The 68,842-nt window shown below is 48.2% G+C and overlaps 5 protein-coding genes across 7 annotated transcripts; 4 read left to right on the top strand and 1 right to left on the bottom strand.

Annotated features, from left to right (window-relative positions):
- The first annotated feature begins 32,385 nt into the window (after nt 1-32,385).
- Nucleotides 32,386-35,344, top strand: pim1 (Pim-1 proto-oncogene, serine/threonine kinase). Its single transcript, XM_053849297.1, has 6 exons — nt 32,386-32,694; nt 32,816-32,922; nt 32,998-33,048; nt 33,134-33,500; nt 33,771-33,947; nt 34,018-35,344. The coding sequence occupies exons 1-6, from the start codon at nt 32,619-32,621 to the stop codon at nt 34,230-34,232; spliced, it is 993 nt and encodes a 330-aa protein (XP_053705272.1). The 5' UTR covers nt 32,386-32,618; the 3' UTR covers nt 34,233-35,344.
- A 2,948-nt stretch (nt 35,345-38,292) lies between these two features.
- LOC128749786 (glutathione synthetase-like) lies at nt 38,293-43,281 on the top strand. The gene is made up of 12 exons (XM_053849703.1): nt 38,293-38,424; nt 39,020-39,165; nt 39,236-39,311; nt 39,538-39,677; nt 39,788-39,904; nt 40,383-40,463; nt 40,561-40,638; nt 40,720-40,789; nt 41,264-41,458; nt 41,518-41,599; nt 41,836-42,016; nt 43,158-43,281. Exons 1-12 carry the CDS (start codon nt 38,293-38,295, stop codon nt 43,279-43,281), a joined length of 1,422 nt encoding a protein of 473 aa, XP_053705678.1.
- A 10,543-nt stretch (nt 43,282-53,824) lies between these two features.
- Nucleotides 53,825-61,181, bottom strand: LOC128750099 (glutathione synthetase-like). 2 transcript variants are annotated; one of them, XM_053850295.1, is made up of 14 exons: nt 60,756-61,181; nt 60,429-60,634; nt 59,842-59,990; nt 59,250-59,395; nt 59,104-59,179; nt 58,650-58,789; nt 57,777-57,893; nt 56,862-56,942; nt 56,594-56,671; nt 56,448-56,517; nt 55,723-55,917; nt 55,513-55,594; nt 54,923-55,103; nt 53,825-54,549 (listed from the first exon to the last, which is right to left on the bottom strand). In XM_053850295.1, the coding sequence occupies exons 3-14, from the start codon at nt 59,971-59,973 to the stop codon at nt 54,426-54,428; spliced, it is 1,422 nt and encodes a 473-aa protein (XP_053706270.1). In that variant the 5' UTR covers nt 59,974-59,990; nt 60,429-60,634; nt 60,756-61,181; the 3' UTR covers nt 53,825-54,425. The 2 variants fall into 2 exon arrangements, with proteins under 2 accessions (XP_053706270.1, XP_053706271.1); XM_053850296.1 differs by lacking the exon at nt 60,756-61,181 and having other exon boundaries at nt 60,321-60,688.
- On the top strand, nt 60,924-64,152 carry LOC128750100 (homeodomain-interacting protein kinase 2-like). Of its 2 annotated transcripts, XM_053850297.1 has the most exons (10): nt 60,924-61,290; nt 61,462-61,643; nt 61,728-61,919; nt 61,982-62,160; nt 62,431-62,554; nt 62,618-62,737; nt 62,815-62,910; nt 63,235-63,407; nt 63,501-63,644; nt 63,778-64,152. In XM_053850297.1, exons 1-9 carry the CDS (start codon nt 61,137-61,139, stop codon nt 63,634-63,636), a joined length of 1,356 nt encoding a protein of 451 aa, XP_053706272.1. In that variant the 5' UTR covers nt 60,924-61,136; the 3' UTR covers nt 63,637-63,644; nt 63,778-64,152. The 2 variants fall into 2 exon arrangements, with proteins under 2 accessions (XP_053706272.1, XP_053706273.1); XM_053850298.1 differs by lacking the exon at nt 63,778-64,152 and having other exon boundaries at nt 63,235-63,417; nt 63,501-63,637.
- Nucleotides 64,153-64,814: 662 nt separating this feature from the next.
- On the top strand, nt 64,815-67,095 carry zgc:103759 (U8 snoRNA-decapping enzyme). The gene is made up of 5 exons (XM_053849223.1): nt 64,815-65,063; nt 65,143-65,183; nt 65,889-66,120; nt 66,384-66,608; nt 66,932-67,095. The coding sequence occupies exons 1-5, from the start codon at nt 64,932-64,934 to the stop codon at nt 66,956-66,958; spliced, it is 657 nt and encodes a 218-aa protein (XP_053705198.1). The 5' UTR covers nt 64,815-64,931; the 3' UTR covers nt 66,959-67,095.
- The last annotated feature ends 1,747 nt before the right edge of the window (nt 67,096-68,842 follow it).

Below are 68,842 nucleotides of genomic sequence, written 5' to 3'. Positions count from 1 at the left end.
AAATAAAGCCGACGCACAGCGCGGCTCAAGTTAACACAGTCACCTGACTCACAAAAGCTGGTGCTAGATGTGAGAGGATGAAGCGATGGTCATGTAATAATATCATCATCATGTGTATCTATCTATATAGATATATATATATATTTATTTATAAATCTTTTAATTATTATTAACTTAACTTTATCAAGGCTTTAGGTTAGATTGTATGTATTTTTTGTATTTTTTCTGGCAGTTTATTTTTCCTTCCAGGAGAAGCTCACCTGACAAAAACAAGGATTTCAGGGACAAAAACATCTTTTCCCACCTCAGTTCTTTCATTGCCCTTCTCAGATCAGACCAGCAAGATTACTGGGCTTGAAATCCAGATGCTTCAGAGTCAATAAGCCGTTTGTTTTTGGTGTGACACTTCTCTCACACAGTCGACCAAATCTTCGCATGTTCTCCCCCGTGTTTCCTTTTTCAGGGGATTTGGCTATTTTAATGCCTCACCTCCTCCTCCTCCTCCTCCTCCTCCTCCTTCCATCAAAACAAGTTTATCCCCTCAGGACTATTTTGGTGCTCGCTGAGACTGACGGAGGATTTTGATAGGTTATAAGCAGATTAAAAAACACGCCTGGTCATTTCAGTATCTTCACAAATTCCTTCTTACACAAACAGCGGCCGGGGCATTTTGAAAACAGCAGCTCTGTCTGGCTTTCTTTCTTGGAGTGGAGCGTCCGACGCACCGAGCCCAGGATGCTGAGTGGACTGATCTTCTGTGACCACGTCACGTCTCCCCCACATGAAATGACATGTCACGGGTGACACGTCATTCACGTCACACGTCAGATATATGATCATGCATTTATACTTCTATAACACATCAGATGATATGACTGTAACTCTTTAACTTAAAGAGTTACAGGACAGAGTTACTGTGATGGAAGCAGTGCGCGGCATCTGTGCTTGAAGTAGGTGCTGCCTTCCAGGACAGTGAGGGGTTTTCAGGTGGATGATGGCGCTCACTCACTTTCCCCATTCGCTCTCTCGCTCACTCAATGTCCTGCGCCTTGTGTTCGCTCGTAACAAACGCGTTTCCACACGGACCAATGCTGCAGGAGATGATCTTTTTCCATCACATCACACACAGCCAACTGTGTCGCCACATCGGGCGCAGGAACGCCTCCCTTTGCCTTTGTTGGACAAGATTCAATTTGGGTCTTTCGCCTTCATGTTGAGCCTCAAACCTGTCACTCTTCGTGGCTCTGCAGTTAGTGATATCTGTGAGTGGCTCAGCAGGGTTTGTGGGTGAATACAGAAGACCGAGAAGCAGCTGCTGACCTCAGCGTGATGTGCTTCCACCAGTCCACTCAGAGAAAATGTGAGTCAGCTTCGCTCCGCTGTTTCCAGGTCATGAACAGTCTGAATCATGCCTGTGCCGAGGACCAGGAAAACAACAGTTATATCACAGCGCAGAGAAAAAAGAAAAAACCTTCCACTGATAACTCATACGGCATGACTTTGTAAATAGATCCAATACACTGTTTCACGCAAATCTAATCCTACTGAAATAGGATTATCCAAGGCACGTATACAAAGGTCAACATTAGTAAGCAGGGGTCAGCAAATAATCCAAATAATTCATGTTATGTACTGTTTTTTTTTTTCGGGGATACAAGCCCCACCCACTAAATTTAAGAAGGAAAGCCGCCGTAAAACCGTAGAAAGGCTTAAAAATGCATGAGGATCCCTTGTAAACTAGTTTGGAAAACAAGCTCCAGCATGGAGACGGACTCATGACACAATGTTGGCCAATGTTCTGAAGTGGAATCACCAACTCCTCGCAGCTGTTATTGACATCAAAGAGCCCAGTTGAGAACATCATATTGACAGCCCATGTTTAACATGAGCATCCCTCCTGAGAGGCGTGTTCACGGCCTTCGTCCCGGCATCAGAGCGCCAGTGCTGCAGCCTGAGACAGGGGACAGCAGGAGCGGTGGCCTGTCGATACGCTGAGCTCAAATGAACTGCCTCTTCAGATGACAAACATGGGGCAGTTGTCTTTCACCCCACCACGGGGCGAGCGTGTGAGTGTATCGATTGTGGAGGAAGCATTAGTTCCCTGGTTATTAATAGCCAGAGCAGGAGGCCTAATGGGAGTTTGACTTCCTCTAACTGGTTTATTCATAGCCCTATCATTACTGCTGTAACCCACCCTCTCCCTGCTCCTGTGTCGGACTGAGAACCGTGTGTCCTGGGACTATACACCCGTCTCCCTCTGGCACACGCCTGGCTCACATGAAGATGTTTGGATTTCTCACTGTTCTTCAGCCTCCTAATGTCCTACATGAGACGGCTGCTGCTCCATCCATGAGCAGTGCCTTTGTGCACGAGTCCCTGAGGGCAAGAAATGATTCATAACCTATATCCTATCCCCACAGTTATGCTTTCAAAAGGCCTTCCATTGTACGCCATTTAAGCAGAACTGCGGCTGAGCAGAAGAGGCTGGTGTCATAAGTGAGGATGTGGAGAACATCAGCTGGTGGGGAGATGTTCAGTACAGTCGTAGCCTCCAGCTTCTCCATCATCCTCTGGCTCGCGCCGTGAAGGAGAAACTGCTTTTCTGTCGTGACCTCTTCTTTTTTCGCAAATGATTTTTCACTTCTGCGTGACCCCTGCTCTCCAGTCGTGAAGCTTCCGGCCCACAGGAGGCTCCATCGCTAGGTTTGTCTTAGTTGTCCTGCATCAAACAATGAGTAAAAGGCAACATTCAGCACAAAATACATGAAAAAATAGCAGTACTTTTAAAGGCAGAGTCACGACCTTGTGTCTTTACAGTGGCAGGTTTCAGATCTGGGGCCATTGTGGATCAGTGATATTTGTCGTGGACCGCCTGTCAAGTGGGTTTGCACTGTAGCCATTAGCCATTCCTTTCACCCTCTGCCTTTGTTTGGCAGGTCAGTTGTGTGTGCACCAAAATCCTGAACCAAAAGTTTGTGTTGTGGATGTGCACCTGCAGGATGCTCTGCAGCTTCCTTTTCCATCCTTATGTAACGGATACTTGCACACACACTCACACACACAGAGCGGCGGAGAAAAATAGGAAAGAGAAATTGTTTTTACTCCGGTTCCAGGCCCGGGATTCCCACTGGACTTCCTCCTGACTGAGGTAAAAGCACACGTATATGTGACAAACACATTGGTGAGCACAAACACACACACACACACAGATGGTCTCCCTCAAACAAACGCGCTGTAATACACACATCTCTTCCTTCCTATTGAGTCAACAAGTTGTTGATGGCTTTTGAGTTGATGAGAAAACACACAGCGGTGAGTTCCTGCGTGGTTTCCACTCCAGGATGTGACAGCGATGAACCGCCTTCCTCAGGAAGACGATGTCAGCAGAAGCAGCCATTAACCTCCGCATCCCATTCATGTAACGCAGCAGCTCCACTTCCACGATCTGTTTGTCTAACACAGGTTAGCGGATGGATTTTCCCGGCAAACACAAGCCGGACCTTCTGCGCCGCTTCCTGTCCGAGCATTGTTTGACAGCGCGATACGGAGGGGTGACTGGGTTTCACTTACGTGGCACTGCAACTCCATGACCTCTGGATGAACGGATATTTCACACAGACGCCGCAAATTTCCTTTTTTATTCTGGGCAAATCTCACTTTCTCTCATCTGAATACACATTGATCTTTGTACATTGAATTAATAACCACAATAAGCCGCCGTAGACCAGCTAATACATCAAGGATCTCCTGGGACTTTGAGCTACAACCCAAGCCGCTGAGATTGGCGTTCACCCTGGATGTGCCACTCCAGTGCTGTGCAGCCCCTCAGTCTCCGTGTTTCACTGCAGAGCCTAAAGCGGAGCGCGGCTCGCTCTTGGCTGCAGGCTTGTGAATTTCTTGTGACAAGTTCACATGACTGCGACCATTCCTTCGATCCTCCATCGTGCTCAGGAGACTCTCTCAAAGTTACATTTAGTGGAGGCTTAGCGTCACCAGCAGAGAGGACAACTTGCTTTGCTTTCCAATAATGGCTCACAATTCCACAATATATATTAACATAGCATTGACGTACAGAAAATAAAAGATCATTCTGGAGTCAACTATTAAAACACAGTAAACTGGGCTTAGCTAAGACACAGAACTAAACAGAAGTTTTATGAAGTCCCACCTATAAAAAAATAAATAAAACAGTATCAGAATATATAGAAGTATTTCTAAACACAACTTTTTTACTGGCAGAAAAGCAAACAGCAGGAAAAAAAATGTAAAGAAAAGCAGCATCCTTTGAGCGTCAGTGTGAGCATTAACCTCTGCTGTGCAGCTCATGGTTATTTTATGATTATTATTCAACCTGAAGGACCATGTGTGCAGAGATCCCAAGTGCGAGTGGTAAGAAGACAGAAAAACTGAGGGTGTCACTGACCCGGGCGCTAACATGATCAGAAACACACCGTCATGAGACTCTCACTCGGTTATGGTGACAGTCCATAAAATACAACACAAAGAAACAACACCTAAACGGACAAAAAAGAAGCTTGCACACAGGCAAAACAAGGGAGAGGAGAGAGAACAGAAGTGACTGAGGGGTAAATCGAACTATTAAAACTCAAGGACAAAGGAAAGGAACACGGAGACAAACGGGCCGAGAAAAGAGCCGAGTTATCAGCATGGGAGCAACGTGGATCTGGCTCGCAGCAGCAGAGCACAAGAGCAGGTGCTGGTGATGGCGGGATGGGTCCCAGGTGTGGGCTATTAGCAGGTCAAGCTCAGGCGCACACAGGAAGTGGAGCCACAAAATCAAACCACGATGCAACACAATCCTGTCGCCCTCTTCTGAGAACATCCGTGACATTTTATCAGCATTTGAAATACCATTAACTGACTGAACACCAGTTGGCGGTGGAGTTAGGATGACTGTTTTTAATAGGGCTGATTTATTTAGATCTGAGCAAAAGGCTGGTGCTCTGACGGCCAGAATGTGGGTCATGAACATTCAGATCCAGCCAGAGTGTAAACAAACAAAAGCATGAGTCTCTCCGTCCTGTTCACACCTGTTGCACCTGAATCTGCGAGCTCAGCTGGCAGCAGGACGGGGGGTGGGCATCCACAGCTAGCAGAGAAAAGTGATGGACAGGCGACAGAGGTGGTGTGAGAGTAGTGAGCGTGGTGAGGCTATTTTTAACTCAGGCAGCCTGATAGGGCAGCTCTATATGTAGACCAGCACGGCGGCTTGGATGACCGTGTTGGTGTGTGGGACACATTAAGGGTCACTGTGTCTTTTCAGGTGGAACTTCCAGAACAAAACATGGCACACTGCTGATGTTTGAGGCCCGGTAATCCCCCTGCTCGCTCCATCGCTGCTCTGCGTAGACTGTCTCGAGTTTGCAGTGACCCGGGAAGGTGACTTGGTGTTTTGATACATGCTACGGACAGATATCACAGCCTCTTTGATCTCTAGAATTGAAGTGGTTTAGGTGCCAGTCACCCGATCACATGGTTGTGTTGTGTGTGTGCACAGTACACAGCGCAGTACTGAGAAAACAAACTTCTTCACTCACACTTTCATGGAGTTCCAGCTAACTGAACGTAGTAAACCCACTCAAGTGGCCACAAGTCAAGAGTGCTTTCATCTCACACATAACAGGTGCGTGTGAGAGAGACGCCGGCCCTCGCGCCAACAGCAGCCGGAGGTTAACCACGGGGCAGCTGCTGCTGCTGTGGTCATTTGTTGTTTCAGGTGTTTACAGCAGACGATGAGAGCAGCTCCGCTCTTACTGTATTAGCTCAGCTGCAAATGCAGCCGTTCACTATTGTGGAAGCAGCAAGCCAAGGCCTGTGTCTGTCGTAGTGATGTGAGGGTGAGAAGCATCGCCGTTTCACTTCTCTCCTCGCACACATTGGTGAGGGAAACACACAAAACAAGGACAAGGTTAGAGACGGCTCCATGTCCAGCTCACTTGTTTTAGGAGACACACTGGAGATGATGAATCTTTCAGCAGATGGCCACTGGGTTTGTGTGTCCTGCGGAGGAAATGCCACGGCTGAATATCAAATATCAGCCCTCCTGACCCTGGCCTTTTACAGCAGCTCCAAAGGTCTCATCCCGGTGCATTAGCAGACTTCATTAGTTATTCATGACATGAGGCTGTGACTGGGCATCGAGGTTTTCAGGAGACACCAGCTAGGTGGAGGCACCATGTTGACCTTCCGCTCTTTTTGAACATGTTGGACAGTCGCTCTGCACGCCTTTCAAACGTGATGCTTCAGCAGCATTCACTCGACATCATGGATGGCACGTTCTCTCACCAGGTGGAGAGTCCATGCTCTTCAGGCGCCGGATTCAGCGCCACGGGCAGCCGCTCCGTTTGTGCCGAGCATGTGATAGGGGCCTTGCAGCTGAGTGGCCAGGGAGATAAGCGCTGCTCCGTCTCTCCTGCACACACAGCAGAGTAACACGTGTGCAAGGTAGATAAGAGTGAGGGAACAGGAGCCCCCCCCCTCTATCTTTTCCCTCTAAAGGCGCATTTACCGCCTGGTCAATCCCCGCACAGATGAACGCCACTCCCACTCCGCCTCCTGCTGGTTCTCCCCTCAAAGCTTTCGCTGGTCTGAAGGAGAGCAGCGGCGTCTCAAATGTTTACATCCACCGACTGATGTTGAGGCTAGTGTCGATTTTCCTGTTGTCAGATTCTCACCCTGTTTCTGCCACGCCCTCGTGGCGCGGGGATCTGTGCGTGGGTGCGGCGAGCCACTGGGCCTGGAGAGCCACTTCGGCGTGCAAGCAAGCAAGTTCCTCACATGAAGAGTTTGGCACGCGTTTGCTCACGCATCAAACTGCGCATGCAAGGACTGGGACATCAGCCAAGGAGATGAAAACCTTCAGTTAACACTGAATTCAAGCAGCCAACGCTTCCGTTTTTTTTTTTCCTTTTCTCAAAGGATTTGTCACTTCATTTGTGGCTTCCAGTGGAGCGTTGCTTACCCACTCGTACGAAGATCACAATCAGTGAAGAGGCACATAAATCACGGAAGTGTGATGACGGAGCTTGTTACAAGCTGGATGATGGAGGAGCGCATTAGTGTTGCTGCAAACATAAATGGCCAATGAAACACTGAAGTCAAACTCCGCTCCAGATTCTGCCCGGTGCAGGCTTCGTCTCCTATGTAGAGGACACATGCTGGAGAGGAGGAGGACATTTAAAAAGGATCCGTAATATGTTTCAGCGACTCCTAAAGACCCGCTATTCAGTCAAAAAAAAAAAAAAAAAATTCAAATATATTCAATAAGAAAGCCAAAACATTTTTTTTGTTGTTTAAAATGCAGAAAATGTCGGCTTTTCATTTCATCTGACATGAATAAATCTGATAAAGAACAGTTTAATTTTGCATCTAAAATGAATTTTAATTTGAATAGATCAATTTGAGACGAGGTTAAAAGTCTGAGCTGGGCTTTTATTTTGCCATGTCGTCCTGGGTTTCCTCCTGCTCTCTCTCTGTGAGCTTCGCAGCTAATAGTACACACCTGGAACTAGTCAGAAATCAAGCTGGCGTCACATGAATTGAAGTCCAGTCTTGTCTTTTTGCTGTTTTGTGAGCTGGATCTGTTGTCTTCATCTTTCTTTTTTGGTTATTTCTGTGCACAGGATTCTTTATTTTTTGTGTAGTGCGAGTGTTCTGACCTCCACGTAAATCTTTTGTTCTGTTCCTATATTCTTGCTCTTTGTGTTCAATTGCTTGTGTGTTTTGGATCATTGTTGTCAAGCGTGTTGTGGTTTTATTTCTTACTTGTTCTTATATCTCCTGTTTGTCTGTTCTGTGACTCGATCTGCTTCTTCTACACACTGTCTGCCTGTTGTTGGTGTGTTTCTCTTGGTTCAACTGCTTCACTTTAATTTACACCGTTCCTCACACAAGCGATCCAAACCAAAGGTCCTGGCTGAGTCATCGCCTCAGAGAACATGTCCGAACTGTAGCCAGTGGAGCAGAGACAGCGTTAGAAAACGTCCCAGACAACATCACAAACTCGCACCTGACTCCCTCCAGATTGATCGAGCACTGCCACCTCGACAACTTTCATCCAATGGCCGACTCATGCGCACCAGTATCACCAGCCCCTCAGGGAGCCGTGCCTCACCCAGTCACCACACCTTCCACCTCAGGAAAGATGAGTCGAAGCTTTGACTTGTGTCTGTGTGGAAACCTCAGAACATCACGGGCCACGACAGGAAAAACCTGAAGTGCAGTCGTGCTGATGAAGCACAGATTTGAAGGTCCAGTTCTGCTCTCGACGGACGCGTCTGGAACCCCCCGAAATCCTCATCTACCATGCATCATCTGTCCATCCATCCATCACCAGACAGACCTGCCAAGGTGTGAATGAAGCTGAAGAATTGGGTGAAGTTAAGTCGATGGTGACGTTTGATTCAGCATGGAGGTGGGGGGAGGGGAAGGAGAGCATGATGACGTTTGAAAGAGTGGGGGTGGTGGAGAGTGTCGGAGAGAGGGAGGCGCCATGGTGGGGGGGTGGAGTGGTACAACAGCTGGTGCTAAGTTCTAATTGCCTCAAGTAGCTGATAGGGCAGCCATGGTAACTGTTTAAGTCTGTTGCCATGGAGACGGGGGCTCAGCATCTTCCCCCCCGAGGTGGCGGAATGAGGGGAGCTGTTTTAGATGGGAGAAAGTGAAGTGCTGTAGGAGGAGATGGGTGAAGGAGGCGAGGAAATCGGGAGATGGAGAGACTCAAAGTAGGAAGTGGATGAAGAGATGGAATGAGAGAGGAGAGGTGAGGGCCATAAGAGAGGGAGATGAAGGAGAGTGGAAGGAAAGTTCGATATGAAAGCAGATTGATTTGGGGATGGAGTGATGGCGTAAAGGAAGGGTGTGAGTGGGTGAGAGTGTGGAGGCAGGAAACTGACATAAGTGAAGTGTGAGGAGGCAACAATGAGGAGAACGTCATGAGTATGAGGCGTCTATTGTGCGGAACAACAGCTTCTCTCCTCAGACTCACAATAGACTTTTCACTGTCGAGTGGCTCCCAGTGTTCCATATTGTTTGTTGAACACTCATGAATATGGACGTTTGCTGTTGCTGAAGGAGAAGATGTGGAGGGAGCAGCAGAACTGGAGACTGAAACACAAGCTGAAGTCCAATATCACTCTGAGGAGAGGACTTGGGTGGAGGTCCAGCTGCCTGCAAGATGGATGGCTCCGTCCAGACAGCAGCTGCCGCCCAGCTCCGGCTCCGTTGTTGGACGTGTTGCAGATGTGCAGCCTCCGCCCACATCTTCCCAGCCTGGTGCATGATGTGGACCTGCTCATCCACAGCACAATAGCGCCGACATCACTCTTCGAACGTGTCAAAGAGCGGATAATGCCGACTCCGCGGAGACACCTCTCATACACGATGGATTCGAGGAAGACACTGGTGGGTGTCGCCTCATTTCTTCAACACGTCCAGCTCCTATTGGCTCCTCCAGACAGTTCCTCTCCTTCACCTGCCCAATATCAGATCACCGTTTCAACAAGGCCAGGATGGCTCGGGCGCCACCATTTGTGCTTCACCATCACATTGAGAATGATGTCATTCACCGCTTCATCTGCTCCCGTCTTCTAGTTATGATCATCCATAACTCCACCGTGCCCCCCCTGCTACACACCCTTCCATCCCCCACCACACAGACATGCATGCTCCTCATGCAAACCTCCTCTTCCCCTGCCCCCTCCATTCTCCATCATCCCGCTCACATTTCTTCTCCCCATCCTCCACGGCTCCTTCCTCCCTCCTCCAGCATCTTCTCCATGAAGGAAGAGACGTGAGGATCTCTGTCATGCAAAGCGCTGACAGAAGATGAACAACCATGAGCCACCTTCAAACACACCTGACGCACTTCCCGACCTGGGAAGTCCACCCTCCAACGTGAACTCGCTGGTAACTCTGCGCTCCAGGTTCCCTACGTTGTCAGTCGATGGAGCCAAACATGCAGAGATGAAATGCCTCAGATGCATTAGAGGAATTGCTTGGTGAGGGAGAATAAATAACATTCAGGGGTTTTCAGCACCGATTGAATGGATGAGCAGAAGGCTTTGCTTCGTCCAGCCAGTTCCTCTCGATCAGCCAGCAGTGCAATAAAACATGAGGCCGTGAATCAATCGGTCTTTTGCTGAGAGATCGCTGTCATGTTTTAAAGCCGTTTGTCCGCGAAAAAAAAACAAAGTGGTCAGCCATTTCCTTCCATCACTGTCTCGTGGGGGAAAAAAAAATCTGTCCCTTTTGAATGTTGCCAAATGAAAGCATTACATTGGATGCTTGGAATGGATTCAAGATGAAGATGATGATGGTCGACTTCTTGGAAACAATGAAGCACATTGCACATTTTATCACAGCGACTTGTCATCAGCCAGTGGGGACCGAGCGTGTGAACCTGGAGGCTGCCTTCTGTCTTTATCTCCATTCTATCGTTCTGCTCTTCATCTGCTTCCCTGGTTCCCCTGTTGCCCCAGTCCACACTCACACACACACACACACATCCATTGCAGCGCCAGTCTTCTGCTGGTGTCCTGAAGTCAGGCCTGCATCCAGCGTGAACACGTCCCCTTTATTTGTCTCCCCTGCAGGATGCGGAGCTCCAAGATGATCACAGCGGGGAAAGGTGAGGAGGCAAAGAGCGAATTCAAGATAGTCTCTTGTAGCTTCTCCCAACCTTTTTAAGCAGCTGGTGGAAGCCCTTTAAGGCCTGTTCAAGTTCAACGTTACGTATGGTTTCGGATCCGGACGTAGCCTTCTGTCTTTGCCATGCGTTCATGCCGTCCATAGTTCTGCACGTTTCCACAAACCAGTAAGTACATCTCTATAAATGTAACGGCCTCCACCTCCTACAGCGCTGCCCCCATTTTCGCCATCAACTTTTCACTCTGCGCTGCGCCCCCTGGTGGATATATTGGTCAAGACCAATGCCGATGCATTGTAGTATAAATGGGCTGTTAAATCACATGGTAATTCAAATACTCAGCCAATCCTCCCATCACCACTCCGTGAAAAGACAAAATATCAGTGTTTTAGTGAGATGATATTGTATATTAGTGGTTAAAAAACAACAGAGAACGTTCCCGTTCTTCACCTCATAAAAATCCCAATGAGCATAAATGCTAAGGAAACGTTGAGAAGGAGTTGCTCTGCGCTCCAGTGCTCCCAGGGATGTTTTATTGATGAATCCCAACAAGGGCAGCACCACGGAGTAATGCGATGTGTACGTCTTCATCCTCCTCCTCCTCCTCCTCTGCAGGTGGAGTGTAGCGCTTCCAGCTATTAACCCTGCGGCGAGTCAAGCCATTTGCATGGCTGTCGAAGGAATTGCCATCTCCTGCGCAGGCGGCACGGACTGTATTCCTTCCAATTCTTCTTATTTCAACCTCCGCTGCAAGCCCCAGTGATCTCAGAGGGAGCTCCTTCAGATCAGTCCTAACTCGAGGGGAGGTTCTCAACGCTAATCACTTCCTGCCGAATCCCTTCGCAATGAAGAAGACGACTCATACGATGCTCAACTTTGTGAGGATTTTACCCGACAGTCGAATCTCAATGGTTAGTTTCCCCCCTGGTTTTCTTCGTGTAAGCAACCCTGGTTTTGTTGTTGGTGTACACAAGGCACTGTCCTGAAGTAGTGAAGAAGAGAGTCTCACAACAACCGATTCTCCAGCCGCACCTTGTACTCCCACAGCCTTTCCCACCCATCCAGGTCCACAGAGCCCAATATATTTGAATAAAAAGAGGAAAAATGAGCAGCCCCTCGAGTTCCCACTTGGTGCTGGGTCTGTAAGAGATGAAACAGCTCTGAATTCATGGTTTCATGCTACAGCGAAAGGGCGCCATGCCATTGTTATCGAATTTATTTTCATTTACTGGCTGAGATTCTCCTTATTTCAAAGGTGAGTTTCTTCTTCTCTTTCTACCGAGTGTTGGTCAGGAACTTGGCACACGGCTGTTTCCGGTGGTCTGGTCTGTGAAGCACAGGGTGTCCTGGCTTCCAGTGTTTTCCCTTTTGCTTTTTCATTGCGATTCCCTCGACCAACCCAGTGACTTGTCCCTTTGGTCCAGGCAGGGTGAGCAGCAGAGGAATGCCACATCTAATGGACCACATCATGGAGTGAGAACTCGAGGTGCAGTTCTCACGTCGGAGAGAGAGAAACAAGACACGTGGCAGCTAGGATGAGAACAACAACAACAAACATGGAGGAATCCCAGAACAAAAGCAAACAAAAGCATCTGTTTGCTTTTGTTCAGGGATGTTTTTTGCTACATAATGGCCAGGGTTTCCACTACTCTGAATGGACTTGAAATTCATATAAAATTGAAATTCTGACACAAATATTTTCAAGACATAAAAAGAGCTTTAGTTTAAATAAGGTGATATAAAAACTTGAATATAACCGCCATCCTGATTTATTGCGCTATTGTCTAACTGATGTAAAATGAACAATATGTTGTTGTTTAAATGTATGTATGGCAAGGAGTCAAACGTTGAAAAGTGTCATGCAGCTTCTGAAGACTCCTCACTGGTGACTGTGTTTGATCTTGATCAGACCTCGAGCACCGTTACGTAACAGCATGTGCGTGCGTCTCTCCACACCTCAGAGCAGTGCAGGCCGGGGAGCGGGGTCTTGGCGAGCCGGCCACTCGCTCAGGAAGTGGTCACATGGTCGAGGAAGCATCCTCCTCTGCATCTGCCCCAGAGGAGCAAACGCATCACGACCCACCAAACTTGTTCTGTGTAACTCGAAACTCAACCACGAGCTCTTCAGGCTCCGCTAGAGACGCATGACAGGACAGAAGGAGGCAGGTGTCAGGCCAGGGATTTCCCAGGTCGTCTTCACCTCACACTATGAAAGTAACAACTGACCTTTCAATTGTTCCTCTCAAAAGTCATGCAATTCTCCATCTGAGTCACTTTAGACGCAGGTAATATATCAAAGTGAGGAGTAATTTAAACTTGAGCCTGCATCATACTGTTCCGTGTCGACTGTACACACTACAAAATACATTTGTCAAGACGGAATCATTTCATGTAAACATTGTTTCTGATGCATTATTCATGCTCCTGGGACTTGGTACAGGAAAGCACTTGCTCCGAGGATGAGCTGTCCTCACTTCACCCTGAAGACTGTTCGCTGTCACTGTACACCGACGTGCAGGACTCAAGGAGTGTCACACACACACAAGAAGCACACAGTCTGTGTGATGCAGACCTTCTTTGCATATTTCAGTTGTTGTAAATATAGATTTAGAAATATAACTTGGTTTCTTTGGACATTTGCGGCTTACAGGATGCTGTTCTGTGGGCCACCACTGGGTGTGAGTTTGTTCTAAAACAGTCAGTTCCTCCTACATTTATGTAGATGCTGATACATTTACATTTTTCTATTTATATTTCTTTTCTCTTCATGCTTGTCAACCAGCTCCTCCCGAGGACAGGCCACTTGTGACCCAGAAAGCAAGCGCTTTTATTCACAACCTCTGACTCACTCAAATGTCAAAACCAAACATGACCCAATGCGATGCTGAACACTCCGAGCAGCTTTTCATAACTGGATTACAAGTCAACTGTCAATAAAATGAAGGAAAGTTGGCTTCAAGTAGGAAAATATTTGTCGTTATTTGAGTCTTCCAAACTGGTTGTGTTGATGTGGATGATTCTAACCAGCGAGGAGCAAGAATTTAGACACGGCACGGTTTCAAATCCAGAGTGCTGCCTGCAATAAACATCTCCCTGGACCCTTGTTTGTCATGGCTCGATCGCTATTCTTTCAAAACAAAAATGGATGGCCTCCAACTTGGTTCGAAGAGGGAGTCCAAACTTGTAGGATTTTTAGAAAAGGCTTGGAGGCAGAAGGGAAGGTGAAAGATATGGATATGGAGGGATGATGCGCCACAGAAGTCGCTCCAGGAAATGTGTTTCAAAATGTTCATTTTATGATCATATGACCATGGGTGCCCTTGCCAAATCTGGTGGGGGGTGGGGAGGAGTGGTGCGTTGACGGAGAACTCCAGAGAAAAGGGCTCTTCAGTGGGGCCTATTTCCCCTGAAGCAAAACAAGAGATTAAGCGTGGAATTAATCCGAGAACCAGTATATCAGCACATTTATTGATGTGTTTTTCCAGTGTAAATATTTGCGGGGAGGGAATCCTAATGAGAGCGCCGGGCGGAGGAGGCTCTCCGGCTCCGCACCGAGGCCTCGGCACGTATGGGGGAAACAAACGCGCACGCACAAGCCTATACATTCCCGCTGCTACAAGAGAGATTCCATTATACACGCTGCGCTCTGGCTCTGAAGGGAAAGCAATTACGGCCGAGCTCTTGATGTTGGAAAAGCTTTCTTGAAGCTGACGGAGAACAGCCGTGATGGTGCGCGATGGGGGAGGTGTGTCTCCACAAATTACACCGCTCAATTGTGATTTGGCCGCGTGCGTACGCGAGCGCGAGGAGCCCATCGCGGCCAGCTGTTAAAGATGTAAATTCACTCGCTGCCTCCACGTTCCCCCGCCGCTGCCTCTCATTACCTGTGCATAGTAAATCCGCAGGCAGATGAATTCTATATGTTTGCTGCAGACATTGCGCGCGTGTGAGGCAGGGTGGAGAGGCCTGTGGAACCAGGGGCCGACACGGACACCGGCCTGAAATATTCATCCAAGGTCCGCGGCGGAGTGGAAGGTGGTGCCGCTGCGTTGCCGATGCAGCTCTGTTTGAAAAGACGTCCAGGTTTGCTTGATCTCAACAGGTGTCAGGATTATGAGGAGCATGGATTCCACTGTTCCTGACCCTGACCATGTTGCACGCTACTTTCTGAGCACAGGGAATGGGATCGTGTACAGAACAGCTGAATATGAATCAGTAGCTACCACACACGGCTCTGTTCTTACAGAGCACTTCAGATCTCCATGTGGGCGTTGGCTTGACTGGAGCACTGGTGACCTGGAGCAGCGAGAGCAACTGTGTCAAGTGAAGCATCCTGCAGAGAAGCCCACTGCCTGCCCTCTTCATCGCCCCCCTCTTCACCGCACCTAATCCATTCGTTCATGTTGACAGTGTTTCTGGTTCTGCTTTCGGAGTATTCTCAAATCCAGGTCGGTGTGAAGAGCAGCTGGAAGCCAGGTCTCCCTGATACGTGCGGAGCAACAAGTGGCCCAGCTGCTTCCAGCCCCACCCGCTCCATATTTATCAGACAAAGTCTCAGTCGTCCTGTTTGTGCCAGCTTTCTTCGGAGGAATGTTTGCGGTCAAGACACCCAGTTGAAACACATGGTTTCCACCGCGGATTTGAAGTCTGTCTGGAAAACTCTTGTCTGTTCTGCAACTGACCTGAATCTCTCCATCGTTCCTTCCACGTGGTCTGTTTTCCTTCTGGTTATGATTTCACTCTCCAACCACGAGACGATACCTCACCCTTCCTCTGAATCACAGGCTGAGAGAAGATGAAAAACATCTCCTTCTGCAGCTGAAATGAACCGGCTCCTTCTTATCACCCCCAAAGAGGAGGTTACATCTTTCATCTGCCTGACTGCCAGGAAAATAACCTGAAATGTACGGAACAGATTTCAATGAAATGGGTGAACAACTCGGCAAATACTTGTGTTTTTACAGTTTGAAAACTTGAGACCGCAATCTGAGACCTACTTTAGTTTGGTATTTTGTTAGTACAGAAGTAGAACACCCCTCAATATTTCTATTTTTTCCTATTTATGTTGTCGGTTATGTGTCCTGGCTCGCGGCTTCCATTTTTGGTGTTGTCAATTTCCACAAAATAAAAAAACCTTTTACATGTTAGATTTTCCCAAATCGAATAAGAAGCTCCGGAAGAGCCTGAGGAAACGTTCCTGACACTTCATCTTCAACTTATCAGTGATGGAAATCCCCTGAAAAGATTCCGTTTCCAAGAGGGAGCCTGAAGAGGTGCATGCAATCCAGAATATCGGTGGAATATCTGGAATATTGTGTTGCACGTGCAGGCGCCAGGCGTGGAGCACACAGGGTTTATGAGTCCACACATGATCCCCTTCGTGATATACAACATATAACTATAATAAACTATAAAATATACTGGGATTTGAAGGAGTATTGTTCAGGAGACTTAGTCTTAGAAATAATCCAAGAGAATGGCCTTCCATTTGTTGAGTGACATGTTTGCTGGCTTCCGTGTTCAGTGACATTCAGGGTCAATTTTGAAGTCCTTGCTGCCTTTCTGGACGATTTTCAAGTGGACACAGATTGATTCCTGTTAAGAAATAGGTCCAGCACGTCACGTCAAAGAGCGATGTCGGTTGGTATCATTGGAACAGACTCGGTTCCTTCTGGATTCAGCTCGCTCTCAGCCTTGGTCTCGGCTCAGTCTCGACTACAACATGACAACATATCCATCGCCTCTTGACACGGCAGAGTTTGTTTGACTATTTATTTCTATATTTGCCATCATACTGAGAACATGCGGAGTCTCAGTAAACATTTACACAACTTTATTGACAAACTATACACTCCAATGTGGCTTCAGAGTCGCTGTTGAAAAGGCCCCGTCCACTTTTTCCCCCCCTTTTTTAACCAGAAAGAAGCACACTGAGCTTCTGCATACTATTTATATACTCACTGTTCCTGTGTTTGTGGGGGGTTCAGCACCGATTAATTTCAATATTTGCTGCGCGCATATTGTTTATTAAGAGCTCAGTTTCAGATGAATTATTTATGTGTTTATTTGTTTTCACAATTGTGTGTAAACTCTCTTCACCTTCTTCACGACGGAAATACGGGGTAACACTATTCTTGTTGTGGGATGAGAAACAGATGCTCCAGGGACGGAACAAAAGAAACCCCACATGGGTAAGGTTTGTTCTGACCTCATGACCGAAGAGCCTGACCTGAGCAGGCGCAACATGCTGCAGGTGTGTCGGCCTGAACAGGGTCACGTGGGCTGCTGGTGGGTAGTGTGGTGCATCAGGGTCGTCCTGAAGTCTTTGCACAGGAGTCTGGCTAGTATTCCAGAAGGGAATTGGCCATGTTTCTACGGCGGCGGTGTCGGACAAGCGGATGCTGCTCGCCATTAAACCGCCAGATGATTTACAGGTGTCCTGGCCTGGTGCTCAGTATGACTGAGAATGCATCCACCTTGGACCAAAGAGGAGTTTCCTCCACAGCTGGCTTTGACTCTAGAGACTCAAGAGCTTCCGTCACCTCCTAGTGACTGAATGTATGCTGTTGCTGGAGTTCAGGTGCCACTAGGATCCAGTGGTCTTCCAGGAAGGAAGCATCATGTGCCCTGTTTCCTCAACAATTCCATGCTGCTTGAATTGCTTCCTCAGCTGTTTTCATATTTCGGAATGTTGTGCAAACATCAACACAAACACACACCTCTCAGTTGTAGGTCCCTACTGTTAACCTTGTTTAAACCCAGCAGCCTGGAGCAGACGCACTTGTTGGTCCGTGAGAACATCAATGTAATCCAAGCTCATCTGAAAGTGACAGCTGGACATGAAAGTCGACTGCTCTCGCGCAGCTCCACAAACTCTCCGCTGCAAAAAGCCAGACAGGTGGGAGAGCAAAAAAAAAAAAAAAAAAAAAAAAAAGACAGATGGTGACGGCATAGCAAGAGAGGAGAAGGAGACCGAGTCATTCAGGGACAAGACAGAGGAGCAGGAGGGGAAAAGCAAGCAGATGAGTGAGGTAAAAAGCAGCAGTGCTTTCGACAGCCTGGGAAAATAGAGCACAGAAACCCTGGCTGAGGTTCATCCCAGGTGACGGCAGCGCCAGTGATGCTGCGGAGACACACAATTTGTCGGTCCATCACGACATGAATAGAAGAAAAGTGTTTTAAAGAAGAGAGACAAGTCTGGTGGCGACTGATCTGTACCTGAACTGAAGCTCTAACTCCCAGCCCAGTTCCATCCACCTGGGCTCAGTGAAGCCAAGGCACACTCATGACTCACCGCTAGCAAAAAACAATCTCTTTTCTCAGGAAGCTTGGATGTGACCCCAGTTCAGCAGGGGATTCTAAACACTTCTGGTCAGCAGTGAGTGATGATGGAGTGTGGGAAATGAGCTGCGGAGGGTCAGCGAGTGTGTGCCAGAGAGAGAGGGAGGACATCAGCTGTGCTCTAATAAAAGGAGGACCCTGAGTCGGTGGAAAGATGAGCGGCCCACCAGAATGTGAGGCCATCTGAGGGTGAGAGACATCATCGGTCCTCTGAGATTCTGGGTTTGTTCCCGGATAGGATGAGCAACACGCCTCAGACAATTTGATGCTTCGTGTCTGGGTCACTTCACATCACTGTTCCACAACTGCACAACTGAGGTTTGTTGGTCCCTAGTGGTTTAGAGCGGAGGTTCCGTGGTTTGCTGCAAGTGACGCCCTGCTAGTGCTGGTGCAGTGGCAGCGCTCGGGCTGGTGAGGCTCCATGAAGCTTCTTCAGAGCCCACTAGATGGCGCTCTCTGCTCTAAACTCTTTGCTCCTCACCATTTTTTAAACTGAGAGCGCCCCCTACTGGGCTCTGAAAATGAGGCCACTGTTTCATGAAGCCTCTTGAGCCCATCGCTACTGGTTACATGAAAATGAAGGGCACTTTTTTATTTTATTTTAAGGACCATTCCAACCATAGAAATGTAATTCCAACTGTATACTCAGCATCACTTCTCTGGTGAATATTTTTAGTGTCTTTAAGCCGTGGTCTTCTGTTCATGGCTTCATTTGCTCATTTCATGGGTCTTGACATTTTCTAAATCGATCCATTTAGTGTGGAGAACAAAAATCTTGTGTTCTGTTCCGTTGCTGGCAGAACTGTGAAAGGCGTACGGCGACATTGGCGTTATCAAGGCTGCAAATATCTGTGGCCTTCTGAAGTTATCTTGCACAGCAGGGGCATGACTCACCCTGGCGTTCTGATATCAGCACCCCCAAACAATGTCTCCTCAGCGTAACTTGGCTGCCACTCTGTGGGAATCTCAGACTGGTTCTGCCTGGAGATTGTCTCGGAAGCTCCAGGAATTCACTGACATCATAGTTTAGGATTCTGCCAAAGCAGGATGGAGTAGTTCAACCGGAGCGGTGGGCTGAACTTCACCAGTGTCCTCCCTAGATTCTCTCCTGCAGCTTCTACTCACTCTATTCCTTTACATATTGATCATTTTTATCTTCATGTGATATGATGGTGTCGCTCACTGAGGCAGGAAATGTGCGTTGCCTCGGCTGCCACAGCGATATTTTTCGAGGAAATCTGAAGGTATTTCTCCAAAAAAAAAATTTTGAGAGATGAGCGTGTACACACAGAACCACGGAGTCGTGCGCTCGCAGAAACCACACACTCAAACCAATGTGCTTTGCAGTGGCGAGGGTGGTGTTTCTGTGGAAGTGAGAGGGGAAGATAAGCAAGGGCAGGGACTTCGTGCAAACATGGGAGTTATCACATGACTCACTGATAGAAGGCGCACAAGGGGGGAGGCGCAACCTGCGGGGAGGCAACTGGGCGTCGCTCTCAGTTCTGTGGAAGCGTTTGACAGTTCATTGAGCAATGTGACAGAGAGCGCCTTATTTATGATGGAACTCAGTTGAAAAATGTCACTTTCTCATTTCATTCATTCTTGCTGTGGCAAAGTGGAGAAAAAAAATTGCCTTTAAAACCTGCCACGCCCTTTTCTCCTGCGACACTTGCTCTTCTCACACCCCACCCAGCGCAAACACGTCGTAAAGCTCTGGAATGGATTCGAGCCAAATGACATCCCTTCATCTTCACTTTCACCGCGTCTCCAACCGGGACCTCTCATGACCCCAGCCGCTCCAAACTGGAGTCGACCTCAACTTTGTGCTCCCGTAGAGCACGGCCGCATCACGCCGCGCACATGAACACACAGGTTTCAGGTAGGTTCTTTGTTCGGCGCGTCCCTTTTCATGTGGTGGAAGAGTAGCTGCCCCATTGTTCCAGACATTAATGCCTGCCCTGTGACACATCATGGGTGTGTCCAGTTCTTTTTTCATTCTTTCTGCTCATGAGTCACATCACGTTTCAATATTTGACTTCATTTTATTCATTAAAAAGAGCTTCAATATTCAGTCTATCTAACTCCGTCTTGCTTCGGTGGAGACATTGGATTTGAATGTGACTCATTCTACCTCTCTCTCTCTCTAATGTCTGAGGAGACAGGCTGGTCACAGCCCCCTCACACATGCTCACAACTTCCCTTTGCCGAGACGGAACTGCAACTAACTGCAGAAGTGGAAACTGGGTTGGAAGAAATCCCCATTGACAAGTGTTTTCCAGCCGCGTCCCCCTGACAGACTTCCTCATCTGCGGTCAGCAGGGCACCGGAGATGATGCTGCAGCGGACGCTTCCTCTGGCTGACACCACCACTTCCTCTCTCATGGGACAGACATTTGAGCAAGGATGTTTGAAACACGCATCAGAATGATGAGCGCGGTAAGACGTGGAGATGACACATCTGAGGCAGAACTCTCAGCAGGTATCGGCGGCCCCGCCCTCCTCTGGTGGAGCCCTGCCACTGGCACTGAAGAGCATCATGCGTTTCTCAAGCGACCTGATTCCCAGTAGTTGAGCGAGCTCAGCAGGATGCCACAGCAGCACGGAGCCTTGTGCTCAGGTCAGCGTGGAAGCTTTGTGCTCCCAACTGTCTCTGACTCTCTATTGTTGCTTCATGGTCACCACAACAATGGATCACATTCCAGTCCTCCTGGGTCCTCGTCCAGCCCCCGTGTCCGGGCGGAGGAGAGGTGTGAGCTCCTGCGCTCCTGATCCACGTGGCTGAGCCGAACACGTGGCGAGCTGGGTGGCCCACCGGCTTGCCGGCATCTTTGGTGGCTCTGACTGGACGAGAAGGAAGAGACAATGGAAGAGGAAGTGGAGGGAAGCTCCCCTGGAAAAGTGGTCTGACCGTGACACATTGTGTTTATCTGAGGTTGCACAGGATCTCAGCTAATAATGTAAGAATAAGTGGGTTCACTCATATGGACAGTCAGTTGAGAGGTCTGTGTTGTCTTTCCTTCAGCCAGATCGACTGGTGCTTTCAAATTAAAAGCCTTTTAAATAAAAAAAAACTAAACATGATGGAGGAGTGAGAAGACGTGTGGTAGTGAACTAGACCAGATTCAAGTGTGCATCCAGCGGTGCATGAAACTTCGACCCGAAGGTCAGAGAATCCTCACCACTCCGATCCAAGATGGCTTCCCAAAATGTAAACAGGAAGTAGAATTTTTGAGTTCCATATTCCAGATTTGTTGCCTCTTCATCCTGCAGTTGCAAACGGAGCGTGTTTATCGTCTGGACGAGGCCCGAGTGAGACTAGCTTTTGAGGAGGTCACTGTCTTCTCGCTCCCATTTTGAGGTAACTGGACCACAGCAAATGTTATATAACACTGGTTGCAACACAGAGGCGCTCACACGAGAGCTGCAATGAGAAATAACCACACTGCAGCAGAAACTGAAAAAGGAAGTGAAAAGACAGTCTAGAACTTCTCATAGACAAATGCGTCAGTGGACCAGTGCTTGGTCCTGTCCAGGGTCTGCTGGACCACTGACATTATGAGGTGAACAAGCTTGACTGTCCTGCATCAAGACACCCAGATAGCAAACTGTATCCAGCCCAGATGTGGGCCTGATGCACCCTGGGATCTGTTCCGGATCCGGTCCACATGCACGCTTGAACAACGGTATGGATCAGTTTGTTGGGTCCAAAACGGATCTGGCTCGCAGTAGCAAAGTCAAGTTAATATACGGCCCGGATGTGGCTCAGATTGAAGCCTGACCCGGTCCAGATCAGACCCATGTCCGACCCAGATCCGGCTGAAATATGGGCGTTGAAATCCTACCTGTTCTGGCAACAACCCAGGGACTGAATGAACCCTCCAAACGGGGTGAAGGTCAGGCAGTTAGACGTTTCTGTAACACGTGATTTTTCAGTCTTGGCCAGGATGTCAACTCACTTCCTCTTCTCAAAACAAAACAAACAAATCCAAATTTCAGCATGGAAATCTGTTTGTTGCATGTTCACTGTTGGATACCTTTGCACTCCGTAACGCAAATATGTCGATGTTCTGTAACACTGACTTTTGGCAAAGCAGGTCATTGAGAAGACAAAACGTCCAGAACAGTTTGCTCCCCAGAGACATGCACTTTGTACACCACCACATTTATTCTCTCAGTGGAAATGCACAAGGTGTTCTGCACAAAACAACCATGTCTCACTGTTATGGAGAAGGTTGTGGATCAGGACCATCACGACAGAGAGCACAACTATCAAGGTTACCATGAAACAGCCTGTTTTTTACCTTCGGAACCAACACCAAACTGTCTCCGGGGTCAGGCGATGGCATTTCTCAAAACTGCTTGTCAAAAGTGTCCTCCTTGTGAGGATCACGACATGTAGCTACAGGCCACATGACTATTTGACTTAACAGAAGAGACTAATAATAATGTTGACGTACAATTGTTGTGTTGTATTGTTTCAGCGTCATGCAAAACATGAGTTCAGAACAGCAGTGGGGCATCAAATGGTCTTTGTCCTGACATGCACCGGCTCCGAAAATGCAGCAGAACAGAAGAAAAAAACGGAACACCCAGATACTGAACTGTCAGGGGAGGCTACCAAAATCTCCCTGAAGGCTCTTGAGGATCCACATAGACTGTCTACATTCTCCAAATAAGCAGCATTCCATCCCTCTCACAGGCGTTCGTGGGGGGAGTGAATCATTTAAAGGGATGCTATCATGCGCCTACTGTTGAAGACCTCCCTACTCTGCAAGAAGAAACATGTATGGACGGACCTGAGCATCGACCGAAAGCCACAAAGGATCATGGGATTAAAGACACATACAAGCTGGTGACCAGTCCCATCTCTCGCCCCCCATGGCTGGGATGGTCTCTGCGCCCCTGCCACCACATGAATGAACGACTCAGGCCCAGTTTTCCATCGCCTCCTTCCACTGTATCTGAAAGAAGTAAGCATGGTCCTGCGCTGCCGAGTGTGTTCTGAAAATCCATTACAACATTCAATTCTCTGACTGCATCATTTCTACCAAAGTAAACAAATGACAGAGGATGTGTTCAAAGCAGAACAAAAAAAATACGGTGGGAGTAGCCTTCCAGAGCCCAACATCTCCTTCAGTAGGTTTGTGGATTCAGGTGGAACACCAGCGAAATGTCCAGCATTTGACTGCAGCCTGCGTTTCTGATTTTAGAGGATTAGCTGCAGCCGTTTCACACATCCACACAGTGATTTACAGCTCCGCCACGGTTACATAAGCAGGGTACGGAACCGCTGCGGGGTCTGGAGTCCAGAAAGCAGGTGGAACCAGCAGCGTGTTACTACAGTTCAGGCTCGAACATCCGCCTTTCAAGCCTTCGCTGGAATCCGACTCAAGGCTCGTATATGAACGGAGGCAGAGACGAAACATGCATCTAGAATGTTTGGCATTTGAGTGGGCTGCAGGTGTGGCAGCTCGCACACCTGTGTTCGTCATTCGAAAGAGCAAACCAGTTTTTGCGCGGACGGGTCCGATCTGTCAGGTGAATTCTAAATCCCCTTTCGGGCTGAATCATTTTCAAGTTTTCGAAACAAAGGGGTGAGAATAGAAAGAGTCCGCTTAGGCTGAGATTAAGTTTAGAAATGGAAATCTCTTTTGTCAGCTGTTGACGTCGGCTTGTGTCTCAGATTACAAGCTTTACATGACTTAATGGGACTTCCAGAGCCGGGCACGGCTCTCACGACTTGTATTTGTTCAGCACACATGAATGTGACGTGTTTCTCCCTGCTGCTTTGCCTCTCTCCAACTGCCGTTTTCTGCATTTGCCTTTGACCCAGAGAGGAGTGTTGACATCCTTTCCTGTCGGGTCGAGCTCCCGCGCAACTTCCAAAGTCCCTTTGTTTTGTCTCCTGTTTGCCAAAGATGCAGTCGTCGTTTTCCAACCGGACTCTGCCGTGTGTCCAGTGTTGATCCAGCAAGCGGTGTGTTTGGGCACTGACGTCAGGCTTGGAGAATGTAAACAAAGCTGGGACTCCAGGCTGGGCCTCTCCCACGTTCCACTCATATCAACGGCTGGTGTTTATAGAAGGCTTCCCTGCCTGCTGAGTGAGTGTGCACATAAAAGGAAGGTTACACATCCTCCATGGGATGGCTTCCCTTTGTCTGACCCCTCTGAAGGAGAGGGGCAGGTGATCGACTCTGGACGACTGCCTCATTCTACCTTCAATGTGACTGGACAAGTCAAGTAGAAGAACATCTTGAGCGCAAAAACACAAATCCAGAAGACAAATGTTTTGGTCCCTCCTGAATGATCCGGCCCGCCTCATCATGTGACCCACAAGGTACGCTTGGGTCGCATGACCTGGGTCTGTGTCAGGTGTGTCTTGGTTTAGAGCCGTGCTGTTGTCAAGAATAAACTCTTGTTACTACCAAGTCATTCCCACAAAGCCTGACTGAAACTAGTCTCTCTCTTCTCACCTTGATGTTTCCCACCAGATGAGTCAAGCTAAGACGTGCTTCATATTATCACCTGCAGAGATTAGTGTTCAAAACAGCTGAGCAAGAGCAGATGAGACAGTAGACAGGTATGTGATGGAATCAGGTTTCACAGATGAATGTTCAAGAAGAAAACCAGAGAATGAGGGAGGACAAGCAACCGTATTTTCCGATCATTGACTTGAACTGTGACATGGAAGGGAATGTAGCCAAGAAGCCGACTGAGAAACAAGGAAGCAGAGGGGGGAATTTGACATTCACCGCACATCGGTCCCTTCAGGTGTCACCAAAAATCTTCATCACCATAGTCAAGAAAACCTTTGGTACGGTGTGTGTTAACACGCTCACCTCACAGGAGCCCTGTGTATTTGATGTCAAAATGGACACTGCGTTTACACAACTTTTTGTCCTAATTCTGTCACAGCTCAGTTGACCCCTCGCATGACTGCGTTTGAACATGATGTTGGTGCTGTTGTAAAACATTTGCCGATCACAAGTTGAGTCTTTCGTTTCTTCTGTGGAAAATACATCTGAAAATATGAATAATCTCACCTTTCATGACATTTTGACATCACAAATTCTTACATCTCATGGAAGTCCAGACAAGGTTCTCACACCATCCACAAGATTTTAAGGGAGAAAACACTCCTTTATTACTATTTTTTTTATCTTACTGATGCCATTGGCCCAGCATATCATGAACTGTCCTGGTACGTACTGAACTAGCTCCTGGCTCCTTTTGAGTCTTAACGTCCTTGAATGAAGTAAAAGAGAGAAAACAAGCTCACCAACTTTAAAACATGTGATGTGTTTCAACAGAAAAAAAGGTTCAGGGGTGAAGTGGAGCCACGTCTCACAGGCTTTCCCGCCTTCCCTGGAGGACAACGTGGCCAGACGACCCCTCGAGCACACGCACAAAGAGAGGGAGTGTGAAAGCCACGCTGAGGGGCCCCTCCTGCATGTGCTGGCCACACGTGGAGGACACCAGCCGCCCCTAGCTTTGTGTGCCCGCCTTTTCAGACCTTAATGCTTCAATCATGGGACCAATGCGAATAGTCCGCGATCTTAAATGCAAATAGCTGAGCTGAACGAGTGAGAGGCCTTTCACGTGACTGACTCTGTCTCGGGTTCGGTCGACCCAAAAATGCAAGATGTGGCCCCGGACTTGAGTCCGACTGGAGTGAGAGATTTGGCCCAGAACAGTTGTGGTTTTTTTAAACCAGTGTCTCCTTTGTGGTAGAATTACTTGCTCTCATACTAACTGGTCAATGGGACCCAACTGTAAAGGTAGAGGTGGGAGGTGACTGGACTTCAGATGGAATCAATCATCAGAGATCGGTATCAAAAGGGTCTGACTCAGAGACAGTGCTCCATGAAGAAAGTGGCTTGCAAATGATAAGAAAGATCAAATCCCACTTGTTCTCTGACAGTCCAGTATTGAAAGTCATTGATTTCATTCATCATGTGCTTTTCTTTCCAAATATTTGCCGTACAAATGGGAAAATAATGAGGAAACAACAGCCTGTAAGCAGCTCAAATGTGGCTCTTCTCCTCTGAAATTGCTTTACTTCCTTTCAATTTTCTGTTTTTTATGTGTGAGGTAATTCACCAGGATTTGGACTTTGAACAGAACATTCACTTGAGAACCCAAACACTGCTGACGCATGTCAACAGGAGGCGAGGAAATAGCCCTAATGTCACAGCGGCACGTGTTGTTGGAGAGCAACTGTTATTTACTGCCACTGAAACAGCACGATGACTTCACTTGTGTATTTCTGTGAGCACTGACTGCCCTGGGGCCCACTGTGACACCCTGGTTTTTCAAAGAAAAAAAGACGGCAGGTCAACAAGAAGTTGACCGCTCATAAATGCCTCTATTATTTTGTCATGCACGGTGCCAACTGTCAGTTACAGTTAAGCCAAGTCCTGCGGAGAACCTGTGAAGTATGAGTCAGAAATGGTGGTGTCACATGCCTTGTGGTTATTGATAGACATCGCATGATCGGAAAAGGAATGTGTCTCTCAAGTGCACGGGAATTAAATGCTGTCCAGATCGCTTTGTTTTTAACATTCAAGGCGGAAGAAAAACAAAAAAAAAAGGCTGCACTTCCTGCTGTGGGGCTTCCCAGGGAAGCCGCTGTGAGCCCTCTTTGGTGCATGACATCAGCGGCAGCAACACAGAGGTGTTTTGATTCAAAAGACGGAACTTGTGGGAAACCCCCCGAGCCAGATCAGAACGAGTCAAATCCGCTACAAACAGTGTTGTGGCTGGGTGAGAAAGACACTGGAGCAGGCACAAAACATGGCACAGGCAGAAGCCGGGAGCCTCTGGTCCATGTTAAAGGTCCTTGCTCATTCAGAGGTGACATCATTTGGTGGAACTGGGTTCTCATATCGCATGAATAGGGAGCCCATTGATGCCCCCTCCCCCCCTTCCGGCAGACCAGCTGATCGCCAAATATAAAGAAAGGGCAAAGGCACCCCCTTCTTGTTTATCCCTGTGGGAAATTCAGGAATGTTTCCAGCACAAACATTCCTCAGCAAGGACTGGCAACGGTGTCACACTACTTTGTTTGTGTGACAGCAGTTTAATATGTCACTGGAGTCTGTTTCCCACGTGGATGAATGTGTGCCTCTTCACCTCCACGGGAAGGTGACACAGAAAGTTGGGTCAATTCCTGCTAATCTCTTCTGAGCATTCCACGGACACATGGTTTTCCCATGTCACTCGGGTGACAAAAATGGACTCTGTTTTCTGGAATTCATGTCCATAACTAGCCCAGTCTGTGTTTGTCTTCAGTCCGACCACTGAGCGCAACACGAGACCAGTTGGATGGTCTGATCCCCATATTTGGATGTGTCAATAGAACCCTAAAATCGCCGACCTCCGCGGAGGATCCTTCCCTCAAGACAGCAACTTAGCGAAGGTAAATGCAAATATTAGCCTGCTGTATTAGTGGGATATTGCATAATCTCCTCTGTCAACAGTGTCGTTCCCAGCAGGAACAAGAGGGATTTCGAAGGAAGTTTTGCTTCCTGTGATCTTAAAGTCAGGAGTCTGAAGTTCACATGAAAGTCACACTGTCGTACCATGGTGGAAGAGTCGCCGTTGCTCCGCTAATTGAGACAAGCGTGGGTCACTTCCTGGAAGAACGGTCTGAGTGGCGCTGGGCAGGTATGCTCCCGACCCCTGACCCCAGACGGCACCAACGTCGACCCCTGCTCACCCCTGGGTTCCTCCATAGAATCTCCCCAGTCTTTTCCCACATTGCTCGGCCTTTGATGTCCATTCAAGCCTGTTCCCAGGGTCCCACCAGCATCGAGGGCGGGGGGTGGGGGGAGGCTACCTGAGACGAGGTCAGGCCACACCAGAGGTTACCAACCACAGCTATTCCTGTTTCTAAAAATAATTCACCAGGCCCGCCCCCCTCCTCCCACCCAGACACACACACACGTTCAATCCTTCACACCCAAGGACACTTCCCATATTAGGTTGGAGTTAAAAAGGACCTTTTGGATGCTTGACATGACGTGCTGTGGCTTTCCTGCACACAGTCCTCACAAGTCACAAGAGAGGATCAGCACCAGTTCTTGCCAGGGCGATGGCCTCCAAGCCTGGTTTGTTGGGCATAAGTCGGAGCGAGGCCTTCGCCAATGAACTCATGTTGTACCATCATGTTGTTGCATTGGCAGGAGGCTCGATCCAGACCAGAACCTCCGGTCACAGAAACAGCTTCTTCCCTTCGTATTGTATTTTATTTTATTGAATGCACTTCATTCTGAAGCACTTTCCTAGTTGGTGGGATTCCCTCTGACCATGGCAATAAATTTGATTCTGAAGCCCAGATGGTTTCAACACTGGCATGCAGTGCCTGTCCAAAAGGCTTGCTCAAGTCAGTCAGGTGAGCAGACTGGGCAACCTTGTCACAGGAGGCAGGAGCGAGTCAATAGTTTAATCTTTAACAACAATCAAACCACAACAGAGAGCGTCACCGAACCGGGAGAAACCAAGCCAAGTCAGAATGTCCCAAATCAAAAGGGTCACCAAAACCAGCAGAAGTCCAGAAGCATGAATAAGAGTCCAACAGAAAGCGTCACCGAACCGGGAGAATCAAACAAACTTAAATCTGGAAACAGAGAGACAAAAGCACAATGAAAAGAGATAGTCAAAAACAAAACAAACCAGGAAACAGAGGAAGGAACAAACCACTAACTCAGGCACCAGGGTTTCAGACAGAGTCATCCAAATAAGCAAACAAGCGCACAGAAAGAGAGAACGAACGAGGAGAGCCAATTTACCACAGGAACAAGAGGAGACCATCTGGCACACGTTGCTGGAGTCCAGGTGCTCTTATACACAGGTGATCAGGGGTAGATTGGCTCCAGCCGTGTGCCACAGGAACACGAAGAAAGGAGGGAGTAAGCAAAACAGGACTCAAGTGACCAAAATAAAAGCGGAATCATGCTTTCCAGTGATCTCACTGGAGACAAACTCTTCTTGCAAAACTGACCAGAGAACAAAGGCAGAAATGTCCATGTTTCTTCTCATAACTGACGTTGTTGGATTGTCTAAAACACACGTGTGAAGTCACCAGCTTCACTCTGTACACATCTCTGCATTCAGTCTGTGGGCCACAACGGCATCATTTAAGATTGGATGTCACCATGTTTTGGGCGCCAAGATGCACATCTTTTCCAGCATCATTTGAGATCCGATCTGTATCCACACACTGATGAGATCAGGTGTGAGCGGGGGATCGGGTTGAAAGTGACTTGAAGTGCCGGAGTTTGTCAGTGGAAGTGACTAGAAACAACAAGATTAGAACTGAGTAGATCAGTAGATATGGTTTCTACAGAATCCTATTCTATATATTCTATAGACACATGAGTCTCCACTGACCACTTGGATGTCAGGCGTGGACTGCGTCTTCCTCGTGTCTCGGATCCAATGGAAAGAAGGATTTTGTGTTTAAATGGTGTGTGTGCTTCATTAAACAGCATGTTAAGGGTGTCTTTGTTTCACACCGCGTCCTCTGCAAACAGCTCTTGTTCACATTAGCATAGAGTGTGAGACTTGTTGGTCCCCGAAGCATTAAACAGCAGCCCACACTTCCATCTCACCTTCATTGTTTCTCTCCACATTTACTGCGGTGATCCATTGACAGCTGGAGTGGGGACTGATGCACACTGAAGCCATTAAAGAGCCATTTAACAGCCAACAAGTTGGCAATGTTGTTCCGAGTTTATGAAGCACAGGAAGTCATGAGGGGAGGTGATGGAGAAATCCAAAGACCAAATGGCAGCGGAGCGTGGGTTGCCACCTCTGAAGAATTTCTGCGCCAGTGGAATGTGTCGTAAAATTGCAAGGGAGGGCCAGAGCGGTCAACAGCCGCCTGCAGGGTCAGAGATAACAGTGTTTAGGGAAGCAGCAATTGCACCACAATTGAAACACAAAGTTGCAAGGAACAGATGCAAAATACAATGTCAAGATGAGGTGAGACATCTGATCACACTTCCTGAAATTGTGTTTTTACACAATGATCGATTGAATTTTTCAAAGTCCGTTTTATAATTTTCTAAATCTAATACATGTTGTGTCAAAGATGGGATCGGTCAATGGCTGTTGTAGTCATAAAGGTTATGAGGACCGTAAAGTTGTGTCAAAGTCTGCAGATCAAAACCTAATCTCAGTTGCGTGGCATTCCTTCCAGGTTTCAGGCAAAAGGTCGGGAAACTCCTGCAGACCTGACAGTGCATATGGGTCTGGGATAGTGTCGCGTAACGGTACAGAAGTTCTTAAAGTGGAATTCACCAATCTACTATATTATTTTTAAGATATTATACAAAGCTTCAAGCTTCAAAATACACACTGAACATGTAGCTGGGTCTTCTGCAGAGCTGCTTGGACCTGTACAGCATAGTGTCGTAAACCTTCCTGTGAAAAGTATCTATTTACTCAGAAAGAGGAAGTAATTCATCGGAATATTACGTAAGCCAAATCTTTGTTCCATTTCCCCCGTGGCCTCCACAGTCTCGCTGTGTAGAGGCGGATCATTTGTCAGGTAAACTGGCGACAAAGATCTTGAGTGACCACGACAAACCCTCATGGCCTCAGCGTCCAAGTGACATCAATGCCTGTGTCCCATTCGAACCTGTTGCTGTCGTCGGCGTGTGTAAGCTGAGCCGGGCCAGAGATCGCACCGAGCAGCTGGTGCTGCGGCAGGCATCGCAGCTCATGTCTGTCCCTCCAACACACACCATGCTCGAATGGTTGTGTCATTTGAGCAGTGCTGATCTTGCAGCCGCCCGAGAGAGATGCGCTCACTGATGGCATTTTGGTGGCCTGCGGTCACTGCCCCTGCTCCTCTACATTTTCACACACCTCTCCAAAGGTCCTGAGTGTGCAGGAAACCCAGCGCACGCCTCCCTGGATCTTGTCTGCTCCGTAAAACAAATACTGCCGTGAGATCCTAATACCTTTAGGATCTCACTGCTCACTTGAATGCTACGCTCCTGCATTGTTCTCAAAGCCCTGAGTCAGAGTTAAAACACTTAGGAGTGTTGGTTAACACCTGCTTTGCATCTTGGCTTTTTCAAAAGCATCGGAGGAATTTGCCCCGAGCCTCCTGGAAGCAAGTAGAAACATTCCCATGCTCTCATTTTCATTCCAGTGGGTTGGAATGACCTGCAAACCATTCGATCAGCGCTCCGGCCCACGGCCTTTGGCTCCAAGATCATCGCAGCCCTCAAATAAATCAGGGATTTCAATGCATTTCAACTGCTGGCGATCAAGAGCTGCAATGAGTTGGACACAGTTCTCCAGTGTCCGTGCTCAGAAAACTTGTATGAGCAACCTGGCTTCTAAATACAAGGTGAATCTGACCATGTGTCAGAAGAACAGTGCAGTTTTTCTGTTTTTGTTTACGCAAAACCTACAGCCCGATCAACTTCCGTCATCTGAAATGTGTCAAAGTGAGTCAGTCAAACTGAAACATTTGTCAAAGCTGGTCAGGAACTTCAGCGTTGCCGTGACCTTTTAAGTAAATGTGAACTTGTGTACAAAAAAACTATATACAGTCCTCTTCTTCTAGTGCAATTGGATTGTGATAAAGTCCAAGAAAACAGCGTGGGATGCTGGACCGGTAAAACGCGCCAACGGCACATTTAGTCATTTCAAAACAAAACAAACGTTTTGCAACGTGGGGTGGGAAGCAGGGAGCAGCACGCCATTCAGACAATATCAAGGCGGGAAAAGCAGGGCAGAGAGAGGAGGGGTTGCAAGGGAGGGAGTAAATGGAAGGCTTTTTATCTCGAGTTTCCCACATCCTGTGAGCGGCTGCAAACGCGGCCACCCAATTTGAAAGAATGAGAGGAATGCGCCTATTCTCCCTCCCTGCTTTGATGAGCGGCCGGTGGCATTGTCAAGTCGCTCAAATAAAGAGCACAACGCTGGACTTCACTTTGGCAACAGGAGCAGAAATGTGAATATAGCCAGGTGACATGTGGGAAGCAAGAAAGACACACTGGAACAAAGTTGCAAAATGCCTCAGTTGTGTCATAAAGTCGGTTTCAAAACCGCCTAAATGTGGACTTAAAATCCCTCAGTGCGCTGTTATGAGTCAAGCCCGCGAAAATTTGGGTTTTGAATTTGCATTTCCCTCCAAGCGGAGTTCAGAACCATTCCGTCTCAACCCCCCCTTTTTTTTTGGCGCGTTTCGATTCCCGCCACGTCTGTGTCTGGCCCGGTAGGTTACGAGGTTCATTTTAATTTGAGCCGGTGATTGACGTGCGTTCGAGCGCGCCCATTGGCGGAGCGGTCGGAAAGGCCCTGCGTCAGAGGGACGCGCGGTCGCGCCCACTTACAACCGCTTTAAAGGCGTCCTCCTCCGCCTGTGCGCGCTGAAGCCGGTGTCTGTCGGAGACGTCGTTCGTGCTTCGCGGCGCGTACTCGTTTGTTTACAAAACAAAAGCGGACCAGCTGTTGACTTTTTTTTTTTTTATTTACGAAATACTTGAGGTGTTCCGGCTCCCTCCCTCGCCCTGGATGAGAGGACCCTGCTCCGTTTTTCGCCTGCGCAACCTGGATATCGCTGGAATACCGTTCTAGCCTGTCGGATACCATGTTGCTCTCCAAGCTGAACACCTTGGCCCACATCTCTGCCGGGGACATGCCCGCCAAGATCCAGCTGAACCAAGGTTAGACAGCAATGGCCGCCTGCTCAATGTTTGGCTGCTCAAACCCGGTCCATTCCAAACCGAGCGCCGAGCTGTAGACGCGCCTGACTCGTATTTACCGAGCGGTTTCTCCTTATTTCAGTGAAGGAGAAGGAGTCCTTCGAGAAGCTCTATCAGGTCGGCGCCGTGCTGGGCAGCGGCGGGTTCGGCACGGTCTACTCCGCGACCAGGCTCGCGGACGGAATCCCGGTAAGTAGTTTAGACCGCTTATCTGTGGCGTTGCGCTGTTGTTCGGCCTCTAACGTGGCGCTTCACGCGTTTCAGGTCGCAGTTAAACATGTGGCCAAGGACCGTGTATCCGAGTGGGGCGAACTGGTAAGAACTGTTTGTTATATCCCGGTAAAATCTTGATGTAATAACGTTATAACGGTGTGGTGTGTGTGTGTGTGTGTGTGAGCAGCCCGGCGGTGCGCGGGTGCCCATGGAGATCGTGTTGCTGAAGAAGGTCGGCACTGGTTTCCGCGGCGTCATCAAGATGCTGGACTGGTTCGAGCGAGCGGACAGCTTCATCATCGTCATGGAGCGGCCGGAAAACGTCAAGGACTTGTTCGATTTCATCACGGAGAAAGGCGCGCTGTCGGAGGAGCTGGCGCGCAGCTTCTTCCGCCAGGTGCTGGAGGCCGTGCGCCACTGCCACAACTGCGGCGTGGTGCACCGGGACATCAAGGACGAGAACATCCTCATTGACCTCCGCAGCGGGGAGATGAAGCTCATCGACTTCGGCTCCGGAGCCCTGCTCAAGGACACCTTCTACACCGACTTTGATGGTGAGTCATCCGCGCTTTGGTTGAGGTGATTTTCCAACGCGTCACGGATCATTCCGCGCCGCCTGGGTTCCGGCGCCCCCTACTGTAGAGAGGCGGTGGTTTTACAACTCAAAGTTTGTAAACAAAGTCACATGGTTGCTCCCCCACCCGCCCTCACGCACTCCCTCCCTCACTCGCGCTCTGAGGCGCCTGAGCCAGGCTCATAACAGTCAGCTGATGAGTTTGCACAAGCTTTGCGTGGAAATTAAAGTGGTTTATTTTTGGTTCCAGGTACACGTGTTTACAGTCCGCCAGAGTGGATCCGCTATCACCGCTACCAGGGACGCTCTGCCACCGTCTGGTCCCTCGGTGTCTTGCTGTACGACATGGTGTGCGGAGACATCCCCTTTGAACACGACGAGGAGATTGTCGGAGGACAAGTGCTGTTCAGAAGAAGAGTCTCAACAGGTGGGTTCGGTTTCTGGTGGGGTTTCCCTGCTGTTTTACGGCTCGACACTAACTCTAAAAATGACCGCAGAATGCCAGCAGCTCATCAAGTGGTGTCTCGCCATGCGGCCGGCCGATCGCCCGTCCTTCGAGGACATCTTCAACCACCCGTGGATGCAGAGCACGCAAGCCTCCGTGGTCACTCCCACGACGCAGCCGGACAAGAGCAGCACGGAGATCCGGCTGCACAGCATTGCCCACGAGGCCTCCGCCTTCACCCCCGCCGTCGTGGGCGTGGCACGGTGACACCACTGCAGAAAGGACTTGAAACAGAACTCCTGCACACCGAGCAGGGCGGCTGCTAAACTCTGCGAGCACACCAGCTACTTGAAGCGGGTGGTGGTCTTATCTGCTGGTGCGTTGCCTCGCACGAGGACTTGCCGAGTCAGCAAAGATTCCTGGCTACACAGCACGGGCTGGCCGGTCCACGAGGGCAGACTGTGACTTGTCTAACCTGTGGCAGCACTGTACGCCGCTCCCTCCACTAGCGTCAGACCCGAAACGTGGCGTCTTTCCAAGTGCCTTCTGTGAGACTGTGGGGGACCCTGAAATACTTGAATTTGGGAATTGGAAAAGGCGTGGTCCTTTTGATTCCTACGCTGTACAAGGCTTTATATCATTTCCTCCTGCTGTCATTTCTCTCACAGGCCTAGATCAGTAAAGCCTGTCACCGTCACCTCTACTTTCACGTCAATGTCAACCAGACAACCTCATATCTCTCGCAGCAACCTTCTAAAGAAATATACACTGGATTTACCTCACTTTCCTCAGAACACTCTCAGCCGTCGCGGCCTCCTTTTCTCTTTTGGTTGACAGTATGCAAACACGGGGAGATCTGGCTCATTCTTCTCCACCTTGATGCACGAAGCAATGCAAAGTGAAGCGTACCAAAATGCACCATCCTCTGCTCTTCTACCATTAAATTTTTGTCAACAGTGCCTCACACAGTTCTTAAAGTTCACTGAGGCCGAGAATTGTAAATAATATTTATTTTTTTGGGCAGAATTTATTTATTTTATTTATAAGAGAATCCGGCTGGACGTCGATTTCATTCCACAGTCACTGAAGGGCCCACCCATTATTATTCTGACCATATTTATGGCTTGATTCTTTTAAGAGCAAAGGACGTGTATGTTTGTGTATGTAACCTGTAAATATATGTACAAAGAAGTTCCATCCTAATGTATCTGAACACTGAACCTCTGCTGATGCGCGTGTGTGCGTGTGCGTGCGTTTGCACTGTGAAAGATACGTCTGCAAGAGTCTTCAGCTTGGATTGTTGTTTTTGCATCTGTTTAAGTTACAGTTGTAAGTTATGTTCCAAACTATTTTTCTACGAGTTCAATAAATATTTTTATAATGACTAATCCTGTCTGCTGCTTTTTTGCACGTGTTGCTTATGGGTTCATTTGTTGACAGTGTTGTATAACATCTACATTAATAACACAAGTGGCAACGGTCTGATGTGCTCTGGACCATGTGACTGCCATTTTTTTTTTTTTATTGCAGATAAGAGTCACAGTCTTCACCACAGTGAGTCATTTTTGTGGTTTTGAATGGCCAGAGTGAATTTCCAAATAATTCACACGGCAGCTCTGTTTCAGTCTCTTCAGAAGTTTCTTAGAATGTTGTCCCATTTCATTCAACAAAATGTATTTTTAAATGTCATTTGTGTGAAAGATGGCCTTTCATTTCCCGAATATTCGATTACAGAACCGCTGCTGTCGGATCACAAGGTTTTTATGACGAAATGAAATTATGAAACTTGGGTCCACGTAACATTTGCTGCTTTCCTAAGGAGGAACCATGAGTCAGTGTCCGGACTGAGGCCTACAGACTGGGGTGGGTTAGTTATACTTGTACACCCATTCGCTCTCTCTCAGAAGTCAAGTTATCTGACATTCAAATAAAGAGAAAATGAGTCATTTTTTTCCCCCCTTTCTTAGTGTGATGCGACAAGCGTTTAGTTTCCCTGAAGAGATAAGAGCCAATCTGGTTCCGTTGGTTGTTTTCTTCGAATAACCCGGCCTCTTAACTTCCCCTGTGATTCTGAGAAGCAGACGCCACATCAAACTGAAACTCAGTCAGCAAAGGTGTGAGAGGCGTATCGCAGTTGCGCTGACGGTAAATGCTGAAGTTTAAAAAGTGAAGCAAAACTTCCCCCTTTTCAGAAGCCGCGGCTTATTATCGAAAATGTCCTGTAATTGGAAACTCGCCGGGGGAATTACTCTTATCAGGCATGAGGATCAGTGCGTGCGTTGAAAAACCATGGAGATCTTTTTAAAGAACAAGAAAGAGTTTCACTAAAAACGCATTTGGTGGTGGAGTTTTAAAATGCAAGCGTTCAAAAATAAAGAAAGTAGCTCGTTTTGAATGAGGGAAAATGCAAACACCAACACGTTTGCTGGGATAAAATAAGTCGCCACTTGTCGTCACTTGAATCCCTGCTCCTCTGAGACGCCACTGGTGAATGACGCTTGCAAATATTCCGATAGACAATCGATTCCCAAGAGGTTTTTAGTGACTTCATGCCTCATTTCAGTTGTTCCTTGTTTGTCTATCCATCCATTTTCCTTGATTCGTCCTGGAATTCGTCCCCCCCACCCCCCTAGACGCCTCCTCCCCAGCATTCCCACTGAGCACTTTGCTCGCGTAGGTGCATCATCCTGCAGAAAAAATGAATTTCGGTTTCTCACCTCAACTTGTGAGGGTCAAAATGATCGGTAGGTAGAGCTCTGCCTGATAGCTGAGCTCTTTCTTCAGCCGATAACCACCGATATACTGATCTCTTGCGTGTCCCTCATACCCAATATTTGGATAGGAAAAGGCCTGTGAGGCCAACAAACCAAAGAGCCTGTCCACATACGTATCAGTCAAGACATCACAGCAGCACCAGAGCTTCAGAATCCCAGGATTATATGGGCAACTCTTCAGCAGAGGTCACATTGAGGATGAGCCCAAAACCCCTCTGGTGGAACCTAGCACTTGCTACCGCAGCCTCTCATCTATCTGTCCAAGGGGTCCATCAGTCTGGTTCTTCTCAACATCCCATGTCCCACAGGCCGATATTGGGCCCTCTCTTTGTTGAATCTATCATTGTCTCAGGAGGCTGCACCAAGGTCACAGATGTCGTTTAGAAGGTCCCTCAGATGCTCCACCCTCTCGACCAGACATGAAGGCTTGGCTTCCATGACCAGCTCTTGGGAAATATATGACCAAATGTGTTTTGAGCAGGTCCCCTGACTGATCCCACCCAGAGACAGGGAGAGTGGTGTGGAGTCAGAAGCACCAGCCTCCCTCCTCTAACAGTGACTCATCACGTAAGGGAATCAGAACCATGTAAACAGAGCTGAGGAAAGTACACATTCACTCATCTGTACTCCAGTTCATGAGCAATGTCGACCATGTCAGATGATGTGATCTCATTTCTGAGGGGCTTTATCTTGTTTCCCTGTGGTTATCAGCTCTCAGATGATTGGTTCAGCTTCCAGTAAGGCCAGTGCTGCTCTTTCCTCGGAAACAGGGAGCACAGCGGGAGCATAGCGTCATCGGCCTCAGTGCTGTTGTGCTGGAGTGTGGAGTCAGACTCTCCGTTAGCCCCCCTCACTCACGCCCCTCCAACCCCAGTGGAGGCAGAGAAGGGGTTGTTTGATAAACCAATCTTTCTGCAGGTCCTGGGGCAGTTTCAACAAGTGCTGTGGAGCAAGGGCATGAGGGCCCTCATTTGTCTTGGTCGTGACTCTCGGTCCAGGTCTCCACACGGTCTCTACAACAGTAGATGTCATGTCCAATCGCCTGCTGCCACTGAAGATCCAAAGAACTCCTCGTGCTCTCACAGTTCCACAACCACTTCACAGGTGAAGTGAAATTCCACCACGCTTCTTGCACCGCAGGAACGAGAACGCATACCCAACATTACACTACATATATGTCTAAGATACCGAGAGTTGAGAATGTAGTTATCGCCACACCCAGTTTAAATTATGTCGACTCAACCAAACAGGTTGCGCTGAGTGGAAGCAGAAGCAGCGTGGAGGAGAGCACCTGAGTTTGACTCGATTTCCATACCATTGAGTCGACTCCGATCTTTTCAGTCCGAGTGCAGTTGGGTTTGTGCGCCCACTGTCATTCACTTGAGGGAGACTTTGGTGGGCGGAGCAAGGTATGTTACATGTGATGATAGCTATCGCCATTCTTGTGTCTGTGGATATGGACTTGCTGTCAAACTTGAGCGACGGAATAACACTGTCAAACACGCGCTCCGACTGACGGCGACGTCTCCGTCATTCCTCACAGGTCTGTCACCATGGAGGCAGGAACAGCAGCCGAGGTGTTGGACAATCCTCAGCTGGTCCAGGATTTGGCTGCAGACGCCAAAGACCTGGCTCTCCTGAAAGGTCTTTTGATGAGGACTTACGAAGCTCCAAATGCTTCAGAGGTGAGCCTCAGCATGGACTTGGTTTGGGTGAAGCAGCTACCATCTTCCTAGCATCACACAGTATCGATATCACAGCCCCTGGTTTCTGGAATGGCGGTTCTCTGTGCCCAGACTGAGGCAGGGAAACACAGCAGGAGGCGGAGCCTCTGCTTCCTATACTGGTTTTACAACGTAACAATCGGTCTATGTCGCATCTATTGCAGTATTACCATGAACGTCTACTTTTCTTTAAACCCAAAACTGAAGGTACACATTTTTTCATCACCATGTTTACATACATTGTTTTTTTTTTTTCTAAATAAATATTGGCCATTTCCAGGTTATAATTTAAATTTCTTTATTAAATTTCAAGCATTTAAAAGACTGAATCTACAGACCAAGACTGGCTCAGTCAGTACATAGTGTTTCCCTCCTCTTAAGTCAGTGAGCCTGGTGGTTGTTCCTCATTCCAGAACAAGATGATGCTTCCATCATCATCACCCTTACATAAGTCATGAAGTACTCTCAGGTTTGTGTGTTAAGAGGTGTGTATCAAGGATATACCTGTGCTGAGCAAGCAGTCTGAGACATGTGGAACATCCTTGTCTCTCCTCAGCTGGTCACCTACGTTCCCTTCACGCTCTTCCCGACGCCCCTGCCCAAAGCTCTGTATCACCAGGCTGTGGCAGTGCAGCCTCTCTTCAATACGCTGGTGGATAAGATCAGTCAAGACTCTGACTTTCTGCAGGAAGCTCTGGCCAGGTAGAGAAGGAGCAGCCTGATCCATGGGGTCTGGATTTATTGATTCATCTCGGTGGTTGTACGTTTGCAGCACCATCGCTGTGGATGAGTTCACGGCACGACTGTTCAGGATCCACCAACAGGTCCTGGAGGAAGGACGGGCTCAGGTGAGAGATGAGTCTTCTTCAGAATATCGCAGCATATATTGTATATTGATGCCTCTACACCAAAGACCTTCTCAACGCTGAGAGGTCTTCGGTGGATAAAGTGAGAGGATGATGGAATAAATGGCCAGGAGACATGCAAAAGTGATGAGAGAAAGTAAAGGAAGAATTGAAGAATGAGCTGCAGAAAGCCCAGATTCTCAAGTGTCTGATGTTGTCATTTCCTCAGTCCATTGTTTTAGGGAGCAATCGGTCGGACTACATGGTGGACAGGAAGGCGGACGGCTCGACGTCTCTGAAGCAAATTGAAATGAACACCATAGCTGCAGGTTTTGGAGGACCAGCTTCAGCTATTCCAGAAATCCATCGGTAGGTTCCCATAGTGTCTGTCAGTGGAGCCAGGAGCAGCACCTTTGTTTTAGCTCATGTTACTGGAGGCAGCTGGAGCCTGAGCGTGTCTGATGACTTCTCTGTGGCAGGCATGTTCTCCGGGTGGCCGGCAGGATCCAGGACAGTCAGAGAGTCATGGACAACAACCCAGCAAAGGGACAGGCCGAGGGCATCATCAAGGCCTGGGAGCTCTACGGAGCAGAGAAGTAAACCTCGCCTTTAAGTCTGTGGCATTTACAACCAGCAGTGGAAGACGACGCTCACGCATCAGTGACGTCTTTGTCTTTCCACGTTTCCTGTTAGCAAGTGAGCTGTGGACCTTCTGCCTCCTCATGTCCTCCTTGAACCTTGGTGGTTGTGCTCAAGTGCTCTGCCCATTTTGCTTCCTTCTCCTCCAACTCACCTTCACACTCACTGCAGATCACTATATCCTCATCAGACATCACGGTCAATGGTGACGCCTCCCAGACACAGAGCACAGAGCAGCTCCTTCTGACCTTCTCAATACTTCTCAGTCAGCATCCTCAGAGCAAACAACAACACTTTATAGTAGAGAGTCAGGTGTATTTCACCCTGTTTCTTCCATTAAAATCAGCATCACTGGCTGTATCTTTTACAAATGATGTTGCTTGAAGACTCGTGCAACATGGCGGTGACTGAGCGCGCTCACTGTTGTGACCGTAGAGCCGTCGTCTTGTTTGTGGTTGAAGAGAAGCAGAGGAACATCTTCGACCAACGCCTTGTCGAGAATGAAATCTGGGCGAGGTAAGACACGCGACTGCACAACACACCTACAAAACAAATAGTCGCGTGCGGCTAGAAGGAAGTTACTGCTAAATCAATGTTGATCCTTATGTTGCAGAAACATAAACGTGATGCGAAGGCGCTTTAATGACGTCTCAAAATCTGGCTTCCTGGATCACAATAAAAGACTCTTGGTGTGAGTTTGAATGTCTGTACTTATTGAAAATCTCTCTTTTTGTTCGATATTCCACAACGTCTTAGAGCCTTTTCCTTATAGTGAGGACAAAGAGGTTGCTGTGCTGTACTTCAGAAATGGATACAACCCAGAAAACTACACTTCTGAGAAGGTGTGGGAGCGAACACACCTCTACTGGGATGTGGTCTGAGCCAACTGCCTTCACGCTCCTCATCCTGTTAAGAGCTGCCCTCACGACCACCTCGGTTATTTCCTCTGGTCCACATCCATCCTCCTCTCACATTCCTCCATTCATTCGTGTAATCCTTCCATCTTTCTCTCACTCTACTGCAGGTTCTGCCACGTCCACACACGCACCCTCTCCTCTATTTACCATTGAGACATAAACTCCACAGAGTGGCGCCCCCTAGTTAGGAGACTTTTACGTGGCGGTGTCATCATTGTTGCTAGTGAAGACGAAAGCCTCAATCGGATCAGATAAACAATATGGCCGCCACCTGGTGACGTCATAATATGCGAACTTCATAAGCGAAGTTACTTCCATCCCAAACTTTGGGTGACACTGAAGAGTCGTGTGGTCCACAGAAGGCCTTCATCTCCCTGCATGTCATGCGTTTTGCCTCAGGACTGGGAGGCCCGCCTCATGATGGAGCGCTCTCGGGCGGTCAAGTGTCCCGACATCAGCACGCAGCTGGTCGGCACGAAGAAGGTCCAGCAGGTGCTGGCCAAACCTGGAGTCCTGGAGCGCTTCCTCCCGGAGCAGCCTAAGGCTGTGGAGCAAATAAGAGCCACGTTTGCCGGCCTCTACACGCTGGATCCGGTGAGTGCAGTCAGGCAGTGTTTGTCCTGACACTCACCCTTTTCTCTGCTGGATTTCAGGGTCCTGAGGGTGACAGGACAGTCCGGATGGCTTTGGAATCACCTGACCGCTTTGTTTTGAAGCCTCAGCGAGAGGGAGGAGGTTTGTCACATCCCAAGTTTCATCTCAGATGAACAGTAAGATTGACAAGTTTGCCAAACCTTTGCACCATGACCGCTGTATGAGCCCATGAATGAAAACAGAGCAGTAAAGTGCGAGAGCAGAGGAGCCCAAGATGCAGGACAAGAAGGCCTTAGATGATGATCATTTCAAAACAAGTTCAGTGAAATCTTTGTGACCATCAGCACCTGCACTTCAAATCTCACATTATCTCTCAGGCAACAACATCTACGGCTCAGAGATCTGCGCGACGCTGCAGAACGGTGAGGAAAGAATGGCCTACATTCTGATGGACAAGCTGCACCCGGCGCCAACCAACAACTGCCTCCTGCGAAGAGACGCCCCTGTCAAGATGAGCAGCTGCATCTCCGAGTTGGGAGTGTTCGGGGTCTACGTCAGGTCCGTCAGGTGTCTCCATTGATGTATCGCTGGTTATATTTAGTCACCTGGTACCATTTTATTTAACTGAAACCTGTCGGGTCATGTCCTTCAAACATGATCCGGAGCGTGGATCCATACGATGCACAAAGCATCATGGTAGGACGAGGTGTCACAGTAACTAGCTCAGCTACGAGACAACCAAATCTCAACTCTGATCTCCAAGAGCAGGGCAGCAGGACCGGATGCCTCCTCACATGGAAATAAGCAGTACACTTGGTGGTATGTTCCTCGTAAACAAATCTTTAAAATGCTGGTAAAATGAGGTTGATACGTTGATTCTCGTTCAGATTAAACTAGATTTTGTTCTCAGTTTCAGAATCTTGTGCTTCACCTCAGCAGCGCGAGTGCTGTACGAACGCAGCCTGCTCTCACCATATTTTCCTGAGACATTTCACAATTTTTTGCCACAGTTCTGAACTAAATGTTATGTGTCGAGACGTGGAGTGGGACCCAAGTGCAGTGATGAAAGTCACAGGAGGCAGGAGCGAGTCGAAGACAATAGACAACAAACCACAACAGAAAGCGCAGGGAGAATCAAACGAACTTAAATCTGGAAACGGAGAGACAAAAACACAATGAACAGAGATAGTGAATCACAAAAAAAAGCAGGAAACACGTGGAAACAGAGGAAGGAACAAAACCACTAACTCAGGCGCCAGACAGAGTCATCCAAATAAGCAAACAAGCGCACAGAAAGAGCACGAATGAGGAGAGCCAATTTACCACGGGAACAAGAGGAGACCATCTGGCACACGTTGCTGGAGTCCAGGTGCTGTTATGCACAGGTGATCAGGGGTAGATTGGCTCCAGCCGTGTGCCACAGGAACAGGAAGAAAGGAGGGAGAAAGCAAAACAGGTCTCAAGTGACCAAAATAAAAGCGGAATCATGACACTAAAGATCAGAAATGAAATGACCGACTGATATTTGCGTTACTTCCTTCTATTGGATCATTTGACATCACCTCTCATCCAGTTGATTCAGAGATTTGATTGAGTTTGAAGACTCAGACTCCTCTTACGTCTGCCTCACGTCTTGAACTTTCCCTTTGTCCGGTGCAGAGCAGGGTTTCATGGTAAACACTGGTCTGTTTCGCCGCAGGCACAACACAGACATGGTGATGAACCAGTTCGTGGGGCATCTCCTGAGGTCCAAGAGCAGTGAGCAGCCTGATGGTGGAGTCGTCGCTGGCATCGCAGTTTTGGACAACCCTCTTCTGTTCTGAATCCTCCTTCAAACTGGCGTTGCTCAATTCATACGCACTTAAAGTTGGATCCATTTTGGGTGATGCGCTCCATGTCTCCACAGTCTGTCATGTCCAACAGCATATAAGCTCTCAGTGTTGTTTTGACACAGCCTCCTCTTAGCTCTTATGAGTACCACCCTACCTTTTTTATTTTACTTGACCAGGTGCTATTTTTTTACACCATCTTGAAGTGTGTTTTCTCCGTTTCACGATTTAAATGCTTCTCTCACAGTAATATTTTTGGTGTCTTCAATTGACTCTGACCTAACGTGTCATGTTGGGCTTTTATTTTGGTTTTATTTTGTCAAGTCTTTCTGTGCTCTGAGAGCTCCACAGGTCATGGCTCACGCCTGGAACAAATCAGCCATCAAGCTGACTCCACCTGGATAAAGCCACTCCAGTTCCATTTCTCTTGTGCTCTGCTGTCTTGAGCGCTTGCTAGACTGTGTCCATGCGCTGGTCCTCACTGCCACATGCTCCCTGTTCCTAGTCTCGCTCTTTCTGATCCGCCGTGTGTGAGCAGCTTCTCTGCTCTGTCGCTTTATTCTCTCTGTCGTGCGAGTGTTCCGACCGCCACGTTCCCGTGTGTTCCGTTTACAGTCAAGCCGAGCGCATTCGATGGCTTGTGTCTTCTGAGTCACTGCTGTTGAGCGCCGTGTTTTCGCCTTTGTTTCGTCCAGATTCTCCTGTTCTTCTGGTCCTTGACTTGCTCCTTCTGTCTGCTCATTTGTGTGATGGCGTGAATGAATAAACAGTTGAATCTTATTCTCGCGGTGGAGTCACTGCTGCTGGTCACCACTCACACTTGGGTTCCGTGCACACGCCGTCCCTCACATGCCACGTGGTTGGTCAACTTTGATATCTATGTTGTGTACTGGCCGTCACAGTGGATAAGGTCTACATCAGAGACACTTAGGTTTTTGTTGTTGCTGTGATGTGTCTTTCACCCTGGAGTTGCTCTGACCATTTTGCCGCTCTCTTAACCCTGAGTCTGAGCAGAAGCACAGCTTGTACCTGCAGTCGGCCGTTCAGGCGTGGAAGTCCAGGGTGTCCCTCAGCTATGAAACCATGTCGACCTGACGGAGAATTGTGTCATAAAACTGAGCCAGCAGTTTGTGACCGTGGGCACGGAAGACGGCGTATTTGGTGCCATGTAAACTTGGCGAATAAAATCTCAAACGTCACTTCTTGCATGAACACACGGCACCAACCCTTGGATAGAGACACAAAAAACATCACCACATTCCTGCATCATCTCACAAAGTTTGAACTGTTTTGTAAGGTACATACAAATTATATTGTGCTGTGGATATGAATATAAAAACAAGTGAAGGAGAGGATCAGTCAAGTGCCTTGTTTTTGCCTGTGTTTTCACCTGTTCCTCTTGTCGAAAGCATATGGGTCAATAAAGCAACAAACCAAGGGAATATGAGGCACCTTTCTTCTCACTTGCTACCTTTTTCTATGGAAACTCAAGACGCTGATGTAAAGTGGGAACAGTTGAAGAAGGGGTTTCCTCCTCCTCCTTGTTTTGCAAGAGACAGAACGGCTGGCAGGAAGAAGCTCCTCCACATCACTGCCTCACCAGATCGGAATGTTTTTCTGTCGTCTTGCCTCACGCCTGCCTCTCCTCTCTCCGTCAGTCACGGGAAAAAGCTTTTGATTCGGTGAATGACTCATGATCAATGATGAAAGACCGAGAGAAGGTGAGGCTGGTCCCACGGTGCCGGTGGTCCTCAGCAAGTCTGGACAGGGCTTGTCATGAGATCTTTAGCGGGTTGAGCTCAGCAAACTCTTCCGTGGAAGCGACACAGAGCTTCTGAGGAATAACAAGTGCGTATTGCCTGAGGCTGTAACCATATGGAGGTGCAACGTGTGGCGCTGGGCACGAGCTGGTCCTCTTCAGTCATCAACTGCTCAACAAAACCAAAGTTCTTCAGGTTTACCGGGTCGTGTATGTGGACAGAGTATAGCGGGGTGTACGGCTGATGTTGGGGTTCACACACCAGGTATTCATGTGATACTGCTCTTTCTGAATGGCTCGAACCCTCGAAAGCAAAAACTCATTTTTGCTTCGTGAAAACCTTTTTTTTAGTTTTCCCACAGGCCCATCTGCGACCGTGTGGGAGACCAGGAGCTCGGCGCGCTCACTTGCTGTTTGTGTTCAGGATGCCAGTCGGGTTTCCAAGGTAGTGGGAGTCGCTGCTCTGAGACCAGGGTGACCCTGACTCTCACACCGGCCCATTCCCTCAGCAGCTGATAGGCTGTGGGAGGGGGAGGCTGCCCATGCTGGAATCCAAAAGGTTATGAGAAGAGGGAGGTGGAAGACGCGAGGATTCGGTCTGAAAGTAAAAGTGAATGGTTTATTTATACAGCTGAGACACGTCTGCTGGAGAAGGGACGCTGGTGAGGTCACTCTCAGGACATGCAGAGCTTCGCCTGGGTGGAGGTTTGCTTCTCTCCCCTGCGCAAATATGCCTCAACCTGAGAAATGAATGAGGCATGTTTCATATGGAGACAAGAAATATCATCTAAAATATGAATAATAGCTAACATGATGGTATTGTTCGCCATGAAAACGTAAAATGTAGATATTAAATATATCAGTATGTGCTAGTGGATCTTAGAATCTGAAAGCCTTTGGTCCAAATAACATTAGATAAATCCCAAACTATAAAGAGATGGACACAATGTTTTAGCTTTTCATGATTTGAACTCCGTTATAAGGAACCATGTCGTGTTCCTCTCGTTCACAGCCACTCGCCAGGAGGTGAACCTCCTCTCAGGAAGTTGAACCTGAGGACGAAGCATCCTCACCTGCTGACAATGTAGCGCGAGCAGAGTCAGCACCTCCAATCTCAACACCATCTCTGGTCCCGCAAATGCAACGGTTGCACCGCATTCTTTTTGCTGACTCATCATGTTTCGCAATTCAAAGGATCAACACAGCGCTGGATTTGAAATGTGCCCATCGCCTGGCTCTTTCATTTGATTCCTTATTTCTGGCGTTTTGTTTTCTATTTCACCTTCACCTTCACCTTCACCTTCTTCTGCCGCTTATCCGGGGTCGGGTCGCGGAGGCAGCATTCGGAGCAAGGAAGCCCAAACTTCCCGGTCCGCACAAACCTCCTCCAGCTCCTCCCGGGGGATCCCGAGGCGTTCCCAGGCCAGACCGGAGACATAATCTCTCCAGCGAGTCCTGGGTCTTCCCCGGGGTCTCCTCCCGGTAGGACATGCCCGGAACACCTCCCCAGGGAGGCGTCCAGGGGGCATCCGGATCAGATGCCCGAGCCACCTCAGCTGGTTCCTCTCGATGTGGAGGAGCAGCGGCTCCACCCCGAGCTCCTCCCGGATGACCGAGCTCCTCACCCTATCTCTAAGGGTGCGCCCAGCCACCCTGCGGAGGAAACTCATCTCAGCCGCTTGTATCCGCGATCTCATCCTTTCGGTCACTACCCAAAGCTCGTGACCATAGGTGAGGGTGGGAACGTAGATCGATCGGTAAATCGAGAGCTTCGTCTTGTGACTCAGCTCTCTCTTCACCACGACGGTCCGATACAGCGACCGCATCACTGCCGCCGCTGCACCAACCCGTCTATCAATCTCACGCTCCCTTTTTCCCTCACTCGAGAACAAGACCCCGAGATACTTAAACTCCGCCACTTGAGGCAAGACCTCTCCACCAACCTGGAGAGAGCAAACCACCGTGTTCCGGTCGAGAACCATGGCCTCAGACTTGGAGGTGCTGATCCTCATCCCGGCCGCTTCACACTCGGCTGCAAACCGACCCAGCGCATGCTGAAGGTCCCGGTCCGATGAGGCCAGCAGAACAACATCGTCCGCAAATAGCAGAGATGAAATTCTGTGGTTCCCGAACCGGATCCCCTCCGCCCCCTGGCTACGCCTAGAAATTCTGTCCATAAAAGTGATGAACAGAACCGGTGACAAAGGGCAGCCCTGGCGGAGACCAACAAGCACCGGGAACAGGTCGGATTTCCTGCCGGCAATGCGAACCATGCTCCTGCTCCGGTCATACAAGGAGCGGACAGCCCCTAGCAGAGGGTCCCGCACCCCATATTCCCGGAGCACCCCCCACAGGACATCGCGAGGGACACGGTCGAACGCCTTCTCCAAATCCACAAAGCACATGTGGACTGGTTGGGCGAACTCCCATGAACCCTCGAGCACCCGGTGGAGGGTATAGAGCTGGTCCAGTGTTCCACGACCGGGACGAAAACCACACTGTTCCTCCTGGATCTGAGGTTCGACTATTGGCCGAAGTCTCCTCTCTAGTACCCTGGAATAGACTTTTCCAGGGAGGCTGAGGAGTGTGATCCCCCTATAGTTGGAACACACCCTCCGGTCTGGGGTTGGGGCTCGAATGCGAGCGCCTGGTGGCCGGGCCTCTGCCCATGGGGCCCGGCCGGGCCAAGCCCGAACGAATGACATGGGCCGTCCCTCCTGCGGACCCACCACCCACAGAGGGAGTCATAGGGGTCGGGTGCATAGAGAACTAGGTAGCAGTCGAGGCCGGGGGGCCCGACGACCTGGTTCGTGTGGACATTCTCTGGCTCTTGGGACATGGAATGTCACTTCGCTGGGGGGGAAAGAGCCTGAGCTTGTGCAGGAGGTTGAGAGGTACCGGCTAGATATAGTCGGGCTCTCCTCCACGCACAGCCTGGGCTCTGGAACCCAACTCCTTGAGAAAGGCTGGACCCTCTACTTTTCTGGAGTTGTCCGCGGGGAGAGGCGGCGGGCTGGCGTAGGCTTGCTCATAGCCCCGCAGCTCTGCAGCTTCGTGTTGGGGTTTACCCCGGTGAACGAGAGGGTCGCGTCCCTACGCCTACGGGTTGGGGACAGGTGTCTCACAGCGGTTGCGGCTTACGGGCCGAACAGCAGTGTAGACTACCCGGCTTTCTTGGAGTCACTGGGAGGGGTACTCGACAGTGCCCCAACCGGGGACTCCATTGTTCTACTGGGAGACTTCAACGCCCACGTGGGCAATGACAGCAAGACCTGGAGGGGCGTGATTGGGAAGAACGGCCTACCCGATCTGAACCCGAGCGGTGTTCTATTACTGGACTTCTGTGCCACCCACAGTTTGTCCATAACGAACACCATGTTTGAGCACAAGGGTGTCCATAAGTGCTCATGGCACCAGGACACCCTTGGCCGGAGGTCTATGATAGACTTTGTGATCGTGTCATCTGACCTTCGGCCACGTGTCTCGGACACTCGGGTGAAGAGAGGGGCAGAGCTGTCAACCGATCACCACCTGGTGGTGAGTGCGATCCGCTGGCAGGGGAGGAAGCCGGTCAGACCGGGCAGGCCCAAACGTATTGTGAGGGTCTGCTGGGAACGCCTGGCGGAACCCACTGTCAGTGGGGTCTTTAACTCCCACCTTCGGGAGAGTTTCTCCCAGATCCCGAGGGAGGTAGGTGACATGGAGTCTGAGTGGTCCATGTTCTCCTCCTCCATTGTCAGTGCGGCTGCACGCAGTTGTGGTCGCAAGGTCTCCGGTGCCTGTCGCGGCGGCAATCCCCGAACCCGGTGGTGGACACCGAAAGTAAGGGATGCCGTCAGGCTGAAGAAGGAGTCCTATCGGGTCTTGATGGCCTGTGGGACTCCTGAGGCAGCTGACGTGTACCGGCAGGCCAGGCGTGCCGCTTCCCGTGCAGTCTTGGAGGCAAAAACTCGGGTCTGGGAGGAGTTCGGAGAGGCCATGGAGGAGGACTATTGGTCGGCCTCGAAGAAGTTCTGGCAAACCGTCCGTCGACTCAGAAAGGGGAAGCAGTGCCTCACCAGTGCTGTTTACAGCGAGGGTGGGAGACTGCTGACCTCGACTGGTGATGTTGTCGGGCGGTGGAAAGAATACTTCGAGGGTCTCCTCAATCCCGTCGTCACGTCTTCCACTCAGGAAGCGGGGACTGAGGACTCGGATGGCTCTCTCATCACCCAGGCCGAAGTCACCGAGGTTGTTCGTAAGCTCCTCGGTGGTAGGGCCCCGGGAGTGGATGAGATCCGTCCGGAGTATCTGAAATCCCTGGATGTTGTAGGGCTGTCGTGGCTGACACGTCTCTGCAACATCGCGTGGCAGTCGAGGACAGTGCCTCTGGATTGGCAGACCGGGGTGGTGGTCCCCCTGTTTAAGAAAGGGGACCGGAGGGTGTTTTCTATTTTCTTCCTGAAATATGTCACTCGCATTCCTTGCTGGATGCTTTATCTTGAACGCCCCCCACCTCCCATGAGGAATCGGTCGGTCTATCTTGAGGGGAGCAAGCTCAGGTCCAAAAACCCATGTCATCGTGAAAAGAACTCAACTCAAATTCAATCGACATTCTGGTGTCACACATTGAAAACATGATCACGTGACTGACTGGAGCCAGGGAGCAGTCGCCAGGCGCCGTCACAGTCACGTGCTGGTCCCCACTGGGTGACAAACACAGAACACTTGATTCACATTTCAGCGTGTGATGTCAGTGAACGGCTCCATCTTTCCGTCTGCTCTTAACAAATATTTGTTCTGACCCTGGCAAGCTTTCCCACTCGCCCCTCCCTCTCCTGCTCGCTGGCTTCCCGTAAAGCCGCGGCCTCACTCACTTCCTCATTCCTGTAAGAGCCAATAACCCGGCGTGATGTGGAAAGGCTGGAGCTCCTGCTTGCACAGGCAGGGTGGTGGTGGTGGGGAGGAAGGCCCGATGGAGGTGGAGATGCCGCGCAGTCCAGAGTGACTCACTGCTGTTGTTTACTGCGGCGTCGCACCTGCTGAGTCACGCTCGCTGTGAGGCTTGTTTTCACACACGCTGACCTTTCACACACTCATCTTTCAAATATAGTCCGAGAAAATACTGTCACATGCCTGGCTCCGAGCCGAGCTCCAGCACAGCACCGGCTCTGTTGACATCAACAGTCCCTGCCTTGTTATTACCAAGCGCTGAAGGAAGCTTCCGCTGCTTGATCAGTTCTTTCACATTGGATTTGGTCGATTGAGCTCCAGGGGTTTCCCAGACGACTGAAGTCTGAAAATATATATGAGTGATGGAGCCATTTTCGGAGCGCTCTCTGCTCTAAAATAGTTGGATTTTATTCTGTTATTTACGTCTATTTTAAATATTGGACAACCGACTGATCACATTTCACTGGACCCAACAATTGTTCCCTGTGGAATTCAGTTTATACGTTTTAAGTTTAGTTTGAAGTTAAGTGTATATATATATATATATATATATAATTTTTTTTTTACGGTAGGTGTGAAGAAGAATTGGTTCGGCAGCTCCGTCCTTAGAGCCATGAATCCCTCAAAAAGGGTGATTCAGACTGTGTTTGGGAACTTCGCTTGTGTCCCTTTGTCAATGTATTCTGAATTCAACGGAGCCATTTGCTGACAGATAAACATCAGCAGTGAAAAATAACATGTTTCGTCCCTGAAATAAGTCAATAAATCACTTGGAATTCCAGGTCAGGCTCATGACTGGAGGCTATTGAGACCAGTGTCTGTGATCTTGTGTGTACCTCATGGTTGCACCACTGTTTTCAACGACTTCGAAATCCCTCCTTTGCAACACTCCGTCACCAGATTGCAACATCAGGACCTTGTGGAGAACATTTTGATCTTGCAAAGGTGACTAAACTCACCGATTACCAACTTCAGAGACGGCATTTTCCAAATGAAGTGACTTGTTGAACATGAGCAAGTAGATCTTGGCTGGGTTTTGGCTTCTGTGTTTAAAACTGACCGCTGAGCAGGGAAAACTGTCTCGGAATGTCCTCCACGAACAGAGGAAGCGGGCGGCTCTGCGCGCGCCACTGCGTGGTAACTCAGAACATGGGAATGTTCCAAAACAGGATCCGAGCGTCACTTCTCCTGCCGCCACTTTTAGAACACTATTTCCTCAGTGTGTGTGTGTGTGTGTCATGCTCTTTTATATTCGCCACACCTCGTACTTTCTCCCGACGCCTTGCTCAAGGGCACCTCAGACATTTACATTTGGGTTTGGTCACATGTGAGATTGATGTTTTGCTCAGGCATCCATGAATAAAGAACATTTCCTGGCTTGAGGAGTGGAGGGATCGCTGAACTGATCTCCTTCATTCATGCCTTGCTCAAGGGCACCTCAAGCGGGAGGTTTTTGATGCGGGACTCGGACTGCGTGATTCAGGCTGGCAGCTGGTTTATGAGTTAGCTGAGAGATAGTGAGCTGTAAAGAGTCCTGATAGCACAGGAAGTGGCCATAAACCGGGCTGAAGGTCACGGTGACATTGATCCGGGTGAAAGTTCACATCCTGCCGCCACTTGGAGCCGTGGCTGCCGTCCAATCGCACAGGGGTTGCTGAACGCTGAGGGGAAAACAAGGCAAGGTTTCGATTTCACTGAAGCTGAATGGATCAGTTCCTGAAAATCCTCTGAGTCAAAACAAAACCCAGTGGAACCGACAATAGTCACCTGCTGTCTTGGCGCAACCATCATCATTTAATGTTGTTTATCTCAGGTTCATGACTGAAAAATCTGTTTGTCAGTCCACTGGGGATTTGGATTTGAGAATCCCTGAATGCCGTGGTCCCGGTTTCAAGTAGAAACAGCACAACAAAGCCGCTTGTTCACAAGTATGACACAGAAATGAACGGAACCCCATGGAACCAGGTGTTTCCCTGAATGTTCAATGGCCTGGACACCTCCTCCGTCGTGTCTTGTCAAGTTTAGTCAAGACTCCAAGTCAAGTAAGAGTCTGGTCGAGTCCCGTCTCGTCCTGCCCTGTCAGTCAAGTCTCGTCTAGTCAAGTCATTGTCCCATCAAGTCACGGCCAATTCAAGTCTTCGCCTTGTCTAAATCACGGTCTTGTCAAGTTAAGTCTTGTCACATCTCACCAGGTCCCAGTCATGTCCGAGTCTCGTCTCATCCAGCTCCAGTTCTGGTCTTGCTCCATGAGGTTGATGGGCTCAACAGTGTGGTGAGACTCCGATCCCGCCTGTTGCTTCTGAGTGCCGGAGCGTGTCCCTCACTGTTTTGCGTGTGTTTCAGATGGCGCTGACTGTGACCCACTTCCACCCTGCCATGACCCACATCCCTGCCCTCTGCAGCGCTCTGTAATCCCCAGGATGGCGCTTGTGTAACTGGCTCCGGACGCCACTCGTGCCGCAGCTGGAATCGGCGCGTGCGGCGCCGTGTAACTGGGACTGACAGGGAAAACGGCAGCATCAGAGGAGTGGAGCCGAGGCATCAGCTGACTGTCCTAGTTTGACTCCACACAGGATTCTGAGGCGCATGCTCACATGACTAACTTTTTGGGTCAGAGAGGATCCATGTGACCAGAGCAGAGAGTGACATCACTTCCTGCCAGTAAAGCCAGGACACATTTACCTTATGGAAGTGATATGGATGAAACAAATGCCATTTCATTGGAAAACAAACAGATGAAACTGGGTGTTTCCTCTGGCTTCCTGCAGAAATGCTGAAGGCCCCATTTGACCGTGACCCCAGTCTCTGTTCCATGACCTTCCTTGTCGCTGGAAACCATCAAGATGACTCTAAAAAAAATAGATGTGGACAAAGCAAAAGCAAAATGTTATTTTAGGGGTTCGGAGAAACTCTTTTTTTCTGGAGAAACACTGAGTCGGCGTGAAGTGAATTTCAACAACATCAGGAGGCGCGACTGCTGGAACTGCTTGGATTCTCTGAGCCGCAACTGGGGGTTTCACTTCGCTTCCCCCTCAAGAGAACAATGAAACTACACTTGAACGAATTTGTGATTTTACACTTGTTATTGTCAATGAATGAACAGCACTATATTTCAGCACGACTGCATTGAAATGACGCAGCACTTCCCTGAGTCAAGCTTGACATTAGCGCATGGAAAGCTGGGAATCAAACCTACAAACTAGTGACAGTGTCGGCTTCACAACTGTCAAAACAAGAGATGGAAAACGTTGTTTCAGAACTGAACTTCACCGCTCATGATGGAATCATGTGACTCGGACATATGTTTGTAAAATGCAGACCTCATAGATTTTCCTGTAGATTCCTCACCATACAAGTATCAGCAGACTGCTGTAAAATGGGGGTAAATAACAACACGTTTTTAGTGAATTCAAATGTGGCCTCCTCCTCCGTGACCTGACGTGAACTCTGCGGCAGGCGCTTGCACATAAACATGCCTTTGCATGTACTGCCATCTTGTGGACAGAGCCGTGCGCCTCTTTTTCAACATATTACAAGTGGTTGTAATAATAATAACTAAGACCAAAAAAGTAAAAAAAAAATAAATAGAATAAATTAATTCATTTTTAGGACAGTCCCATCCCAAATAGCAGCAAATCTCAATGTAACCCATCTGGTTTTTGGACACACCAAACCCCAGGATAAATGTCTGGTCCTCGGCTCAGTGGGCTGCAGACTGTGTCACACAGGAACCAGGTCTAACAAGCCTCCTCCTGAGCCGATCGATCACAGTCATTCTGTCAACAGGAATCTAAACTGGACAGCTACAGTCAAGCATCATGACTATAAATGAGAAATGCTGTTTTTTATTGATCAACTCATGGAAAAAAAACGGCATAGAAAAGGTGAAGCATCTTGTGGAACACAATGAAAGAGACAATATTAAGGACACTTGTGTGGTTTTTGCCATCGTGACAGTACAGAACATCATGAGAACTCAACTCGACTACAAAAAAAATGCTCCTTCAGCTGTATGTTACATTGATTTATTTACTGTGTTGTTGTAAAGTAAATCAAATATATATGTTTTCTTTTCATTGCACACAACTTCTACCTAAATCTGTACAAGAGTCACATGATTTGAATTTCTAAACTGCTCAGAAACATGTGACTGGAATGTGGTTTTGTCAAGAATCAAAGTCAGAGTGGTTTTTATCAACACAAGCCAGATTAAAACCTATTCTTCTCGTGAGCAGCTCTGCTCAGAAGGCAATGGAAGTCACAGCCTGATATGGGGACTAAACATTCCTCTGTGGTGCCGTAACCGCTGTCGCTTCAGAGGAACAACAACAACAACACGAGCTGATGACTGTGTGTCTGGAATTTAAAAGTTCCCCAGTGGACGCAAGAGGAATCTCCTTAAAAACAAATCTAAACGTATATGGTTTTGCATGTAAAACTGGAGGAATCAGAACAGAAGAGGATTGTCTAAAACGGCCACGCCGGCCACGACGCCACCGTCCGAGTGCTCCGTGCTTTTGGATCTCAGGAGATGTCCGGCGCACTGGTTCATCACCAGGTCATTGACCTGCCTGCAGAGAGACACGGAGAAGACTCTTTATTCCGTCCTGCTGAGCGATGAATGCGAGTCAGGACAAGAGCTGAGGTTGTTTCTGTTTCATTATTACGATCGCCACAGATCAAAAATTGTTGAAAAGTTAGTGATGAGCTGGTGAAGCTTCATGAAACCACGGCCGCATTTTCAGAGCTCAGTAGGTGGCGCTCTCGCTTCAGAAACGGGGTGATGTTTGGTTCAAATCCATAGATTTTACAGCAGAAAGTGCCACCTAGTGGTGACTGAAAACGGTGTTGCTGTTTCATGAAGCCCCACCTGCCTGTCACTACCTTCATGCACTTTCAGACTAAATAAAATCATTGATACACCAATGGAGACACCTGACGGACCTGACGTAGACCCCGAACACTCCCAACTCTGGGACGCAGCTGCTCATCTTGACAGGGGCGTCTCTTCGCAGGAGGCAGTTGTTGGTCGGCGCCGGGTGCAGCTTGTCCATCAGAATGTAGGCCATCCTGTCCTCACTGTTCTGTAGTGTCGCGCAGATCTCTGAGCCGTAGATGTTGTTGCCTGGAACATCAGAGATCTTCAATGCAGATCACTGACAGCTTGAAGTTCATGTCCAGAGAGCAGGTGACTATTATGGCACAAGGATAAAATAAAACATCGGAACAGGGTGAAAACGCAACACAGAGGTTGACGCGACTATGGTGGTAGTTTTTAACTAAAAACATCCCAAAAGAACCAAGAACCAAATGGCCGATGAATGAAAGTACAGAGGAGCTGGACAGGCAGGGTGAGGACGGCTGCAGAGTGGAGACAGATTTACTTCTCATGAGTTCAATAACTGTCAGAACTCTGCCTCCTTGTTTCTCTGTTGAGGTTTTCCCATCCTATAAAGGCTTCTATTTCAGCTACAGTAGCTTATATTTCATGTCAACATCCGACCGGAGACAAGCACAGCATCCATGTGACAAACCTCCTCCCTCTCGCTGAGGCTTCAAAACAAAGCGGTCTGGTGATTCCAAAGCCATCTGGACTGTTCTGTCACCCTCAGGACCCTGAATTCCAGCAGAGCAAACGCACGAGTCAGAACGGATCAGCACATTTAGAGAATGTGTTTGTGCAAGGACCAGAGGGGGTCGAACTTGGCTGAGATGAGGCTCAAACACTGCCTGACTGCACTCACCGGATCCAGCGTGTAGAGGCCGGCAAACGTGGCTCTTATTTGCTCCACGGCCTGAGGCTGCTCCGGGAGGAAGCGCTCCAGAACTCCAGGTTTGGCCAGCACCTGCTGGACCTTCTTCGTGCCGACCAGCTGCGTGCTGATGTCGGGACACTTGACCGCCCGAGAGCGCTCCATCATGAGGCGGGCCTCCCAGTCCTGAGGCAAAACGCATCACTTGTCTTTCCGAACAAAGCGCAAGACACTTGAGCAGCAGGTCGTGAAGGCCTCATGAGGCTTCATGAAACCGTATCCCTGATGTCATTCATGTTCAGGCGACACTCTCTGCTCTACAGTCCACTGAAACCCCACCTTTTTTTTCTTTTAAACTCAGAGCCAAACTAAACACATCAGGATCGCAGATAAAAAGAAGAAAAGCACTTCCTGTGTCCCATATATTTGTATATAAAACGCTTCATTCCTGTGGTAACAGTGAGGCCACACACCAACTACAGACCCCAGGCTCCTGAATCAGACTCTGTCAGCATGACTCAGCATCTTGGCTGTTTCTCCAGCAATAGTGTCCCATTGTACTTCACAAGTACAAATGGTAATTCATTAGACTCAATAAGTGCTCTTCACATTTCAAAGCGTTTTCATCTGAGCGGCATCCAGAAGAGATATTGACATGATATTTCAGGACGGAAGCTGCGTGTGGCTTGAATACACCGACAGCAACACACCCATACCTGTTCAGAACTGTAGTTTTCTGGATCGTATCCATTTCTGAAGTAGAGCACAGCAACCTCTTTGCCCTCACTGAAGAAAGAAAAAGCGTTTCATTGATGGATGACTTGAATAAATACGGATGATACCTAACAGACGTTTAACTCACACAAAGAGTCTTCTATCCTTGTCCAGGAGGCCAGTTTTAGATACCTGACCGAAGCGCCTTCTTATCACGGGAATGTTCCTGGAACACACAAGAAAAATACTTTAATGCATCACATGGACAGACGAGGATTTAACCAAAACATGAACTCAGGACCAGTATTTTTACAACAATGCCCTTTATACTTGCAGGTGATGATGAGAGGAGGAACATGTTGGTGCAGGGGTCAACAAGGGGTCACAAGTGTTTGGATGCCAATCGCGTGTCTTACCTCGCCCAGATTTCATTCTCGACAAAGCGTTGGTCGAAGATGTTCCTCTGCTTCTCTTCAACAACAAACAAGACGACGGCTCTACAATCACAACAGTGAGCGCGCTCAGTCACCAGCACCCAGCAACATCTGGATTTACAATCTTCAAAATGTATATTCTTTTCGAGGGACAATAACATGCCAGTAATACAGTCTTTCTGGGTGATGCTCTAGAAAGGAAGGGAGGGGTTTTCATTTTCAGTTGTCACACCTGCCCTCTATCTGAGCAGCGACACCTGACACTAATAGTGAAACCAAAAGTGCCACTTGCACCAACAGTTGGCCTAAAACACAAATTTATGTGACAGAGGTGTTGCACTGCAGCTCTACAGTGCAATGAAGACACTCCAGGTAACAGGTCACTTAACACACACATCAAGTGCTTTGACCTGCAGAAAGTGAGAGGAGCCACCTTTTATTCTGATCCACATCATATGCAGGGCAGTCAGCGAGGTTCTGCTTTTGTCAACCTTTTTTGGAAGATTTCTTCCTGCACCCTTCAAACACCTTCAGGTATATATGAAGTATTTTAAGGGTTCGTCCAGGATGCACTGCCCAGAAGATACCACTGACTTACAACTACGTAAATTAAAAACCGTGTATCAACTTGAAGTAAAAGCAAAATTTGCTTCAGCTGAGCTTTTGATGGGAGTAACTGAGTCATGTGTGCAACCCTGAATTGTGGGTGCAGTTCAACTGGTCCAGTGAGTCTCAGCTAAGTCTCAAAGGTGAGTTGTGAAGTGGTTGGGTTTTGTTTGCTCCAAGTTCCCAGGACATCACTCACCACATCTCTAGCCAGTTTGACCAACACAAGTCAGAAGCATCTGCCACTCTCGTATGAAACCGACAAACTCTGTTGCTGTGAGTGAGGTTTACTTCTCTGCTCCGTAGAGCTCCCAGGCCTTGATGATGCCCTTGGCCAGACCTTTGGCTGGATTGTTGTCCATGACTCTCTGACTGTCCTGGATCCTGCCGGCCACCCGGAGAACATGCCTGCCACAGAGAAGTCATCAGAGAAGCTCAGGCTCCAGTAACATTTGTGAGACCACACAAAGATGGAATAAAAGTCTTCTCATTCCCGTGACATAAATATGATTTTTGACAACCCTATACATGAATAAGGGTTGTCAACCACATCAACACCTCAAAAAGTATCATCACTAAAATTGATAGACTGAGCGAGTGAACGCAGCGCCCTCTTTAGGATCAGGTAACCATAGCTTTATGTGGGTTATTTATTGAGCATTCATTGTCACCAATATTGTTATTATAATTTTTCATGCAAGGCATTTACAATGCATCATAGAAATAAACATTCATCTATTCATTCAGAATTAGTTTTGTTTTTTAAGCAAATGAATTTCCTGTCTGTCCTGAGTACGAGGCAATACATCTGAACGCTTCGTGCACGAGTACCGCACCCCACCAAGTTCCACTCCGGATAACCAGTGATTCATTTTTCCTGTGTTTACTTTCTCTTGAGGTCTAACTTCCCGTCTCGTTTTTGGTCCTCACATTAACGTTGCTTCAGACAATGCGCTGCTTCAAATGTTTTTTTTTTTCCTTGACAATTCAGGAGCAGAAGCTCATGTTTTCTGACTGTCTAAAGTCACACTGGCACAGTTTATTTTTCACTTTGAGACTCACTACATTAGACTTCCTAGTGAGATTTATATATAGAATAGCTATGTTTTATTGACATCCAAACACACACAAATGTTTCTTAAACTTGTTAAAATGTGAGCTGACCGATGGATTTCTGGAGTCGCTGAAGAAAGTCCTCCAAAACTGGCAGCAATGGTGTTAATTTCAATTTGCTTCAGAGATGTGGAGCCGTCCGCCTTCCTGTCCACCATGTAGTCCGACCGATTGATGCCTAAGAAAATGGACTGAGAGAGAGCCGACATCCTCAGACAGACCAAGGTGTGGATACAGACATTACCTATGCAGCAGAAGGGTTTCAGGCCAGTGGCTCTGCAGCTGGTCGTTTTAAAATGAATAAGAATTCATATTAATTCCCTACATCTTCCACCACTTAGCTGTGGGTCGAGGCTGCAGCAAAGAGGCCCACAATTCCTGCACTAACTGAGGCACGTGGCCAAGGTGAGCGCAGGAATGTAAACTAACCAGCACATTGAGAACTTTGCCTTTTGGCTCAGCTCTTTCTTTACAGCGACAAACAATACAGTGACACAACACTCACCTGAGCCCGTCCTTCCTCCAGGACCTGTTGGTGGATCCTGAACAGTCGTGCCGTGAACTCATCCACAGCGATGGTGCTGCAAAGGTACAACCACCGAGATGAATCAATAAATCCAGACCCCATGGATCAGGCTGCTCCTTCTCTACCTGGCCAGAGCTTCCTGCAGAAAGTGAGAGTCTTGACTGATCTTATCCACCAGCGTATTGAAGAGAGGCTGCACTGCCACAGCCTGGTGATACAGAGCTTTGGGCAGGGGCGTCGGGAAGAGCGTGAAGGGTGCGTAGGTGACCAGCTGAGGAGAGACAAGGAATGAAAAGTATTCAGAGGACACGCCATGTTTGGAATGCAAACGGACAGCAGCTGGAGAGGGGGGCTGGAAGCCCTGTCTGTTGGAGACACACCAACCAAGCATGACTCAGCATTTCACAGGAATGTTTATAAATTCAGTTCCCTTCCAAGTATATTGTGTTTTTGCATTACAGAGTGGTTGACTCTAAAGTACTGAGTAGATCAATGCGTGGGAGCACGATTCACTAATAACCACTGGAAAGGTTCATAGTTTCCATTGATGAACTCCCAAGTCATAAGCCGACTTGCAGTTTCACTCCGAGTGTGAGATGTTGACAAACAGGTTATGAATGAAAGTAGTTTTGAATCAATTCTGCCTTTCCTTTACGCCACAGTTCATGGGTTTTAAAGTGCTATCAGCTATCGCTGATCAAAGTTCATGGTGCAAACCTCAGATCCATTTGGAGATTCTTGAATCCTCATCAAAACGCCCTTCAGCAGCGCCATGTCTTTTGCCACTTCAGCCAAATCCTTCATCAGTTCACTGTTCTGTAACACTTCCTCTGGTATTCCTTGGTCCATTGTGACAGTCGACAGACCTGCAAAATGATGAGTCAAGGGTTGTCAGACAGTGAGAACATGTCTGTTTAAATAAAAAATACACAAAAAACTATTGTATCGGCGTGTTAAAATAATGAAGAAGGAGAATAAACAATATGGAGTCAATAACAATAACACTATAAATACTGAGAGGGAAAAGATGAAAACAGCCAAAGGGAAATTCGATGCATGACTTCATAATGTCTTTAGCGCGCAGGCTAAAAATATACCCGGGTAAATAAAGCAAAACACAATATAAAAACTCATAATTTTGTTTGGAGCTAAAATACATTCCACGTATAACTCAGCTACACATGAAAAAGCGTTACCTGGTAACAAGCAAACGCTACTCGGCGAACAGCGTTTGACACCGCAAAGATTCCCTCACTGTCATAAATGGAACGTATATGTCGAAGGGTACTTTCGGCGAACGTTACCTTTGCAGAGAATTCAGTAAAAGCTTCAGCAACTCTCCAACAACTCGATGGCTTCTTCCAGAATGGTCCAACTGAAAGGGCTAGTAGCGAGGTGTGCTGCCGCTGACCAATCGCCGCGGAGCTTCAGCCACGTACTTTGACGTCATCGCGTCAAACACGGAAGTAAACTGAAGCGCTACGCTGTCATGGCCGGTGCACAGTCGTTTCTGGATGTAAACAGTGACAACAACAACAACAACAACAACAACAACAATCCAGTGTCACTTTTAACAAGTCACTATTTAATTTAATTTTTCATTGAACGATGTGAAAGTGGAAAATACATACCTGAACGTCATCAGCAGGCGACAATCCGAACGCGGTCACATTTTGCAAGTGCACGCGACAGCGTCGACAATCCAACCGAGACTTTATCTCAGCATCTCGGCAAGGTGATGCAACTTTACCGTATATGTTTGATCGCTCATAGCTAATAAAGTCTTGTGTGACAACTCGGTGGCGCAGCGTTCATAATTTATATTCGCCGCAGAAGCAAATGAGGTTTGTCAGGGATCAGAAACCTTCTTAAATCAAAGGACCTGACGTAAGAAAGGCTTGTGGTCCGGCAGAATCGTAACAGAACCGAGCCGATATATAGCACTTTAATGGCTGCGGGAGAGTGGACGTGTTAACGACCACAGCCTTTAGACCTGTTGAAAGATTTGTCTCATGAACGACCCCTTCAGTACCTCAGCCATCACGAGTGGGTCTCCACTTCTGTCTTCGTCCTCGTTGTTCGAGACGATGGACTTGTTTATCTGTCAGCGCAGCATCCAGCAGGTGCAGGAGCAGAAAAAAGCTGCTCGAGTTGCCTCCAATGCAAGTGAGCGCCCCAAAGACTCACTGACTGTTCATGTCTGGATTCAGTTGAAAGGCAGATGTGCTGTTATGATGGCAAATAACACAAGGGATTTGTTAGTTTGATATAATATAGGGCAAAATCAGCACATCCAGCTTCATATGTTATCAACATTATTTTTGATTTTCTCATCAGAAACGCAGGAAGTGCTCAAACCCGGTCACATTCTGCACAGCCACAGCAATTCCTACAAAATCCTGGAGTATATTGGTGAGGGCACCTTTGGCAAAGTGGCCAAATGCCTGAGCCTTTTGACAGGGGAGACCGTGGCAGTGAAGATCTTCTTTCAGGACACGGACTGCTTCCTTCAATGTGAGGTAGTTTTGTGGATAATCTGTAGATATGGCAGCACCACCACTGCTGTATGGACGGTTGGGCAGTGACATTTCTCCTTTGGGCAGTTGTCGATCTTGAAACACATCAGCAGCCTGGATTATGATGAAACCCACCTGGTCAAGTTCTTTGAGCATTTCCAATACATGGGAAACAGCTGCCTGGTGTTTGAGCTATTGGACAAAAGCATGTTCTGTCTGCTTGAGGAAAACGATTGGAGGCCCCTGTCTCTGAGTCAAATCCGCTGTGTTGCAGAAGAGGTACGGAGCAAACGTCTCAGTCTTGTATGACTACAACATTCATCCACTGTGTTTGTTGACAGCTGTTTTTGGCACTGGTTACCCTGAAGAGCCTTGGAGTTGTCCACGCGGACATAAAGCCAGACAACATCATGCTAGTTTGTGACCAGAGGAAGCTCAGGGCAAAGCTGATCGACTTTGGTGGGGCGGTTCTTATGTCGAAAATCAGACATGGAATGATCGTCCAGGCTCTGGGATACAGGTGAGTGGGTGAGAATTTCATATGAATTTTATGCTTCAAGGCCACGATGAGAACAGTCATTTCAGTTTAATATTTTTGGTATTGTGGACTACTGCCTTCAGATGAGTTTATTTTCATGTTCCAACTAAAGAGAGCAGCAGTGTTGAAGTGCTATTTGAAAGCAAAGGCAGCTTGATCAACAGATATTCATTATATATGAATGACATGTTTGGATGATGAATGAAAAAAGAGGTGTTCATGTTGTTTTGAAACCTTGTTTTTTTCGATCAGAGCTCCTGAAGTGACTCTTGGCCTCCCGCTCACGGAGGCTGTAGACGTCTGGGCGGTGGGCTGTGTCCTGGCCTTCCTCTGCCTTGGTGACAATCTCTTCTCGAAGGACTGTGAATATCTGATGGTAACCTTGTTGGAGTCCAATAAAAAATCAGCACATATGTTTCATTCTTTCATCCTCATGCAGATGAAGAACATTGTAGAACTACTGGGCCAGCCTGAGGACCATCTGCTCCGTGCTGGGATCCACACCAGGTTCTTCTTCATCGAGGAGACGGGCGATGATGGCCCTCAGTGGCGGCTTATGGTAGTGCAGACCTGAGCTTTTGCTCTTAGATCTGATGCCCAGCATTCTCACTTCTGTCTCCTCTGCCCATCATTCAGACCCCAGAGGAATTTAAGTTGAACAACTGCATGGAAGTTGAGCGGGAGAGCAGATTCGCCGCCCTCCCCTGGTCTCTGCGTGACCTAGCGAAGAAGGTAAGTTCTTTTGGTCACTACCCAAAGCTTTTGAACGTGCATTAGATTATGAACGTTCTTCAAAACGTAAATTTGCTCTTTGGTAAAAACAAAAATGCTGTCAGAATCATATTTATTGCCATGGTCAGTGGGGATCCCACCAACTTGGAAAGTGTTTTGGAACAAAGTGGTGATAGAATTCAACAGTGTGACGGCCGAGGGGAAGAAGCTGTTCCTGTGACGGGAGGTTCTGGTCTGGATAGACCGTAGCCTCCTGCCAGAGGGAAGAGGAACAAACAGTCCCAAAGTCATAGTGCCACATCAGATGTCTTTTTGATCTTGCAGGTGTCTCCGGACCATGAGATGGATTTGGGCGCCAGGTTTGCATTTGTTGACCTCATGGAGAAGCTGCTAAGAATCAACAGCAGTCAGCGGATTACTGCCCATGAAGCTCTGCAGCATCCCTTCATCACCAAGTCCTACCTGAGTCACGGCGACGACCTCAACTGCGCTTCCTCGTGAATGACCGTTTGTCCCTAATAGTTTTCCCAGAGAACTCCCAGTGTGGAATTCTTCTTATTTACACACTGATGTCGCTTTCCTTCTCCTAGGCTCAATGACTCCGATGAGACGGTGCAGTCCATCCCCTCCTCAGAGAGCCGTATCGAAAGAAAATGCAGCTGCATCAAACAAATCTTCTCCTCTGTCTGCTGTTCATGTTTATGTCAGCAACCTGTCCTCGACTGATCCCTCTGGTAAACTGCTCCTCGGGGAGTTTGGTTTAGTAGCTGCACCATACGAAGTCATTTCATTTTGAGCTCATATGAATTCATTGACTCAGATGCTGTTATTGTTGGACGAATGGAGAAAAAGATTGTTTCTTTTCAGTGACCAGTGACTGGGGTGAAACAAGAAGAGAAAATAATGGAAAGGAGAATAAGCCGAGGAAGGTTGGAAATGCCCGCCCTCATAATTTGTCCCTGACTCTAACAAGTGAGGAAGCGTTCCAACGTCCTGAGATTCAGATGTAGCGGACAGGACGAACCCTTCAGGGGAAGCAGTCAGCGGATGTCAGGAAGAGGAGCTGGAAAAGGAAAAAGCCATGGAAGGGGGAGGAGACTATTGGAAAACCTCTTGTCTAACATGTCGCCAGCTGAAGAAGCTGAACTCTTTTTCTCCATGCTGAGGACCAGAGGAGCGCCTCTGTGATGGCACCTCATAGGACGCAAAATAATGGTACTGTGATTATTTTGTTGGAGTAAAAATAAAGACTCTCACAATTTAAAAAAAAGGAAATTTTTTTTAGTTTTGTGTGGTTGAATGGCTTGTTGTTCTTATAACACAAAGTGGAGTGAAAATCAGTTCTTGATTCTGCTTCTTATACAAATACATACAGCTAACACTGATGTTTCAGTGCATAATTCATGGGGATGCTTATGCATAATTTATACATGTTTTATTGCTACATTTTCCCCCAAATTCTTTCTTGCACCTCCACTTTATTGATTCATTGTTTATATTAATAATATCTTATTTTTATTATTTTTATTTTATTATTATTTGCTTTTATGTACACGCCAGTCAGTTAAACTTAACTATTTATTATTTTCTTGTTCTTGTTGTTACCAGTCATCTTCATCATCATCCTCAGCAGCAGCCCAGACGTTGTAGTTAGTGCACTTAGACACGTGGAGGCGACATCACATCACTGACTTTCAACGCTCATCGGACGTTCCGTTTTTGTTTTTTTTTTGAGAACGAAATATAATTTCGCAACGCATTCCCCTTAGCTACGATTGAATATTTGTTGTTTTTTTTTTTCAACTTAGTTATGGAAGTGTTTTAAGTTTCAATATTTGAGGCGACTCTTCAGTCGCAATTCCACTCCCCTCCAGCAGATGGTAGTGTTTGTTATCTAGGACCGTCGAAGCTTCCTGTTGCGCTCCGGTCCAGTCCGGTTAGTAAGAAACGTATGCGCCTCCAAAGCCGATGTGAAACTGTTGAGTGTTGTTGTGTTTATGCGCTTGCCGACCGTCCTGTAGATGGCAAGTGGACCGCTGTCCAGAGGCGAGGCGCTGCAGCTCGCCGGCTGCAGACATGCCTGTCACCTCATGCTCTACTGTGACACCCACAGGCAGCTGTTCGGCAGGATTCCCATCAGACACATCATTCTAGTGAGGAGCAGCGCGTTGGTGCTGGCCTTTGCAGTGCCGTGCGACAGCCACAGCTAACAACCTGTGTCACTTCCCGCAGATGCAGATGCGCTTTGACGGTCTGCTGGGTTTCCCGGGCGGGTGAGTCTGTCCTGATGAGGCGCGTGTACCGTCACGTGATGGATCTGACCCTGGATCCGCATGTGACCTCAAATGTCTCACCCAGTGGGTCTCTGTTCAACAAGCCCTGTCCGGTCTCCCCGCAAACTGAGAGGTTCCCTTGCCAGAGAGGAGAGTGCACAGAACATCTGCCTTGCTTTCAAGTCTAATGTTCTTGATCAAAGAAGTGGCTTAGAATATGAAAACTATTCTCCCAACGACCAACTGGTGTGTGTGGAGGGTGGGTGGGATTCATTTGGAAAGACATTTTGAAAGCAGCAAATGAATGCTTTTATTAAACAGCCACCTAAAGCGCTGCAGTTTCATCGGCAGTATCCATACATTTGTTCATTTTTTAAATCCAAGATCAGCTCATATTCTTTGTCACCAGCTTGTCTGGAGGTGTTCCCAGTTAAACTTGAGATACGAATGTGCCCAGAGTGTCCCGTGGTCTGGGTCATAGGCAGAATAAACGGGTAAACAGAGAGAGCTTTGCCCTGTGGCTCAGCTCAATCACCATCTGCTTCATGCCAGTGTCACGCTCCCTCAGTCAAGACCCAGACCTCAGGACTGTTGAACTCCATTCAGCCAGACAGGGCATGTCTCGCTCATGTTGGTGTGTTCACCCTTCCCTGGTTTTAAATCAGCACGACGTTTCCACTGATCGCTGTTAAATGTCCTCTGCAGATTTGTGGATCTGTCCAAGGAAACGTTAGAAGAGGGGCTGGTCAGGGAACTGTCTGAGGAACTCGGCGTCGCTGTGCCCGTATCAGTCGATCATCATGTGGAAAGCCGCTATGCGACAAGGCCCTCCTCTCCTCGTCTCATCACTCACTTCTATGTGAAGAAGATGACAGAAGAGCAGATTTTGGAGGTGGAAAAAGCATCAGTTTGTACTGCTAAAGACCATGGACAGGAGGTAAGACCTCTTATGTTGAATTGCACCTACACAGCAAAAAGAAAATCCCTAATATTATTATGAGCATTGTTATTATTAAATTATGTCCTGTTTCCTTCAACAACAATTACAATATGAATTTTCACTGTTATTATTAATATTTTTTTTACTTTTTACTTCCCCAATAATAATAATTCTCTGTACAATATTTTGTTTTGGTTCCCCTAGTCAGCTCACATTTCAATTGTATTCCACTCCTTACAATCCTTCTGCTCTATACCCAGGTCTTGGGAATGGTTCGAGTCCCGCTCTACTCAACTAAAGGTGGTGGAGGCCTCTCAATGTTCCTGTCTCACTCGTTTATCGGCAACGCCCGCTCGCAGTTGCTCGACACGCTTCGGCACCTCAACATGGTCTCTCCAGAGGAGCTGCAGCAAGCTCTCCAGACCTCCCTGAAAACTCAGCAGGAGAGCAGAGAGAAGCTCCAGGCGGAGCTGACGGCAATAGAGGTGAAGAGAAAGCAGCATTAAAATATGGACCTCTTAAAGCCATTAATATGTTTCCTGAAGAAAACCGGGTGATTATTTATTTATATATGTTTATAATGTACACGTGTTTGTGTGTAACTCACATCCTTCTCTGGATTTTCCAGCCATAGGTCAGCGATTTATTTTAGCACATTGTATGTAACAGGTCCAACACGTTTGTGTATCCATGACACATCAATGATTCACAATAAATGCTGCACATTTCTCCGCTTTTGTATCTGAAGACGCTGCTCCGGTGTAGCCTTTACAGGCTTATCAACATTCATGTACGTGTTTGTCTTCAGCGGGAACCTGAGGAACCGACAGCGTGAGAATGAGTGTCCCACGGCTCAGTCCTCTGCTCAGCAGACACGTCTGGTACTTAGCTTATACGTCGCACTGGAGAGAGATGGTCGGAATGATACAAGGTCATCAGAGAAGTGGTTGTTGGGAGAACAGGATGGAGGGATGGACGATGAGAAGGGGGGAGGGCAGATCATGCGGGTGATGGAGGGAGAGCGAGCATGAGCGAGGGATGCTGAGGGAGAAAGACGGTGTATTCATAGCAGCAGAGGTATTTATAGCCGCCAGAGGAGAGGAGAGCGAGTGGGCGTGGCCTGAGCCCTGGCTTTCCCGCTGCTTCACCAGGCAAAATGCAGGAGAGGCAGGGAAAGGGAGGAGAGGGGCATCTCTGGTCGGAGAGAGGGGGGGGGGGGCGTGTATTTGGCTGGAGAGGGAAGAAATGAAGATGTGAGGGGGGAGGAAGTCCTGTTTTGAAAGCCTGAGCAATCAGACACAGGGGGAGGGATGGAGGGAGGAGTGTCGCGAGCTGAGAGAAATCTGACAGATTCAAACACTCTCTGTGTGTGATAGAGAGAACGCAGGATGAGAAGACGAGAGGACAAGAACTGAGCCACTGAAACAGACTGTGCAGGACCACACTGAGGTACGTGGGACTGTCATGCACCTCCTGCTCACCAAAGCGTGTGTGTGTGGGGGGGACTGCACTACATGTTTGGACTTTGTGGTGTGTGTGAATATCAGAGGGTTCATTTGGAGATCGGCTGTGACAAACGGGTGCAGGCTACTCACAGTTCAGTGTGGCAATTATGTAATGCCTGTGTGTGTGTGTTTACATGCCTGTGGTGTGTGTGAGGCCATTGTGTGTGTAAATCCCTGTGTCTCGGCCACAGAAGGGTGATAAACAGATTCTGTCAAAAACACTTCTTCTGTCATAAGTTGGGCCCATTTCCAACTGCCATGACAACACCAAAAAAAAAAACACGGCAAGATAACAACGGCGCAAATGTGGCATGTTAGTCTCCCACTCTGTGGTTTCTGCAGCGAAAGATTTATGAATGATTTATGGCCTTTGAAGGCGAAGAGTCAACGTGAAGCCATTTGTTTTGGTCGACAGTGGTCAGCTGGCTCTTTCTGAAGGGATGCTGCGCTCCCCTGACCGTGGAGGCAGTGCTTCGCATTCCAAGCAACCACATCTATTAGTCATGGCAAGTTGTGCTTTCCAGAGAAGTTTGGCGCTGACAAGGCTTTTCAGTGTCCGGAAGGTTCCATAAATGCAATCCCAAAATTGAACTGTAGCGCGCTACACCCTCTGGAAAAGACAGGGTCATTGTTCACCTTAAATGATGCTGAAATGATGCTTCATTTCCTGTGGAGGACAGCATCTTGTTTTTCATGGATGTCAGTGTTTAACTTTGAGCCCGATCCAAAAGTTCTTAGGTGCTTGACATGTCTTACCAAAGCAAATCCATACAGTTATTTTGAACTCAGGCAAAAACCTTTCCAGCCAGGTGTTGCATCCACACAAATTCACACATTGTTTTTTTGAGATGGATTTCCTCTCGCTACAGGACCATCTGACCAAAGCTTGCGCTGAAATAGCTTTGTAACCATGTCAATATTCTGCATGTTGACTGGTCCCCTGGATGCTGTGTGTGCACCTGTCCCTCCCTCGCTGACGGCGCTGGACTTCCCTGTGGGATTTCGCTGTCAGACAGAGCTTTAACGCTCGCCTCTCGACGTAGCTTGTAAATGATCCTCATATTTACTGCGCGAGATAACAATGACTTGGCTGTTTTTTCCATCCCCTAATTTCTGTCATTCAAAAACACCATTACATATTCATGCCTGCCCAGTTCCGATTCACATAGATGGATTTTTTACCCCATATGGACCTTGAAGCGTGTTTGGCTCAT

The sequence above is a fragment of the Synchiropus splendidus genome, chromosome 18 (assembly GCF_027744825.2).
Source record: "Synchiropus splendidus isolate RoL2022-P1 chromosome 18, RoL_Sspl_1.0, whole genome shotgun sequence".
In the NCBI taxonomy this organism is placed as follows: domain Eukaryota; kingdom Metazoa; phylum Chordata; class Actinopteri; order Syngnathiformes; family Callionymidae; genus Synchiropus; species Synchiropus splendidus.
The sequence above is the reverse complement of the archived record's forward strand: the minus strand, read 5'-3'. Positions and strand labels throughout refer to the sequence as shown.

Bases quoted from the DNA above. Each gene is read 5' to 3' on its own strand.
- LOC128749786 (XM_053849703.1), top strand. From the start codon at position 38,293: ATGGAGGCAGGAACAGCAGCCGAGGTGTTGGACAATCCTCAGCTGGTC. The intron at 39,166-39,235 runs GTAGAGAAGGAG...GTACGTTTGCAG, and splicing joins CTGCAGGAAGCTCTGGCCAG to CACCATCGCTGTGGATGAGT. The intron at 40,790-41,263 runs GTGTGGGAGCGA...GTTTTGCCTCAG, and splicing joins AAAACTACACTTCTGAGAAG to GACTGGGAGGCCCGCCTCAT.
- zgc:103759 (XM_053849223.1), top strand. From the start codon at position 64,932: ATGGCAAGTGGACCGCTGTCCAGAGGCGAGGCGCTGCAGCTCGCCGGC. The intron at 65,064-65,142 runs GTGAGGAGCAGC...CACTTCCCGCAG, and splicing joins CCATCAGACACATCATTCTA to ATGCAGATGCGCTTTGACGG. The intron at 65,184-65,888 runs GTGAGTCTGTCC...TGTCCTCTGCAG, and splicing joins CTGCTGGGTTTCCCGGGCGG to ATTTGTGGATCTGTCCAAGG.
- LOC128750099 (XM_053850295.1), bottom strand. From the start codon at position 59,973: ATGGACCAAGGAATACCAGAGGAAGTGTTACAGAACAGTGAACTGATG. The intron at 55,104-55,512 runs GTTTGTCACATG...CTGATGTTCCAG, and splicing joins GCCTCAGCGAGAGGGAGGAG to GCAACAACATCTACGGCTCA. The intron at 54,550-54,922 runs GTCCGTCAGGTG...GTCTCTCTGCAG, and splicing joins GTGTTCGGGGTCTACGTCAG to GCAGGTCAATGACCTGGTGA.
- pim1 (XM_053849297.1), top strand. From the start codon at position 32,619: ATGTTGCTCTCCAAGCTGAACACCTTGGCCCACATCTCTGCCGGGGAC. The intron at 32,923-32,997 runs GTAAGTAGTTTA...CACGCGTTTCAG, and splicing joins GGCTCGCGGACGGAATCCCG to GTCGCAGTTAAACATGTGGC. The intron at 33,049-33,133 runs GTAAGAACTGTT...GTGTGTGAGCAG, and splicing joins TATCCGAGTGGGGCGAACTG to CCCGGCGGTGCGCGGGTGCC.
- LOC128750100 (XM_053850297.1), top strand. From the start codon at position 61,137: ATGAACGACCCCTTCAGTACCTCAGCCATCACGAGTGGGTCTCCACTT. The intron at 61,291-61,461 runs GTGAGCGCCCCA...TTTTCTCATCAG, and splicing joins TCGAGTTGCCTCCAATGCAA to AAACGCAGGAAGTGCTCAAA. The intron at 62,911-63,234 runs GTAAGTTCTTTT...TTGATCTTGCAG, and splicing joins TGCGTGACCTAGCGAAGAAG to GTGTCTCCGGACCATGAGAT.